This window comes from Lactuca serriola, chromosome 1 (genome assembly GCF_051521515.1).
Source record: "Lactuca serriola cultivar US96UC23 chromosome 1, Lser_US96UC23_V15, whole genome shotgun sequence".
NCBI classification, from domain to species: domain Eukaryota; kingdom Viridiplantae; phylum Streptophyta; class Magnoliopsida; order Asterales; family Asteraceae; genus Lactuca; species Lactuca serriola.
This window is the reverse complement of record NC_136408.1, coordinates 61,559,635-61,631,723: the sequence shown is the minus strand read 5'-3', so window position 1 is coordinate 61,631,723 and position 72,089 is coordinate 61,559,635. Positions and strand designations below refer to the sequence as shown.

Sequence of the window (72,089 nt, the reverse complement as noted above, 5' to 3'; positions counted from 1 at the left end):
ATTGTCGGTTGGTGAAAATTAAATATGATTATTTATTGTGGGTTGAAAACCCTATATGCTCACCAGGCTCCCAAGCCTGACCCACTCAGTTTTATTTGTATTACAGGAAGTGGCGCAAGGGCATGAGATGGATGAACCATCAGTTGTTTTGATTACAAGTCTGTATATGTATGTATTTGTTGAATGACTTGTAATGTTATCGTTTATGCTTATTGGTCTGTATCGGAACATGACACCCCGAGTTTTGATTATATAATGAAAATACATTTCTTTTATGAAATGCTTTGGTAAACATTGTTTTATCATGTTTTGTTTTTGGGAACAAATTCCGCAACTCTTTCAAATCAAAAGGATTTACTCTGAAATTATTTTAAAAGCATAAATGAAAATCGGTCTTTTCTGGCCGAGATTTTGGGGATGTCACAAGTTGGCTTTCAAATTGAGCCTGACAATCACATCCTAGCTGAGGTCATGGGGAGATCGGGTGGTAGTAATCTAAAGCAATGAATTTCTTGTCTATCAAGGTCAGGGGGGTGGGTGAGGATGCGAAAGTGGTTTGGGTCAAGAGATTGAGATTAAATCACAAAGCAACTTTCGTGGGGCTCCAAGAAACCCAGATATCGGACCATACCAATATAGACGTAAACGGGTGTTAGGGTTCTAACAATTTCGATTATGTTGCTGTTGATTCTAGTGGGCGATATGGTGGTCTTATCTTTATGTGGGACTCCTCTTGTTTTCAAAAGTTAGAAGTAATAAAAAATTGGTGCTTTCTAATTGTCATTGGCAAGTGTAAGAACATAGAAGGTAATGTAAACACGGTTAATGTTTATGGCCCCCAGTCTTCATCTAAAAAGAAGAAGGTATGGATCGAACTACTTAGAATCATAAAGGAAAGAACCGGTATGTGGGTGGTGTTTGGAGATTTCAATGTTGTGAGGAATCCTAGTGAAAGGTGTAATTCCCATTTTGCCCCTATAGTGATTTTGTGTTTAACAGATTCATTCAGAGTGCCAATCTAAAAGACTTTAACATGGGTGGAGAGAAATTTACTTATACGAGTCGTGTTGACGCCAAGCTCAGTATGTTGGACAGATTTTTGGTCTGCCCAAGTTATTTATCTTCTTTTCCCCTCAGTGCTGTTACGGCTCACCCGTGGGAGCTTTCTGATCACAGCCCCATCACCTTAATATCCGCTGTGTCGGATTTTGGACCGGTCCCGTTCAAACTATTTAACTCCTGGCTTCTCAGGGATGGTTTTGATCAGTTAGTAGAAGAGGCATGGAACAAATTTCGAGGGTATGGCACTCCAGATGCGTATTTCGCTGCCAAATTTAGATTTTTGAAGGAGTCGATTAAGAAATGGAGAAGGGATGCGAGTCTCCCTGAAAAGAAGGAGTATAAAGACACTTCAACTCGTGTTAACGAGTTAGAGAAGCTCGTTGCGATCAGACCTTTGTCCTCTGCTGAAACGGGTGTCTGGAACATGGGTATAAAAAAAATAATGGAGTGGGAACGCTTAAAGGCCTTGGACCTGAAACAGAAAGCGAGAATTAAATGGACCGTTGACAGGACGAAAATAGCAAGTTTTTTCGTGGGTACATTAACAGTAAAAATAGAAGGAATCTCCTTCATGGACTCATGATTAACCGGCGTTGGTCAACAGAGGTTAATGAGATCAAAGAGGAAGTTTTCAAATTTTCTGAAGATCATGTGTGCAGACCCAAATTGATTAACCCTCAGTTTAAGTCAATTTCAATGATGGACGCCATTAGAATTGAATCCCCTTTTAGTCTAGAGGAGGTAAAAGCTGCGATTTGGGATTGTGGAAGTGAAAAAGCCCCTGGCCCCGATGGCTTTACATTCAAGTTCCTTAAAAAATTTTGGGGTCTCATCAAAGCTGACGTGATGGAATTTGTGAATCATTTTGAAAGATGTGGTTCGTTTTCAAGGGGGTGTAATTCTTCGTTCATCATGTTAGCTCCCAAAATCAAAGACCCTTTATCTTTGAACGACTTCCGCCCTATAAGCTTATTGGGATGCATGAGTAAGATTATTAGTAAAATACTCTCTAATAGAATGAAAAGTGTTATTGGGATGTTAATTGGTGAGGAGCAATCGGCATATGTGGAGGGGCGATGTATACTTGATGGTCCCCTCATAATTAATGAGGTCTGTTCATGGGCGAAGAGAGCTTGTAAAAAACTCCTCCTCTTCAAGATTGACTTTGAAAAAGCATTCGATTCGGTAAATTGGCAATATTTAGATTCGGTCCTTGAACAGATGGGTTTTGGTAGCAACTGGTAGATGTGGATTCATGGCTGTTTGAGCTCATCAAGAGCTTCCGTGATAATTAACGGATCCCCGATGAAAGAATTCCCTATATCTCGGAGAGTTTGTCAAGGGGACCCTCTCTCTCCTTACATTTTCATTATTGCTATGGAGGGATTAAGCGTTGCCCTCAAAACGACGTGTGATAAAGGTCTTTTTAAAGGTGTTTCGATCCCTGGAAAAGGCCCGATTATTTCCCACCTATTCTATGCAGACGATGCGTTGTCATTAGGTGAGTGGTCTTGTACTAACCTCAAGAATCTGGCTCGCATCCTAAGATGCTTCCATATCTCATCGGGCCTTAAAGTAAATTTCCAAAAATCAAAGGTTTTTGGTATTGGTGCCTCAGCGACTGAAAGTAATCATTGGGCTAACTTATTGGGTTGTGATGTGCACAAAAGTACCCACTAATTTTAATATTTATAACCTAACAAACTTAGACTAACTATGCACTTATAGGCAGTGTACCTAGTCAGATTACAGTATAGCTTAGGTAAGTCGGGTGTCGATTACAGGGAACGGTGGTAAATTAATTTAATATATTTGATTATAGGTTACAGGTCACACGAAAAGAATAAAGAAATAGTTTAATAAATCTCAAACTAACAATTAATTAACAACTATCGATAAACTAACAGGAAAGCAAATCTCTTCAGGTACTTTGGTTTAGATAAATTACACCTTAAAAACATAGATAATTGCGTATACAAATTCATTTATTCATGTTCACCGATTCCTAAAATGATTAGATTCGCGTTCACTATAACTAATCCTTTAACAAACAAGTCAATTTAAACAGTGATCAGTTGATTAAACTAACATGCTTCCTAGTGTTTAGTTCGTATCAAGCAAGACTTGTAAATATAGTTAATCAAATTAATCATTCAATTTAACCTCTTGTTGATGGTCATCAAACAAGGCTCACACATTAACTTACTTATTCTCAAGTTAATCCTAGTTTCACATTCGTTATTCCTAGACTTATAATCTCGATGGTCATCAAAATCATAAGAGACAAGCAATCGAGCAGGTGTTCACACAACTCAATTCACTTAACAATTAACAGAAAATAATCATCATTAACACATAAGGATCTTTTAACAAGCTTGGCAAGATAAATTAAACAAAAATAAACAATTCAATATAGTAATTAGTCTAATAATCAAAGCTTCATTCAATCATAAACAGAAAGTAAAAGGTTTTTACACCTAATTCAGAAACTAAATACAGAAAAGTACCACAATGGAATGCTAAACATGTTCACGTTAGCAACCCATATGATTACCGACATGTATCCGCTCTCCAACCCTTCCGATCTCCGCTCCCGTTAGCTTAACGGCCTTCCGGCCGCCTTCTAGACCCTTAAAACGGCTTAATAGAAGTTTAATATCGACTAAATTAAGTTGGTAGTCGAATCTCCCCTCCTGGTTAGCTGAAAATCGACTTTTATAACCTTTGTAGTTGACTTACGTACGCTGGGTGTAAGTCGGATTACGCTAGGCGTACTAAGGATTACTACGCGATGGAGTTTATCCGGTGCCAGCCATTACGCGGGGCGTACCCTTAAGTTACGCAAGGCGTAAGTCGATTTGGTCGTTACGCGGGGCGTAATTGCTATTTACACCGGTCATAATTGGTCTAATGCAGCATTTTTAATTTCTTTTAGCTTCTAAGCCCGTTTTCCGCTTCAGTCTTTTCTTTTGTGCTTTATCGACAACGAATAGCTGCAAAACATAATTCAAAGCATTATGAGTACTTTTTAGTTCTAAAAGAGAATAAATAAGACCAAAATATTAAGATAAAGTGCATAAAAATATATATATAAATACACATATCAGTTGTGTTGCGGGTACTCTTCCATTTGATTACCTAGGTGTTCCAGTTGGTGCCAACATGAGTTTAATTAAAAACTGGAAGCCTATAATCAAAAATTTTCATTCCAAACTCTCTGTGTGGAAGGCTAAAACACTTTCTTTTGGGGGTAGACTGACATTAATAAAGTCAGTCCTCGGCAATTTACCTACTTATTATCTTTCGCTGTTCAAAGCTCCTTTGGGTGTCTTAGAGGAACTGGAGAAGATTAGGCATTCATTCCTGTTGGGTGGATGTTATGAGAGGAAGAAAATACATTGGGTCTGTTGGGAGAAGGTGTTGGCAGCCAAAAGTAATGGAGGTCTGGGTGTGGGTTCCACAAGAGCCCTAAACATCGGTTTACTTGTAAAATGGTGGTGGCGATTAAAGAACGACAGTCAAACCTTTTGGGCTCGTGTCATCTCTGGGATTCATAACTTATCTAATAAGCCCTTTGAATATCTTTCTAAACAATCGTCAAGTGGTGTTTGGAATAATATTTGCAGTATCAAGAAGGCTTTAATTGAGTATGATATGGATGTTCATGACATATTCGATGTAGTGATTAAGTCGGGTGAACAAACCCTCTTCTGGTACGACACATGGCTGGGGTCGATGAACCTGAAGGCTAAATACCCATCCTTATTTGAACTGGAAGCAAAGAAAAGATGTAGGGTATCTGATAGAATCGTCGACTTGACCCATGCATGGCGTTGGAAACCTAGACCAGTTGTCTTTGGTTTAGAATCTGAAGTTCAGCTTTATCTAGGGATATATCTGATGTTCGACTTGGGATGGGTTCTGATCATTTGAGTTGTAAACTGTCTGCTGATGGTAGGTACTTTGTTTGCTCCCTTAGAAAGATTGTGGATGATAAATACGTCAATTCCCCTGGCACTCCCGCTATTGTATGGACTAAGGTGGTTCCAATCAAGGTGTTATGCTTTGTTTGGAGGGCTGCTCAAGATAGAGTACCAACAACTGTGTCCTTGGAGAAGAGGGGTATTGTGGTAAATTCCAATTTATGTTGTTTGTGCATTGGGATACCTGAATCTACAGGGCACGCCCTGATAGACTGTCCGTTTGCAACGGTGATAAGGAACAACATTTTGAGCTAGTGTGGTGTATCAACGGTGCAGAATCCTATAAAAAAATGTTCAGGATCTTCTTCAATTAGCTGCCACCTGGAGCAATAGCAATAGAAAGAGAGAAAGGTTTGTTGCCATCTGTTATGGTTTGCTATGGAACTTATGGAGAATTAGGAATAAACGTCTATTTCAAATGGAGGGTATCTCTACGATACAAGGGACTGATGTTATAAAGTTTATGGTCTTCTACTGGTTGAAGCATAGAAGTAGGCATGGTATTTGTAAGTAGGAGGAGTGGAGTGTCTCTTGTTTTGCTGGTTTGTAATTTCTAGTCTGTTGTGTACTTTGTTTTCAGTCCCTCATCTAGTTCCTTGCTAGGTGAGGGTATCATATTTTTAATATATATTTCCGTTTCCAAAAAAACATAAACAAAGTATATGTTCGGAATCGCACATACCTCCAGCGTGTGGCCCTTTATGTTGCTGACACTCATTATAGCATTCATATATATTGCAAGGTCTTCCGTTAGCCCACTGGTCCACACATTGTCCTATGTTGAATCCATTCATCTTCTCGGCCAACGTACCTGATTAAAAACAAACATGTATGATGTGTTTACATTATATATAATGACACCCAACCTACTAACTATTATTATTTCAACTGCGTGTTTTAATTTTGATTAAATTACAAACCATAATAAATATTAAGTTTATCGGTCATTGCGAATCTGAGCACAATAACGACATATAGCTTGAAGGATGCCATGTTTTATAATTTATGGATATTGCTCATAAAACCTTGGACTATATATATATATATATATATATATATATATATATATATATATATATATATATATATATATATATATATATATATAGCGAACAAACAAAATGAATCATCACATGATTCATTTATAAAATGATTCACAAGAAAAAAATTTCAAAAAAACATCTCCATGATTCATTTATACAATGATTTTGTTGTTATTCACTAAAATTATCATAAAAGATAATATTTTCTTAATTTACTTAAAAAGGAATCATGAATCGTTTTTTTTGGGAATTTTTTTTGTGAATCATCTTACAAATGAATCATCTAGCGACTCATTTATTTTCTTCATCAAAAAAATATGTAGAAAAAGAACTTCTTACCTTCCTACCAAAAAAAATTTCTTACCGGATATATTTATATATATATATATATATATATATATATATATATATATATATATATATATATATATATATATATATATATATAGTCATCAAATGATTCAAGTAAAATATAAATTATACACGTAACTTGTAACTTATCATTAAATAACAATAAATATGTAAATTGGCTTTTTGTAACCCCGGTAGTTAGTTGAAATCAATGAAAATAATTTAATGAAGCAACATACAACTTTAAATATTAGTAAATTATACACGTAATTTATCATTAAATAACTATAAAAATGTATATGTTGTTTGTAATCAATGAAATTTGTTGAAATCAATGAAACAATTATTTATTCGTAGACCCTAATTTAACGGAAATTTTATAAAATAGAATATTCTATTAACGGAAATGGGTTTAAATGACGGAATAAATTTTGGGTTGTCACATCATCCCCCGTTAAGGGAATTTCGTCCCGAAATTAAGAATTCAAGCAGTTAAGTTATTACAGTACTACTAAACAAAGAGATGGGGATATTTGAGTTTCATTTGATCCTCGCGCTCCCAAGTAAACTCCGGTCAACGTTTAGCGTTCCATCGAACCTTCACAATTGGGATGCGGCTTTGCTTCGTTCGTTTGATCTCCCGGTCCATAATCTCTGCAGGCTCTTCCACGAAGTTGAGGTTCTCGTTGACTTCGATCTCGTTGAGTGGAATAACGAGAGTCTCGTCGGACATGCATTTCTTCAAGTTTGAGACATGGAAGGTAGGATGTATGTTACTTAGTTCGTAGGGTAGGTTGAGTTTGTAAGCTACGGGGCCGATTCTAGCGAGAATCTCAAAAGGCCCTATGTACCTTGGGTTCAGCATTCCACGCTTTACAAAGCGTATCGTGCCCTTCTAGGGTTAGACTTTCAAAAGGACACGACCGATTCTAGCGAGAATCTCAAAAGGCCCTATGTACCTTCGTTTGTCTTCGTTTGTACAATCTTCTCGGTCGTTTCTCTAATGATCTCTGGACCCGTGAGAGCGTTGTCAGGAAATCGTCCTTTAGCTAACTGAGTGTCACCCACCTCAGCCCAGCACAGAGGGGATCTGCACTTCCGGCCGTAGAGGGATTCAAATAGAGCTACCTTGATGCATGTATGATAACTATTGTTGTAGGAAAACTCCACAAAGGGTAAGTTTGTATCACACGCCTTACCAAAGTCAATCACACAGGCTTGCATCATATCCTCTAAGGTTTTGATCGTCCTCTCACTTTGTCCGTCAGTCTGCGGATGGTAGGCTGTACTCATGTCCAACCTCGACCCTAATGCTTTTTGCAGTGATTGCAAAACCTCGAAGTAAACCTACTATCTCTATCAGAGATAATAGATACAGGGACACCATGCAGTCGTACTATCTCTTTAATGTATATTCTTGTGAGTTTCTCCATCTTGTCTGTTTCTTTGATGGGTAAGAAGTACGCGGACTTGGTCAATCTGTCGACGATGACCCAAATGGTAACCAACCCACCTGTTGTCTTGGGTAGCTTGGTTATGAAATCCATGGTGATCCGCTCCCACTTCCACTCTGGTATCTCCGGTTGTTGGAGAAGGCCTGATGGCTTCTGGTATTCGACCTTGACCTTTGCGCAAGTAAGACACTTACTCACGAAGGTAGCAATCTCTGCTTTCATGTTAGGCCACCAGTATAGCTTTTTGAGATCCAGATACATCTTATTTGAACCTGAGTGAACGGATTATCGAGTGTTGTATGCTTCCTTCATGACCAAGTCTCTGAAACCACCATGGCGTGGGGTCCAGATTCGGTCCATGAGATAATAGGCTCCGTCACCCTTGACCTCCAAGTTCTTATCCATTCCACGCAGGGATTCTCCCGCCACATTCTCAGGCTTTATGGCTTCGAGTTAAGACTCCTTAATTTGTGCGGATAGATGCGAATGGATAGTCATTGTTAATGACTTGACTCTTCGACCAGAATACTCTTTTCTACTTAGGGCATCTGCTACCACATTGGCTTTCCCCGGGTGATAATGAATCTCGCAGTCGTAATCATTGAGTAGCTCAACCCACCGTCGTTGTCTCATATTGAGCTCCTTCTGGTTTAGTATATGTCAGAGGCTTTTATGGTCAGTGTATATTATGCTCTTCGTTTCATACAGGTAATGTCTCTAGATCTTTAGAGCGAATACAACTGCCCCTAACTCGAGGTCGTGGATGGTGTAATTAACCTCATGTGTCTTCAGCTGTCTTGAGGCATAGGCGATGACCTTACCTCATTGCATCAATACACAACCGAGCCCTTGGTTCGATGCATCGCAGTATACCACAAAATCTTCTGTCCCTTCGGGAAGGGATAATACCAGTGCGGTGCATAGAGCTCGCTTCAGGGTCTGGAATGTCTTCTCCTACTTCTCTTCCGAGTCGAATGTAACGGATTTCTGTGTCAATTTGGTAAGAGGTTTCGCAATCCAAGAGAAGTTATGAATGAATATGCGGTAGTAGCCAGCGAGGCCTAGTAATTGACGAATTTCTTTAGACATCTTCGGTGCTGACCAGTTCTCAATAGCTTTAATCTTGGATGGATCCATGTGGATTCCTACTTCACTGACCACGTGTCCTAAGAATTCAACTCTTCGGATCCAAAATTCGCACTTAGAGAACTTCGCGTATAACTTCTCCGATCGCAGGGTTTCTAGGACTCGTCGTAGATGATTCCTGTTTTCTTCCTCGCTCCGAGAGTAGACGAGTATATCATCAATAAAGACGATGAAGAACTGATCTAAGTATGGACGACACACCCTATTCATCAAGTCCATGAACACTGCGGGTGCGTTAGTCAGTCCAAAGGGTATCACTACGAACTCATAGTGCCCGTAACGAGTTTGGAAGACTGTCTTTAGCACATCCTCCTCAGGTACTTGTAACTGGTGATACCCAGACCTAAGATCAATCTTGGAAAAGTAACTCCCCTCTTGTAGTTGGTCGAATAAGTCATCTATACGGGGTAGAGGGTAGCAATTTTTTACCGTGAGTTTGTTGAGCTCCCTATAATCGATGCACATACGGAATGATTCGTCTTTCTTCTTCACGAACAAGACCGGAGCTCCCCAGGGTGAGAAACTCGGTCTTATAAAGCCCTTGCTGAGCAGCTCGTTAAGTTAACCGGATAGTTCTTGCATCTCGGCAGGCACTAAGCGATAGGGCGACTTAGCTACAGGGGTAGCTCCTGGGACTAGGTCAATTCTGAACTCAACCTGACATTTGGGAGGTAAACCTGGAAGGTCCTCTGGAAAGACGTCAGAGAAATCGCATACAACAGGGATGTCTTTTGGATCTCTTGTTTTCTGGATTGTGTCGACGACGTGTGCAAGGAAGGCGCGATATTCCTTGCGCAAGTATTTCTGGGCTTGAATACTTGAGATGATACGAAGGCTCGTACCGGGTTTCTCTCCGTAGATCAACAGAGTCTCGTGATTCGGTGGATTTAGGCGAATGGCTTTGTCGAAGCATAGAATATCAGCGCGATGAAGACTCAACCAGTCCATGCCAACAATGACATCGAAACTCTTGATCGAGACTTGTATGAGATCGATTGGGAATGAATGATCATCTAACGTGAGGGTACAACCTATGTAAATTTCGTTAGAGCTTTCGGTCTTTCCGTTAGCCATTTCTACGATGAATGTTTCTTTTAGTGGTTGCGGGGATTGCTTAAGTAAGTGTTTAAAGTTTTGGTTTATGAAGCTTCTTTCTGCCCCACTATCGAATAAAACATAGGCATAAGAGTTGTTCAGAAGAAACGTACCCGTGACTACTGCGGGATCCGCTACTGCTTCGTTGTGGCCAATAGCGAGTAGTCTTCCTGTTCCTCCCGCATTCCCAGCCTGCGGACAGTTTTTCTTGAAATGGCCAGCTTCACCGCAGCCATAACAGGTCTGGGTCACTCCCGAACTGAGGACTTGCGAGATGGGTTTGGGTTGGGCTCTGCAAAACCGGACAGTATGGCCCTTCTGGCCTCAGTTGGTGCATTGCAATTCACGGCAGGGGCCGTTGTGATGGAAGGGGCACTTGCGACACTTGGGCAGGTTCCCAACATAAGTTTTTGATGGTACCGAGGTCACGGGAGTAGTGGCAGCATGGACAGCCACAATTTGTTGATCTTTGGAGGAGTGTTGAGTTTTCTTGCCCTTCTTCCGATCCTAGAGCTTCCTCTTTTTTTCGGTTGACTTGGGCAGTGCAGTCGCAGTTGTGGTTGCTGTAGCTGGAGTGGAAGGAGTTTCATGATCAATTAACCTGTGGGCTAACTCCTTGGCGCTATCAAAGGTTGCAAGATGGGAAGATAGAACATTTCCTTGATACGGGGGCACTAAACCCCAGATGTATCGCTCGATTTTCTTGCTCTCAGAAGGGATCATGTTAGGGCACATAGCCACCAGGTCGCAGAACCTGGCCGTATAAGCCACTATGTCTATTCCCTTCATTTTGAGGTTCCAGAGTTCCTCTTCAAGCTTCTGAACCTCCCCTCTAGGGCAGTACTCCTTTCTCAGCAGGTCCTTCAGTGTGTCCCAACCCATGGCATTGGCTGTTACTAGAGAGAGTGAACTGACGTGGCCATTCCACCATGTTAGGGCCCTTTCAATGAAGGTAGTAGCAGCAAACTTGATTTTGCTTTCTTCGGAGCATGAGCACATTTCAAAAACAGCTTCGGCTCTTTCGATCCATTGGGACAGAGCGAGGATTCCTCCGGTCCCATTGAAAAATGTGGGCTTACAGTTCATGAAATCTTTATAAGTACACCCCTATGTACGAGAGGGGATTTCACCGTGTCTGGAGTTGATGCCCATTCCGGCTCCACTAGCATCGCCAGAATTCATTTGGGCCATAGTTGCGGTCACAGTTGTTTGAAACAACACTAGGTCGAACTGCGGAGGAAGAGGCGGTGGAGGTGGAGTTTGAGCCGCTGGTCTGCCTCTGTTTGGGCGCTTTCGGTGAGGCACGTGAGTTTTTGGAGGACAAAACACGTTGGCAGGAATGGTTCAAATGGATGGCACTTGAAGATCACAAGGAGTTAAGGTACGAAAGGTTGGCCTGGTTGTGCATCAATGGGGTCCCTCTAAGATATTGGGATGGTGATAACTTCTCCCGTATTGCCAGTACATTTGGGAAGGTCATCATCCCATTCGATAATATTCATGACAAAAGAGATTTTTATGTGGGTAAGGTTGGTGTGATCGCAACTATAAAGACGTGGATCAATGAAGAGATTCAGATTAGTGTAGACGGAGCAATATATGTGGTGGGAGTCGTTGAGTATTCGGAAGATTGGACGCCATTCAATCTCTGTCACTTTGATAAGGATGCAAATGAGTCCGATTCCGATATTGGGGTAGAAGACGGCGAGGAAGAAGGTATTTCTGATACATGGTTGCATGATAATGACAATGAATTGGAGGAAGGCGAACTCTGGTATGATAGCTCCCCGGTAATTCAACCGGAGATGATAAGGTGTCAGGATGAATGCGGAGAGTCTTCGGTGAACCCTGTGGTGGAAGACAAAAAGACTATTGACTCTATGATGAGGACCTCCCAAGGCGTGGAATCTGTCAATGAGGATAATCAATACGAGTCGATTGGAATTCCCCAGGAAGCAAATTCCGATACTGTAATAGCAGACTCTGGATACAAAGCGACAGATGATATGGGGAATATGTGCATGGACCCTCCTGCTAATGTTGTTGGGCCTTGTATTAATAAAGTGCTGGGTGACCATGTTGGGCCTAATCCTAACTCTTCCCCTCTAGCCCAAAACATATTTACCTCCCAAAAAGGTTCCTCTTCATCCTGTTCTGGACGGAGCAGCAGTGAACCAAAGTTTAAAAGAAGGAAAAGGGCCAGAAGTTGTCGCTCCCCTCCCACCGTTGATCCCATTTCTATAAACAAATCCTCTTCCCAAAATGGCATCAATCCTCGTCTTCATAGTTCCAGTGTTTAATTGGATCTGAATAAGGACCCATCTAGCTCAACATCGGCTCACAACTCTTAGGAGGATCAAGATGAGACCGTGTCAAACGAAATCAGGCAAACGGTGGTCGTTGGGACTGAAGTTGTGTAACGCCTGTGTTTCCGGGCTTGCCATTTTTAGCAATGTAATAGTCTAGGTTAACCTTTGTAACCCGTTTTGAAATAACAAGATTGTATTATTTAAGTATTGTGTGTTTTGTGCTTAATTGCTTAATTAGGTGGTTTGATTAATTAAGAATAAAAATAAACGTCAAAATTTAAGTGTAAAATAAACTTAATATCTTTGGTTAATATTGTAGTAGTTGAAACGAGGTTTCCGAATATATATAGAACGCCCAAATCTGACTTCGTATGAGGAAGTTATAATTTATCGAAGTTTCGGCTTAGCGGTGTGCAGCCTGTTTTACTCGATTTGAGATCGAGTGGTTTTTAGCCGAAGCAATCTAAATGAGAATCGAAGATCTCATTGTTGGTATCGAAGCCATAAAAAGTTAGGCGAGAACGGATGTCAAACGAAGAAGTTATGAATTTATAATGAAGTTTTTCTGTCGCGGCCTATTAAAAATAAGTAATAAAAATAAAGTCAAAATTAGCCGACGGAGTCTAAACCAAAGTTGTAGAGCGTAGTCTCACCTTTCCGGGGATATAAAGAACGTCGAAAACGGAGTTCGTATGAAGAAGATATGAATTTCCGAAGTTTATTAATTATTTTGTATTTATTTTTAATCTTTAATTCGGAAGCATTATCCGAAGGAGTCACCGGTCTAATCCGAGGTACGCCCCGCGTACTCCGAAGGTGTCGACATCGCAGCAAGTGGCTTCGGATACGTAAGCAGTGACGTTTCTCGGATCAGTACGCCCCGCGTACTCCGAGGCTCCAGCCTCCTATAAATAGGATCCGAAGGCAACCGAGTCTTTTGCCAATTTTCTCTCTTCTCTCTCCCATTTTGCATCGATTTGCGTGCTAGAAATATCCCGAAGCCCCGGTATCATACTCTAGCCCCGAGGCAAGTCCCGAGATCTCGAAGATCCCGAGAAGTGTGGTTCCCGAGCCGAAGCTCTGCCGCGAGAAGTTCGATTTTTGAAGAGATCTTCCAGATCTGCTGAGGATTACTACTTTTGCAAGCCGTAGTGCTGTCCGCTCATCTTCTGATCAAGTGAGTGTGTAGTTATTTTCTTCTAACGCATAATTATGAAGTATTTCATACGGAATACGTATTATGTGTATAATTTTGTGGTTATGTGTGTGAATTTGTATTCACTTTCTTCTAACTCATAGATATGATTTATTCTCTATGAGATATGTGTTATGTGAGTGTGTGCCTCATCTGTTATGTGAAATATGTGTTGAATAAAGCATGCTATACAGGTTTTTATCTATGTATAAAATGTATATTTTTATCTACTAATATGTTGGGTAGAACATGGGTAGATAGTTGGTGTGTAATAAACAGATGAGAGGCCTCGCTGTTGTTTGATTTAGTCATTTAGCGGAGTTTAGATGACGACCACATACTTTTCTAGCTAGTCTTGTGGAAACATTAGCAGGTTCGCCACCTGTAGGTGTTAATGAACTTTGGTGTTCATTCGCTGTACTCCATCCCCCTCATGGTTGCCTTATTTGACTTATATTGCTGAGGTACCCCCGAAGCATGTGTTGTCGCCCCGATGAAATATTCTTAGACTAGGTCCCTTATGTTAGTTGTCTTAGGGACATAAAGTGAGAATAACGGGAATGGGTAATCGGGTTATTGTTGGTTGGTGAAAATTAAATATGATTATTTATTGTGGGTTGAAAACCCTATATGCTCACCAGGCTCCCAAGCCTGACCCACTCAGTTTTATTTGTATTACAGGAAGTGGCGCAAGGGCATGAGATGGATGAACCATCAGTTGTTTTGATTACAAGTCTGTATATGTATGTATTTGTTGAATGACTTGTAATGTTATCGTTTATGCTTATTGGTCTGTATCGGAACATGACACCCCGAGTTTTGATTATATAATGAAAATACATTTCTTTTATGAAATGCTTTGGTAAACATTGTTTTATCATGTTTTGTTTTTGGGAACAAATTCCGCAACTCTTTCAAATCAAAAGGATTTACTCTGAAATTATTTTAAAAGCATAAATGAAAATCGGTCTTTTCTGGCCGAGATTTTGGGGATGTCACAAGTTGGCTTTCAAATTGAGCCTGACAATCACATCCTAGCTGAGGTCATGGGGAGATCGGGTGGTAGTAATCTAAAGCAATGAATTTCTTGTCTATCAAGGTCAGGGGGGTGGGTGAGGATGCGAAAGTGGTTTGGGTCAAGAGATTGAGATTAAATCACAAAGCAACTTTCGTGGGGCTCCAAGAAACCCAGATATCGGACCATACCAATATAGACGTAAACGGGTGTTAGGGTTCTAACAATTTCGATTATGTTGCTGTTGATTCTAGTGGGCGATCTGGTGGTCTTATCTTTATGTGGGACTCCTCTTGTTTTCAAAAGTTAGAAGTAATAAAAAATTGGTGCTTTCTAATTGTCATTGGCAAGTGTAAGAACATAGAAGGTAATGTAAACACGGTTAATGTTTATGGCCCCCAGTCTTCATCTAAAAAGAAGAAGGTATGGATCGAACTACTTAGAATCATAAAGGAAAGAACCGGTATGTGGGTGGTGTTTGGAGATTTCAATGTTGTGAGGAATCCTAGTGAAAGGTGTAATTCCCATTTTGCCCCTATAGTGATTTTGTGTTTAACAGATTCATTCAGAGTGCCAATCTAAAAGACTTTAACATGGGTGGAGAGAAATTTACTTATACGAGTCGTGTTGACGCCAAGCTCAGTATGTTGGACAGATTTTTGGTCTGCCTAAGTTATTTATCTTCTTTTCCCCTCAGTGCTGTTACGGTTCACCCGTGGGAGCTTTCTGATCACAGCCCCATCACCTTAATATCCGCTGTGTCGGATTTTAGACCGGTCCCGTTCAAACTATTTAACTCCTGGCTTCTCAGGGATGGTTTTGATCATTTAGTAGAAGATGCATGGAACAAATTTCGAGGGTATGGCACTCCAGATGCGTATTTCGCTGCCAAATTCAGATTTTTGAAGGAGTCGATTAAGAAATGGAGAAGGGATGCGAGTCTCCCTGAAAAGAAGGAGTATAAAGACACTTCAACTCGTGTTAACGAGTTAGAGAAGCTCGTTGCGATCAGACCTTTGTCCTCTGCTGAAACGGGTGTCTGGAACATGGGTATAAAAAAAATAATGGAGTGGGAACGCTTAAAGGCCTTGGACCTGAAACAGAAAGCGAGAATTAAATGGACCGTTGACAGGACGAAAATAGCAAGTTTTTTCGTGGGTACATTAACAGTAAAAATAGAAGGAATCTCCTTCATGGACTCATGATTAACCGGCGTTGGTCAACAGAGGTTAATGAGATCAAAGAGGAGGTTTTCAAATTTTCTGAAGATCATGTGTGCAGACCCAAATTGATTAACCCTCAGTTTAAGTCAATTTCAATGATGGACGCCATTAGAATTGAATCCCCTTTTAGTCTAGAGGAGGTAAAAGCTGCGATTTGGGATTGTGGAAGTGAAAAAGCCCCTGGCCCCGATGGCTTTACATTCAAGTTCCTTAAAAAATTTTGGGGTCTCATCAAAGCTGACGTGATGGAATTTGTGAATCATTTTGAAAGATGTGGTTCGTTTTCAAGGGGGTGTAATTCTTCGTTCATCATGTTAGCTCCCAAAATCAAAGACCCTTTATCTTTGAACGACTTCCGCCCTATAAGCTTATTGGGATGCATGAGTAAGATTATTAGTAAAATACTCTCTAATAGAATGAAAAGTGTTATTGGGATGTTAATTGGTGAGGAGCAATCGGCATATGTGGAGGGGCAATGTATACTTGATGGTCCCCTCATAATTAACGAGGTCTGTTCATGGGCAAAGAGAGCTCATAAAAAACTCCTCCTCTTCAAGATTGACTTTGAAAAAGCATTCGATTTGGTAAATTGGCAATATTTAGATTCGGTCCTTGAACAGATGGGTTTTGGTAGCAACTGGCAGATGTGGATTCATGGCTGTTTGAGCTCATCAAGAGCTTCCGTGATAATTAACGGATCCCCGATGAAAGAATTCCCTATATCTCGGAGAGTTTGTCAAGGGGACCCTCTCTCTCCTTACATCTTCATTATTGCTATGGAGGGATTAAGCGTTGCCCTCAAAACGACGTGTGATAAAGGTCTTTTTAAAGCTGTTTCGATCCAGGGAAATGGCCCGATTATTTCCCACCTATTCTATGCAGACGATGCGTTGTCATTAGGTGAGTGGTCTCGTACTAACCTCAAGAATCTGGCTCGCATCCTGAGATGCTTCCATATCTCATCGGGCCTTAAAGTAAATTTCCAAAAATCAAAGGTTTTTGGTATTGGTGCCTCAGCAACTGAAAGTAATCATTGGGCTAACTTATTGGGTTGTGATGTGCACAAAAGTACCCACTAATTTTAATATTTATAACCTAACAAACTTAGACTAACTATGCACTTATAGGCAGTGTACCTAGTCAGATTACAGTATAGCTTAGGTAAGTCGGGTGTCGATCACAGGGAACGGTGGTAAATTAATTTAATATATTTGATTATAGGTTACAGGTCACACGAAAAGAATAAAGAAATAGTTTAATAAATCTCAAACTAACAATTAATTAACAACTCTCGATAAACTAACAGGAAAGCAAATCTCTTCAGGTACTTTGGTTTAGATAAATTACACCTTAAAAACATAGATAATTGCGTATACAAATTCATTTATTCATGTTCACCGATTCCTAAAATGATTAGATTCGCGTTCACTATAACTAATCCTTTAACAAACAAGTCAATTTAAACAGTGATTAGTTGATTAAACTAACATGCTTCCTAGTGTTTAGTTCGTATCAAGCAAGACTTGTAAATATAGTTAATCAAATTAATCATTCAATTTAACCTCTTGTTGATGGTCATCAAACAAGGCTCACACATTAACTTACTTATTCTCAAGTTAATCCTAGTTTCACATTCGTTATTCCTAGACTTATAATCTCGATGGTCATCAAAATCATAAGAGACAAGCAATCGAGCAGGTGTTCACACAACTCAATTCACTTAACAATTAACAGAAAATAATCATCATTAACACATAAGGATCTTTTAACAAGCTTGGCAAGATAAATTAAACAAAAATAAACAATTCAATATAGTAATTAGTCTAATAATCAAAGCTTCATTCAATCATAAACAGAAAGTAAAAGGTTTTTACACCTAATTCAGAAACTAAATACAGAAAAGTACCACAATGGAATGCTAAACATGTTCACGTTAGCAACCCATATGATTACCGACATGTATCCGCTCTCCAACCCTTCCGATCTCCGCTCCCGTTAGCTTAACGGCCTTCCGGCCGCCTTCTAGACCCTTAAAACGGCTTAACAGAAGTTTAATATCGACTAAATTAAGTTGGTAGTCGAATCTCCCCTCCTGGTTAGCTGAAAATCGACTTTTATAACCTTTGTAGTCGACTTACGTACGCTGGGTGTAAGTCGGATTACGCTAGGCGTACTAAGGATTACTACGCGATGGAGTTTATCCGGTGCCAGCCATTACGCGGGGCGTACCCTTAAGTTACGCGGGGCGTAAGTCGATTTGGTCGTTACGCGGGGCGTAATTGCTATTTACACCGGTCATAATTGGTCTAATGCAGCATTTTTAATTTCTTTTAGCTTCTAAGCCCGTTTTCCGCTTCAGTCTTTTCTTTTGTGCTTTATCGACAACGAATAGCTGCAAAACATAATTCAAAGCATTATGAGTACTTTTTAGTTCTAAAAGAGAATAAATAAGACCAAAATATTAAGATAAAGTGCATAAAAATATATATAAAAATACACATATCAGTTGTGTTGCGGGTACTCTTTCATTTGATTACCTAGGTGTTCCAGTTGGTGCCAACATGAGTTTAATTAAAAACTGGAAGCCTATAATCAAAAATTTTCATTCCAAACTCTCTGTGTGGAAGGCTAAAACACTTTCTTTTGGGGGTAGACTGAAATTAATAAAGTCAGTCCTCGGCAATTTACCTACTTATTATCTTTCGCTGTTCAAAGCTCCTTTGGGTGTCTTAGAGGAACTGGAGAAGATTAGGCATTCATTCCTGTTGGGTGGATGTTATGAGAGGAAGAAAATACATTGGGTCTGTTGGGAGAAGGTGTTGGCAGCCAAAAGTAATGGAGGTCTGGGTGTGGGTTCCACAAGAGCCCTAAACATCGGTTTACTTGTAAAATGGTGGTGGCGATTAAAGAACGACAGTCAAACCTTTTGGGCTCGTGTCATCTCTGGGATTCATAACTTATCTAATAAGCCCTTTGAATATCTTTCTAAACAATCGTCAAGTGGTGTTTGGAATAATATTTGCAGTATCAAGAAGGCTTTAATTGAGTATGATATGGATGTTCATGACATATTCGATGTAGTGATTAAGTCGGGTGAACAAACCCTCTTCTGGTACGACACATGACTGGGGTTGATGAACCTGAAGGCTAAATACCCATCCTTATTTGAACTGGAAGCAAAGAAAAGATGTAGGGTATCTGATAGAATCGTCGACTTGACCCATGCATGGCGTTGGAAACCTAGACCAGTTGTCTTTGGTTTAGAATCTGAAGTTCAGCTTTATCTAGGGATATATCTGATATTCGACTTGGGATGGGTTCTGATCATTGGAGTTGTAAACTGTCTGCTGATGGTAGGTACTTTGTTTGCTCCCTTAGAAAGATTGTGGATGATAAATACGTCAATTCCCCTGGCACTCCCGCTATTGTATGGACTAAGGTGGTTCCAATCAAGGTGTTATGCTTTGTTTGGAGGGCTGCTCAAGATAGAGTACCAACAACTGTGTCCTTGGAGAAGAGGGGTATTGTGGTAAATTCCAATTTATATTGTTTGTGCATTGGGATACCTGAATCTACAGGGCACGCCCTGATAGACTGTCCGTTTGCAACGGTGATATGGAACAACATTTTGAGCTAGTGTGGTGTATCAACGGTGCAGAATCCTATAAAAAAATGTTCAGGATCTTCTTCAATTAGCTGCCACCTGGAGCAATAGCAATAGAAAGAGAGAAAGGTTTGTTGCCATCTGTTATGGTTTGCTATGGAACTTATGGAGAATTAGGAATAAACGTCTATTTCAAATGGAGGGTATCTCTACGATACAAGGGACTGATGTTATAAAGTTTATGGTCTTCTACTGGTTGAAGCATAGAAGTAGGCATGGTATTTGTAAGTAGGAGGAGTGGAGTGTCTCTCGTTTTGCTGGTTTGTAATTTCTAGTCTGTTGTGTACTTTGTTTTCAGTCCCTCATCTAGTTCCTTGCTAGGTGAGGGTATCATATTTTTAATATATATTTCCGTTTCCAAAAAAACATAAACAAAGTATATGTTCGGAATCGCACATACCTCCAGCGTGTGGCCCTTTATGTTGTTGACACTCATTATAGCATTCATATATATTGCAAGGTCTTCCGTTAGCCCACTGGTCCACACATTGTCCTATGTTGAATCCATTCATCTTCTCGGCCAACGTACCTGATTAAAAAAAACATGTATGATGTGTTTACATTATATATAATGACACCCAACCTACTAACTATTATTATTTCAACTGCGTGTTTTAATTTTGATTAAATTACAAACCATAATAAATATTAAGTTTACCGGTCATTGCGAATCTGAGCACAATAACGACATATAGCTTGAAGGATGCCATGTTTTATAATTTATGGATATTGCTCATAAAACCTTGGACTATATATATATATATATATATATATATATATATATATATATATATATATATAGCGAACAAACAAAATGAATCATCACATGATTCATTTATAAAATGATTCACAAGAAAAAATTTTCAAAAAAACATCTCCATGATTCATTTATACAATGATTTTGTTGTTATTCACTAAAATTATCATAAAAGATAATATTTTCTTAATTTACTTAAAAATGAATCATGAATCGTTTTTTTTGTGAATCATCTTACAAATGAATCATCTAGCGACTCATTTATTTTCTTCATCAAAAAAATATGTAGAAAAAGAACTTCTTACCTTCCTACCAAAAAAAATTTCTTACCGGATATATTTATTTATATATATATATATATATATATATATATATATATATATATATATATATATATATATATATATATATAGTCATCAAATGATTCAAGTAAAATATAAATTATACACGTAACTTGTAACTTATCATTAAATAACAATAAATATGTAAATTGGCTTTTTGTAACCCCGGTAGTTAGTTGAAATCAATGAAAATAATTTAATGAAGCAACATACAACTTTAAATATTAGTAAATTATACACGTAATTTATCATTAAATAACTATAAAAATGTATATGTTGTTTGTAATCAATGAAATTTGTTGAAATCAATGAAACATTTATTTATTTGTCGACCCCAATTTAACGGAACTTTTATAAAATAGAATATTCTATTAACGGAAACGGGTTTAAATGACGGAATAAATTTTGGGTTGTCACATGAAAAGGCTATTAAACTGCAACTTGTGGATGTATGGGAAGCTTTACTTCAAGTTGGAAAAAAGATAATGATGCTGCAATTACCAGTGAAGCAACTTCGTTAGCAGAAAAAGAACTTGGTGACTTTGAACTTTTGGTATCAATTCTTATTTGCTATGAAGTACTAAACCATGTGAATATTGTGAGTAAGAAGTTATAATCAAAGGATATGCATCATGTTAATGTTATTATAGAAATAAACAAATTAATTGGGTACTTCAAGGATTATAGAGAAACTAGTTTCTCAAAAACGATTTTTGAAGCTAAGGAGATTGCTATTGAAATGGGTATTGATCCAAGATTTCAAAAAAATCGTTTGATTGAAAGGAAAAAAAATTGTTTGATTAGAGTTCAAGTAGCGAAGAAGTTTCATTTACACTTGAATAGAATCTCATATTCAATTATTTCTTATACATTGTTGATCAAGCTATTTCTTCTCTTAAAATAAGATTTGAACAATTCAAAGAGTATGACAAAGTATTTGTTTTTTTATTTCCACATAATTTGAATAATCTGAAGAGAATTGAAGATAAATATCTTAAGTACGTCGTATTGTCATTGTGTTTAAAAAGCACTCAAATTTGAAGAAAGATCGGATATTGATGTCGAGAAACTTTATACGCAGTTAAAATTATTTGAGACATTGGAAACCAATGAATTTCACAACCCTATAGATGTTTTGAAGTTCTTGAAAGAACTTAATTATTTCCCAAATGCAAGCATTGCATATAGAATATTGATGACTATTCAAATAACAGTCGCATCTGTAGAAATGAGTTTTTCGAAATTGAAGTTTGTGAAATCTTACTTACGCTCCACAATACGCTACACAATGACCCAATAAAGACTTAGGGGTTGTTTGATAGTTGTTGTCTGAGTCAGATCTGACTGAGGCAGGGTCTGATCAGGTCAGAAGCTCTGACTGAACCTGTCTCTGATTGAAACCATGCTGTTTGATTACAACTCTAACCTGATTGAAACCATGCTGTTTGATTACAGCTCTAACCGGTTGTGCTGAATGCTGAAAATGACCATTTTACCCTTCTTTACTCTAATATGAAAGAAACAAATTTAACAATCTATGCCATTTTGTAAATTAGCAACCTGAGAGCAAAAAAAGGACGCAAATGGCTTATTTGGTAATTTCCCATTAAATATTGTTCCAATATTAACGATTTAAATAATAAAAACCAAAAGAATCACATATTGTTCAACTGTTTCATACGTATCTAACTTTAACATACATGAATATCATTATATGATTGATGAAGTTAACAAAGGATTATATAAAAAAACACTCGGCTATATCATTACAATTTACAATAATAACAAAGAAATTTAGAAAAAGCAAAATAGGATGATATAACTAAGAAATCTGGAAAAAGATAGGATGTTATAATTGAAACTTGTATATGTCCTCCATGCCTAGAAAATTCTGCACAACACCTAATTCTTAAACAGAAGCTCCCTCATTTCTTCATAAAAAATCTGCTTTTTTTTTCTATAAACTTTGTAATTGCTAAAATGATTATGCTTGATTGAAATCTTGTGCATGGCACCATCACTTACCAAACATCAACCACTTTCCATTGCAAGGACAAGAAAACCTTCAAGCTTCTCTCTACAAAAAGCCAGAAGAACAACACCACGTCATCATCAGGGGTAAAATGGTCAAAAATGGAAATATAAATAATAGACGGTTCCAAGAGCAACCATCAAGTTGTGTCATCCAATTCAAAACAAGGAAAAAACATATTGAAGGGCAAAACCTTCAACAACAATGCTTATCATCTGGTAGAAAAAAAAAACTACAAAAAAAGGCATCATATATATGTAAATGGTGATATTTGACGATTAAACAGACAAACCCCTAAGTTATAATGTCAATGGTGTTGAAACCAACGCTCTTTTCTGCTAGAACAGCTATTGCCCTCCCTCAGCAACGAAGGACTGAGCCCCAACATACTGGTCCCTAAATTGAACTTCCAAAATATGATCTTCCAATTGATACCCTCCTAAAACCACTGACTGAACCACTCATATTCAATAAATAAAAAGTGTCAAAAAGAGCTACAAAGAAATTAATAAACACCACAACTATCCAATTTCAGCAATTTAATGAAACTATAGCTTAAATTCGAGCCTTAGATGCAAACGAGGTCCACTCCAGAATTCAAAATTGAAATAAGAAAAGGCATAAGATCATACCTTTGATTGCTCGTTTAGTAATCAACTGTTTGAGTTCGATCCAATTAACAACAGTCAATCATGTTGCATCAGGAGAGGCAGAGATCGACAGGAGAAACCTGCATCAGGGATGCAGAGGTCGGCGACATTGCTTGCTGCGGCGGCGGCTCTGCCTGAGGTGAGGTGGGGGCCACAAAATTGTCCGGTGGGATGGGCCTTTTGAAGGAGGAAGAGTCGTTGATGGCGTTCTGTGGAAGGCGTTGTGTTGAAGGTGTTGGAAGGAGACGTGTTTTTTTTATCAGGGCACGAATGTCTTTCTTCCATTACTTACTCGGTCAGCTTCAATTTTCTATATGACCGAGTCAGATCAATTTTATGGACCGAGACCGAGTCAGATGCCTAATCTATATATATCAAACACTCTGACCGGACCGAGTCAGACAAAAATGACTGACCGGACCGGGTCAGTACCAAATCAAACAGGACCTTAGTGGTTTGGCCAGTGACGGAACTACATTGGGGCCTGAGGGGGTCATGGCCCCCCTGCTTTTTTTTTTATACATATACCTGAAATATATATATTTATAGACGTTCTTTTATTTTATTTTTTTTCATAATTTCTGCCCCTAAAGTCTCCAAATTATAATATATCGACAGATATATATAATTCAAAAAAAATTATTTTCTTTAGTATTTAACTTCAAAAAAACAGAAAATCTATCATTATCTTGTTAGGTATTAGGATAATAGATAAGGTAAATAAAGAAGTAGTTAGCAAGAACTCTAAAAATGACCGAAATATTAAAACAAATCCTAGTAAAAATAGGACACAAATTTATTAAGGAATCAAAAACTCTAAGAAAACCTAAAAAATATTCAAATATAGAACATATCATCGGGAAAAAAATCGTTGGAGTGTACACCACCACCAGACTTTTCATCAGATAATATCATCACCGCCTCCGGAGTGCACTATTTGTCTCTCTTTTCCGCCGTTTGCCGCACTAGAACACCGCCACCGATCTCCATGGTCAGTGCGCTTTTTACATCTCCTCTCCCTCGTTCACCGATCTGCAACAACAACTAGCATCTTTTGTGTCTTGTGAGCTCTTCGTCACTCATCTCCATTGTATTTGTAAATTGTTTCTCTTTTTCTCTTTCTATCTTTTACCCTCAGTTCTTTCTCTCAGTACAGTACAGTAATAATATAATATATTTGATACGATATAACGTTAGAAACTGGAATACCTTATGAGCTGTTAAAAGTACATCAAAGACCCAAAAAAATGTTTTTTTGCTATTTATTAGTTCTTATTTAATTAAACAAGAGAATCCTATAAAAATCTCATAAAAAAATTTTGTTTATTAAAAATATATAATCATCAAAATTCCAATCATACACTACTAGACCCCTCTGTCCCACTAGATATGTAGAATAACTTTGTTTGTTTCAAATAATTTTTTTTATATTTATTATTAGTGATTAATTTTACTATATGGTAAAGTTTTAGTTTCGGCCCCTCTGATAATATTGTTCGTGTTCCGCCCCTGGGTTTGTCGATGATATCTATCGAGAACTAAATCTTAGAGAGTATAGACTAAGAAGAGTAGATCAACCAATTTGCAATCAAGAATGTTACGAGAGCTTCATAGATCGTCAGTTAACTGTTAGGATATGTAATTACTCATTAAAATATATATATACATATATATATATATATATATATATATATATATATATATATATATATATATATATTATGATTTTGCTATGTTTATTGCTATAAAGTTTATCGTCATGTTAATAAAAAAAATTAGTTTATGTAATTTAGTTCGTTACATGTTAATGCCTAAGGGGCTTTGTTATCCGCCTCGTCATTGGCATTTGAATCCTTAAAACCAACCCTGTCCATGATATCCAATTTTCTTAAAATGATTCCCCAACCTCCTCTAAATCTTGTTATGGTTGCAATTTGGAGAGGAATTCATGTTCATAAAACATTCTTTCTCATGTAGACCTTCGTTTTTTCATATATCATAAGGGGAAGAGAGAGAGTCCATCACTCAATTGTTGTAAATTTTTGTTACTTATAGAGAACCATGAATACCTCTCTGAGCCGACACCTTTGAATGGGCAAATATTCCCCTATGAAGGAACAATTTTGTTAATATATTTGACTAAGCTACTTTAAAATTTGACCATTATTCTTTTTGTAGATTTGAATGTGAATCTATTGAAACAATGTTTTTTTTGTAAATAATACAAGTATATTTTGGTTTAACATCAATAATATGCATCTATGTTTGTATTTTTGTAGTTCCATATTATATACCTAGAAAAGTTGAAGCAATTATTTACAAGTCGACTTGATTTGCGATTTATGAATGTAATATTTGTTTATGCATCTACACCTGAATACGAATATGTTGACGTCAAAACATCCCCCTCTCCCTTTCTCATAAAAAAAACACTAGGAGATACATATGTGTGTAACATGTTACTGTTACCTTTTGTTGACATTATTTGTCTTGTTTATATGCATGGTTTATGATTGTTCTTATCCAATATTTGGCAAAATACATTTCAAAACGATATAGAAAGGACTAAACCCATGACGAAACCGGGAACATATGAGACATGCTTATCTTCTTGGAACCTAATTTTCATTATTTCCATTATTTACATCAAAAGAAGATTAATAATTTGTTCTTGGGTAATACTTTATGATATTCACTTATCAGGTTGAAGAGAAGGAACAAGCATAATTAGATGGAGCAATAGTAGAGGTTGCAGAAGAAGATACGGAGTCTAAACACATTGAGGTGTATATGAATCAATATCTTGTCTCTTGTTAAGATTGATCAATTTACTCACCAGGTAACCACGATTTATCATCACCAGGACGTAAATAATTACATATCTATATTTTACATTTATTTATGAAAAAAAATTATCTTATCAGTAGTTTTTAAATTCTTTACAAACCAAAAAAGGTCACTTAATAAAAAGACTAAATCGTACGTACATTAAAGTTTGCAATGCCATATCCTATTAACATTTCTATTTATTGTTATCAAAGTTGGCTTCTAAATTGATTCTCGTGGGTCACAAGTCACGACCCTTGTAACGTTAGATTTTTTGAGCTTCATGTCTAACATCTCGATAATCTTTTAAGTCTAATTGATGTGTAGCATACTCAATCAAAAGTTATGTTCTCAGTCTAAATCTTCTTTCCCTTGGAATCATTATGCCCCAATAAAAGTCAATGAATTTTCATGAAATTTTTTTCTCGTCCTTCTATGATGTTATATTCCGTTTATCTTTCTCTTCATTGTTATTAAGCTTAGCTTAAATTTTTCTCGTCCTTATAGATGTGTTTGAAACACAAATATCCTTAAACTTTGATACGAAATTTGGTTGAAATTTATCTCACTTCAAAAACAAAACAAAATCTTAAAGAATGAAGAGAAATGGTTGTAACATAATATTAATTGTGACGATCACATATGTTACTACAAAGCTCATTTATTTGATATTAAATAGATAATATGGCTTTCGCCTAACAAAAGACTTTAACAATCATAGATACATAAACAAAGTATATGTTCGGAATCGCACATACCTCCGGCGTGTGGCCCTTTATGTTGTTGACACTCATCATTGCATTCATATATATTTGCAAGGTCTTCCGTTAGGCCACTGATCCACACATTGTCCTATGTTGAGTCCATTTATGTTCTCGGCCAAGGTACCTGATTAAAATAAATAAATAAATAAATAAATAATAAATAAAAACATGCATGATGTGTTTACATTATATATAATGACACCCAACCTACTAACTATTATTATTTCAACTGCGTGTTTTAATTTTAAATAAATTACAAACCATAAAAAAAAAATAAAGTTTACCGGTCATTGCGAGTATGAGCACAATAACGACATATAGCTTGAAGGATGCCATGTTTTATAGTTTACGGATATTGCTTACAAAACCTTGGACTGTGCATATATATATATATATATATATATATATATATATATATATATATATATATATATATATATATATATATATATATATATATATATATATATATATATATATATATATATATATAGTCATCAAATGATTCACGTAAAATATAAATTATACACGTAACTTGTAACTTATCATTAAATAACAATAAATATGTATAGTTGGTTGTTTGTAACCCCCGGTAATTTGCTGAAATCAATGAAAATAATTTAATGATGCAACATACAACTTTAAATATTAGTAAATTATACACGTAATCTATCATTAAATAACTATAAAAATGTATATGTTGTTTGTAATCACCGAAACTTGTTGAAATCAATGAAAATAATTTAATGAAGCAACATACAACTTTAATTAGAGTACCATTTAATTTCTTTTTGCAAATAACAAATATTTTAAGAAGTCTTAGCCCAACAGGCCATTCGATTACTTGGGCTCATTGAGATACCGGAACAATAAATGGTCCTTACGGTTTTTCTGCATTTGCAAGTTGTGCTCATAATTTTTTTTTTGTTACATCGATGGTCTCTCTTGTATATAATTTTTTACGGTGTTGGTCCCTCACTTATATAAAATAACTTTGATATATTTTTTTCTTTTATTTTAGAATTTCTTTTATAGCTTTTAAATTATTTTTAATTATTATAGAGCCCATCCACCCCACAATCTCCTTCACCACCTCCAACATGTTCAAGATTTAAAAAGAAACTCAAAACCATTAACCCTAAGCCTATAGAAACCCTAAAATCAAATACAATGTTGTTTAAATAAAAATTTATGATCTTCTTCCATGAACCCAAGAGAAAAAAAAACAAATATAAAAAAATCAAATCAACTTAGTATTTGGTAATTAGGTTGTGGTTTGACTGGTTTCTTGTTCCTTTTTAAGGAAACTCATGAATACCTAAATTAACTAGACAAACTGAGGCATGAAACATCACTCTTATTTGCATTTTGGTGTTGAAACGTCACTCTTCTTTGCACTCCGATATTACGTGAAAGAATCCTGGGTGGAGACCTGAGACGACATTCTAATGGTAAATTCAGTATTTAGTAAGAAAGAATAATAAGAGTGGTGACAAGAGCATTAAGGTTTGTGTATCTTAACATATACGTCATAAAACTAGGTTATTTATAAGATATAAGTAACATTTTATCTAGAATACTTGGAAAATACGTCTCGCAATTTGAATTAAGGATGCCTTCTAGATTGAACCAACCTAAAATCCATAGTAATATATTTGCACTAGTACAAAATTGGGAATGTATTTTATTGTTTTCAATGTGGTTCTTAAGAAACCCCACTTCAATTAAGAATGTAGGGAAATAAGAATGGAGTGATTGGTGGGTTGGAATTTGACTTTTCGTGGGATGAATTTCCATAGCCTTCCTCCTATTTAATTCACTACTATTTATGTTACATAGCTAGATATAATAAAAAAGAACCAGATGAGGGGTCGGAGAACTGTGGTCACAGGAGACGGATGGACAGAGGTCCGTCGGCGTAACAAATATGAAAGCGATCGAAGCGGCACGGCGGAGATGTTTACTTTTTACGCAGCAGGTTTTCAAGACGGTACCAGTAAAGTAGATTTACGCAGACTCTATGACATATTTGGCCATATCTCGGATATTTATATAGGTGGAAAGAAGAACAAACGTAAGCAGAATTTTGCTTTCATCCGATTCATGGGAGTGAAAGATACAAGAACCTTGGAAGCGGACATGCAAGGGGTCAAACTTCGAGGCACAACTCTCCTGTCCAATTTGGCCAAGTATCAAAAAGATATGTCTAACCAGAGAAGACCCCTGAGAGATAGACAAGCAGAACCAGTAACTATACCCACGGTCTGGGGTAGTGACAGAAACTCAAGATCCATTGCACAAGTGGTTGCCGGTAACACATGTACTCGATTCAACAATCCCCCTACTCTCCCCATTACAATCCCTCTCAACCCCAAAACTATGATGGGGCATTGGATCCACAAGAAATTGTTGATTGGCGAGGCTCATAGCCTCGATCATATTGCCAATCTGTCATACCATATGTTCACTACAGATGGAACTAAATACCTTGGCGGGTTAAGGATGGCCATTAAGTTTAGTTCGTCTATGGAGGCACGTGAGTTTTTGGAGGACAAAACACGTTGGCAGGAATGGTTCAAATGGATGGCACTTGAAGATCACAAGGAGTTAAGGTACGAAAGGTTGGCCTGGTTGTGCATCAATGGGGTCCCTCTAAGATATTGGGATGGTGATAACTTCTCCCGTATTGCCAGTACATTTGGGAAGGTCATCATCCCATTTAATAATATTCATGACAAAAGAGATTTTTCTGTGGGTAAGGTTGGTGTGATCACAACTATAAAGACGTGGATCAATGAAGAGATTCAGATTAGTGTAGACGGAGCAATATATGTGGTGGGAGTCGTTGAGTATTCGGAAGATTGGACGCCATTCAATCTCTGTCACTTTGATAAGGATGCAAATGAGTCCGATTCCGATATTGGGGTAGAAGACGGCGAGGAAGAAGGTATTTCTGATACATGGTTGCATGATAATGACAATGAATTGGAGGAAGGCGAACTCTGGTATGATAGCTCCCCGGTAATTCAACCGGAGATGATAAGGTGTCAGGATGAATGCGGAGAGTCTTCGGTGAACCCTGTGGTGGAAGACAGAAAGACTATTGACTCTATGATGAGGACCTCCCAAGGCGTGGAATCTGTCAATGAGGATAATCAATACGAGTCGATTGGAATTCCCCAGGAAGCAAATTCCGATACTGTAATAGCAGACTCTGGATGCAAAGCGACAGATGATATGGGGAATATGGGCATGGACCCTCCTGCTAATGTTGTTGGGCCTTGTATTAATAAAGTGTTGGGTGACCGTGTTGGGCCTAATCCTAACTCTTCCCCTCTAGCCCAGAACATATTCACCTCCCAAAAAGGTTCCTCTTCATCCTGTTCTGGACAAGGCAGCAGTGAACCAAAGTTTAAAAGAAGGAAAAGGGCCAGAAGTTGTCGCTCCCCACCCACCGTTGATCCCATTTCTATAAACAACTCCTCTTCCCAAAATGGCATCAATCCTCGTCTTCATAGTTCCAGTGTTTAATTGGATCTGAATAAGGACCCATCTAGCTCAACATCGGCTCACAACTCTTAGGAGGATCAAGATGAGACCGTGTCAAACGAAATCAGGAAAACGGTGGTCGTTGGGACTGAAGTTGGCTTTCAAATTGAGCCTGACAATCACATCCTAGCTGAGGTCATGGGGAGATGGGGTGGTAGTAATCTAAAGCAATGAGTTTCTTGTCTATCAAGGTCAGGGGGTGGGTGAGGATGCGAAAGTGGGTTGGGTCAAGAGATTGAGATTAAATCACAAAGCAACTTTCGTGGGGCTCCAAGAAACACAGATATCGGACCATACCAATATAGACATAAACGGGTGTTGGGGTTCTAACAATTTCGATTATGTTGCTGTTGATTCTAGTGGGCGATCTGGTGGTCTTATCTCTATGTGGGACTCCTCTTGTTTTCAAAAGTTAGAAGTAATAAAAAATCGGTGCTTTCTAATTGTCATTAGCAAGTGTAAGAACATAGAAGGTAATGTAAACACGGTTAATGTTTATGGCCCCCAGTCTTCATCTGAAAAGAAGGTATGGATCGAACTACTTAGAATCATAAAGGAAAGAACCGGTATGTGGGTGGTGTTTGGAGATTTCAATGTTGTGAGGAATCCTAGTGAAAGGTGTAATTCCCATTTTTGCCCCTATAGTGATTTTGCGTTTAACAAATTCATTCAGAGTGCCAATCTAAAGGACTTTAACATGGGTGGGTAGAAATTTACTTATACGAGTCATGTTGACGCCAAGCTCAGTATGTTGGACAGATTTTTGGTCTGCCGAAGTTATTTATCTTCTTTTCCCCTCAGTGCTGTTACGGCTCACCCGTGGGAGCTTTCTGATCACAGCCCCATCACCTTAATATCCGCTGTGTCGGATTTTGGACCGGTCCCGTTCAAACTATTTAACTTCTGGCCTCTCAGGGATGGTTTTGATCAGTTAGTAGAAGAGGCATGGAACAAATTTGGAGGGTATGGCACTCCAGATGCGTATTTGGCTACCAAATTCATATTTTTGAAGGAGTCGATTAAGAAATGGAGAAGGGATGCGAGTCTCACTGAAAAGAAGGAGTATAAAGACACTTCAACTCGTGTTAACGAGTTAGAGAAGCTCGCTGCGATCAGACCTTTGTCCTCTGCCGAAACGGGTGTCTGGAACATGGGTATAAAAAAAATAATGAAGTGGGAACGCTTAAAGGCCTTGGACCTGAAACAGAAAGCGAGAATTAAATGGACCGTTGACGGACGAAAATAGCAAGTTTTTTCATGGGTACATTAACAAAAAAATAGAAGGAATCTCCTTCATGGACTCATGATTAACCGGCGTTGGTCAACAGAGGTTAATGAGATCAAAGAGGAAGTTTTCAAATTTTATCTGAACAAATTTTCTGAAGATCATGTGTGCAGACCCAAATTGATTAACCCTCAGTTTAAGTCAATTCCAATGATGGACGCCATTAGAATTGAATCCCCTTTTAGTCTAGAGGAGGTAAAAGCTGCGATTTGGGATTGTGGAAGTGAAAAAGCCCCTGGCCCCGATGGCTTTACATTCAAGTTCCTTAAAAAATTTTGGGGTCTCATCAAAGCTGACGTGATGGAATTTGTGAATCATTTTGAAAGATGTGGTTCGTTTTCAAGGGGTTGTAATTCTTCGTTCATCACGTTAGCTCCCAAAATCAAAGACCCTTTATCTTTGAACGACTTCCGCCCTATAAGCTTATTGGGATGCATGAGTAAGATTATTAGTAAAATACTCTCTAATAGAATGAAAAGTGTTATTGGGATGTTAATTGGTGAGGAGCAATGGAGGGGCGATGTATACTTGACGGTCCCCTCATAATTAACGAGGTCTGTTCATGGGCGAAGAGAGTTCGTAAAAAAACTCCTCCTCTTCAAGGTTGACTTTGAAAAAGCATTCGATTCGGTAAATTGGCAATATTTAGATTCGGTCCTTGAACAGATGGGTTTTGGTAGCAACTGGCAGATGTGGATTCATGGCTGTTTGAGCTCATCAAGAGCTTCCGTGATAATTAACGGATCCCCAATGAAAGAATTCCCTATATCTCGGAGAGTTCCTCAAGGGGACCCTCTCTCTCCTTACCTCTTCATTATTGCTATGGAGGGATTAAGCGTTGCCCTCAAAACGGCGTGTGATAAAGGTCTTTTTAAAGGTGTTTCGATCCCCGGAAATGGCCCGATTATTTCCCACCTATTCTATGCAGACGATGCGTTGTTATTAGGTGAGTGGTCTCGTACTAACCTCTAGAATCTGGCTCGCATCCTGAGATGCTTCCATATCTCATCGGGCCTTAAAGTAAATTTCCAAAAATCAAAGGTTTTTGGTATTGGTGCCTCAGCGATTGAAAATAATCATTGGGCTAACTTATTGGGTTGTGACGTGCACAAAAGTACCCACTAATTTTAATATTTATAACCTAACAAACTTAGACTAACTATGCACTTATAGGCAGTGTACCTAGTCAGATTACAGTATAGCTTAGGTAAGTCGGGTGTCGATCACAGGGAACGGTGGTGAATTAATTTAATATATTTGATTATAGGTTACAGGTCACACGAAAAGAATAAATAAATAGTTTAATAAATCTCAAACTAACAATTAATTAACAACTCTCGATAAACTAACAGATAAATTACACCTTAAAAACATAGATAATTGCGTATACAAATTCATTTATTCATGTTCACCGATTCGTAAAATGATTAGATTCGCGTTCACTATAACTAATCTTTTAGCAAACAAGTCAATTCAAACAGTGATCAGTTGATTAAACTAACATGCTTCCTAGTGTTTAGTTCGTATCAAGCAAGACTTGTAAATATAGTTAATTAAATTAATCATTCAATTTAACCTCTTGTTGATGGTCATCAAACAAGGCTCACACATTAACCTACTTATTCTCAAGTTAATCCTACTTTTACATTCGTTATTCCTAGACTTATAATCTCGATGGTCATCAAAATCATAAGAGACAAGCAATCGAGCAGGTGTTCACACAACTCAATTCACTTAACAATTAACAGAAAATAATCATCATTAACACATAAGGATCTTTTAACAAGCTTGGCAAGATAAATTAAACATAAATAAACAATTCAATATAGTAATTAGTCTAATAATCAAAGCTTCATTCAATCATAAACAGAAAGTAAAAGGTTTTTACACCTAAATCAGAAACTAAATACTGAAAAGTACCACAATGGAATGCTAAACATGTTCACGTTAGCAACCCATATGATTACCAACATGTATCCGCTCTCCAACCCTTCTGATCTCCGCTCCCGTTAGCTTAACGGCCTTCCGGCCGCCTTCTAGACCCTCAAAACGATTTAACAGAAGTTTAATATCGACTAAATTAAGTTGGTAGTCGAATCTCCTCTCATGGTTAGTTGAAAATCAACTTTTATAACCTTTGTAGCCGACTTACGTACGTTGGGTGTAAGTTGGATTACGCTGGGCGTACTAAGGATTACTACGTGATGGAGTTTATCCGGTGCCAACCATTACGCGGGGCGTACCCTTAAGTTACGCGGGGCGTAAGTTAATTTGGTCGTTACGTGGGGCGTAATTGCTATTTACGCGGGTCGTAATTGGTCTAATGCAGCATTTTTAATTTCTTTTAGCTTCTAAGCCCGGTTTCCGCTTCAGTCTTTTCTTTTGTGATTTATCGACAACGAATAGCTGCAAAACATAATTCAAAGCATTATGAGTACTTTTTAGTTCTAAAAGAGAATAAATAAGACCAAAATATTAAGATAAAGTGCATAAAAATATATATAAAAATACACATATCAGTTGTGTTGCGGGTACTCTTCCATTTGATTACCTAGGTGTTCCAGTTGGTGCCAACATGAGTTTAATTAAAAACTGGAAGCCTATAATCAAAAATTTTCATTCCAAACTCTCTGTGTGGAAGGCTAAAACACTTTCTTTTGGGGGTAGACTGAAATTAATAAAGTCAGTCCTCGGCAATTTACCTACTTATTATCTTTCGCTGTTCAAAGCTCCTTTGGGTGTCTTAGAGGAACTGGAGAAGATTAGGCATTCATTCCTGTGGGGCGGATGTGATGAGAGGAAGAAAATACATTGGGTCTGTTGGGAGAAGGTGTTGGCAACCAAAAGTAATGGAGGTCTGGGTGTGGGTTCCACAAGAGCCCTAAACATCGGTTTACTTGTAAAATGGTGGTGGCGATTAAAGAACGACAGTCAAACCTTTTGGGCTCGTGTCATCTTTGGGATTCATAACTTATCTAATAAGCCCTTTGAATATCTTTCTAAACAATCGTCAAGTGGTGTTTGGAATAATATTTGTAGTATCAAGAAGGCTTTAATTGAGTATGATATGGATGTTCATGACATATTGGATGTAGTGATTAAGTCGGGTGAACAAACCCTCTTCTGGTATGACACATGGCTGGGGTCGATGAACCTGAAGGCTAAATACCCATCCTTATTTGAACTGGAAGCAAAGAAAAGATGTAGGGTATCTGATAGAATCGTCGACTTGACCCATGCATGGCGTTGGAAACCTAGACCAGTTGTCTTTGGTTTAGAATCTGAAGTTCTGCTTTATCTAGGGATATATCTGATATTCGACTTGGGATGGGTTCTGATCATTGGAGTTGTAAACTGTCTGTTGATGGTAGGTACTCTGTTTGCTCCCTTAGAAAGATTGTGGATGATAAATACGTCAATTCCCCTGGCACTCCCGCTATTGTATGGAGTAAGGTGGTTCCAATCAAAGTGTTATGCTTTGTTTGGAGGGCTACTCAAGATAGATTACCAACAACTGTGTCCTTGGAAAAGAGGGGTATTGTGGTAAATTCCAATTTATGTTGTTTGTGCATTGGGATACCTGAATCTACAGGGCACGCCCTGATAGACTGTCCGTTTGCAATGGTGATAAGGAACAACATTTTGAGCTAGTGTGGTGTATCAACGGTGCAAAATCCTATAAAAAATGTTCAGGATCTTCTTCAATTAGCTGCCACCTGGAGCAATAGCAATAGAAAGAGAGAAAGGTTTGTTGCCATCTGTTATGGTTTGCTATGGAACTTATGGAGAATTAGGAATAAACGTCTATTTCAAATGGAGGGTATCTCTACGATACAAGGGACTGATGTTATAAAGTTTATGGTCTTCTACTGGTTGAAGCATAGAAGTAGGCATGGTATTTGTAAGTAGGAGGAGTGGAGTGTCTCTCGTTTTGCTGGTTTGTAATTTCTAGTCTGTTGTGTACTTTGTTTTTGGTCCCTCATCTAGTTCCTTGCTAGGTGAGGGTATCATATTTTTAATATATATTGCCGTTTCCAAAAAAACATAAACAAAGTATATGTTCGGAATCGCACATACCTCCAGCGTGTGGCCCTTTATGTTGTTGACACTCATTATAGCATTCATATATATTGCAAGGTCTTCCGTTAGCCCACTGATCCACACACTGTCCTATGTTGAATCCATTCATCTTCTCGACCAACGTACCTGATTAAAAAAAAACATGTATGATGTGTTTACATTATATATAATGACACCCAACCTACTAACTATTATTATTTCAACTGCGTGTTTTAATTTTGATTAAATTACAAACCATAATAAATATTAAGTTTACCGGTCATTGCGAGTCTGAGCACAATAACGACATATAACTTGAAGGATGCCATGTTTTATAATTTATGGATATTGCTCATAAAACCTTGGACTATATATATATATATATATATATATATATATATATATATATATATATATATATATATATATATATATATATATATATATATATAGCGAACAAAAAAAATGAATCATCACATGATTCATTTGTAAGATGATTCACAAGAAAAAATTTTCAAAAAAACATCTCCATTATTTATTTATACAATGATTTTGTTGTTATTCACTAAAATTATTATAAAAGATAATATTTTCTTAATTTACTTAAAAATGAATCATGAATCTGTTTTTTTGGGAATTTTTTTTTTGTGAATCATCTTACAAATGAATCATCTAGCGACTCATTTATTTTCTTCATCAAAAAAATATGTAGAAAAAGAACTTCTTACCTTCCTACAAAAAAAAAATTCTTACCGGATCTATATATATATATATATATATATATATATATATATATATATATATATATATATATATATATATATATATAGTCATCAAATGATTCAAGTAAAATATAAATTATACACGTAACTTGTAACTTATCATTAAATAACAATAAATCTGTAAATTGGCTTTTTGTAACCCCGGTAATTAGTTGAAATCAATGAAAATAATTTAATGAAGCAACATACAACTTTAAATATTAGTAAATTATACACATAATTTATCATTAAATAACTATAAAAATGTATATGTTGTTTGTAATCAACGAAATTTGTTGAAATCAATGAAACAATTATTTATTTGTCGACCCCAATTTAACGGAACTTTTATAAAATAGAATATTCTATTAACGGAAATGGGTTTAAATGACGAAATAAATTTTGGGTTGTCACATCATCCCTCGTTAAGGGAATTTCGTCCCGAAATTGAGAATTCAAGCAGTTAAGTTATTACAGTACTACTAAACAAAGAGATGGGGATATTTGAGGTTCATTTGATCCTCGCGCTCCCAAGTGAACTCCGGTCAACGTTTAGCGTTCCATCGAACCTTCACAATTGGGATGCGGCTTTGCTTCGTTCGTTTGATCTCCCGGTCCATAATCTCTGCAGGCTCTTCCACGAAGTTGAGGTTCTCGTTAACTTCGATCTCGTTGAGTGGAATAACGAGAGTCTCGTCGGACATGCATTTCTTCAAGTTTGAGACATGGAAGGTATGATGTATGTTACTTAGTTCATAGGGTAGGTTGAGTTTGTAAGCTACGGGGCCGATTCTAGAGAGAATCTCAAAAGTCCCTATGTACCTTGGGTTCAACATTCCACGCTTTACAAAGCGTATCGTGCCCTTCCAGGGTAAGGCTTTCAAAAGGACACGGCCGATTCTAGCGAGAATCTCAAAAGGCCCTATGTACCTTCGTTTGTCTTGGTTTGTACAATCTTCTCGGTCGTTTCTCTAATGATCTCTGGACCCGTGAGAGCGCTGTCAGGAAATCGTCCTTTAGCTAACTGAGTGTCACCCACCTCAGCCCAGCACATAGGGGATCTGCACTTCCGGCCGTAGAGAGCTTCAAATAAAGTTGCCTTGATGCATGTATGATAACTATTGTTGTAGGAAAACTCCACAAAGGGTAAGTTTGTATCACACGCCTTACCAAAGTCAATCACACAGGCTCGCATCATATCCTCTAAGGTTTGGATCGTCCTCTCACTTTGTCCGTCAGTCTGCGGATGGTAGGCTGTACTCATGTCCAGCCTCGACCCTAATGCTTTTTGCAGTGATTGCCAAAACCTCGAAGTAAACCTACTATCTCTATCAGAGATAATAGATACAGGGACACCATGCAGTCGTACTATCTCTTTAATGTATATTCTTGTGAGTTTCTCCATCTTGTCTGTTTCTTTGATGGGTAGGAAGTGCGCGGACTTGGTCAATCTGTCGACGATGACCCAAATGGTATCCAACCCACCTGTTGTCTTGGGTAGCTTGGTTATGAAATCCATGGTGATCTGCTCCCACTTCCACTCCGGTGTCTCCGATTGTTGGAGAAGGCCTGATGGCTTCTGGTATTCGACCTTGACCTTTGCGCAAGTAAGACACTTACTCACGAAGGTAGCAATCTCTGCTTTCATGTTAGACCACCCGTATAGATTTTTGAGATCCAGATACATCTTATTTGAACCTGAGTGAACGGATTATCGAGTGTTGTGTGCTTCCTTCATGAACAAGTCTCTGAAACCACCATGGCGTGGGGTCCAGATTCGGTCCATGAGATAATAGGCTCCGTCACCCTTGACCTCCAAGTTCTTATCCATTCCACGCAGGGATTCTCCCACCACATTCTCAGGCTTTAAGGCTTCGAGCTAAGCCTCCTTAATTTGTGCGGATAGATGCGAATGGATAGTCATTGTTAATGACTTGACTCTTCGACCAGAATACTCTTTTCTACTTAGGGCATCTGCTACCACATTGGCTTTACCCGGGTGATAATGAATCTCGCAGTCGTAATCATTGAGTAGCTCGACCCACCGTCATTGTCTCATATTGAGCTCCTTCTGGTTCAGTATATGTTAGAGGCTTTTATGGTCAGTGTATATTGTGCTCTTCGTTTCATACAGGTAATGTCTCCAGATCTTTAGAGCGAATACAACCGCCCCTAACTCGAGGTCGTGGGTGGTGTAATTAACCTCATGTGTCTTCAGCTGTCTTGAGGCATAGGCGATGACCTTACCTCATTGCATAAATACACAACCAAGCCCTTGGTTCGATGCATCGCAATATACCACAAAATCTTATGTCCCTTCGGGAAGGGATAATACCAGCGCGGTGCATAGAGCTCGCTTCAGGGTCTGGAATGTCTTCTCCTACTTCTCTTCCCAGTCGAATGTTACGCATTTCTGTGTCAATTTAGTAAGAGGTTTCGCAATCCAGGAGAAGTTATGAATGAATCTGCGGTAGTAGCCAGCGAGGCCTAGAAATTGACGAATTTCTGTAGACGTCTTCGGTGCTGACCAGTTCTCAATAGCTTTAATCTTGGATGGATCCACGTGGATTCCTTCTTCACTGACCACGTGTCTTAAGAATTCAACTATTCGGATCCAAAATTCGCACTTAGAGAACTTCGCGTATAACTTCTCCGATCGCAGGGTTTCTAGGACTCGTCGTAGATTACTCCTGTGTTCTTCCTCGCTCCGAGAGTAGACGAGTATATCATCAATAAAGACGATGACGAACTGATCTAAGTATGGACGACACACCCTATTCATCAAGTCCATGAACACTACGGGTGCGTTAGTCAGTCCAAAGGGTATCACTACGAACTCATAGTGCCCGTAACGAGTTTGGAAGGCTGTCTTTAGATCATCCTCCTCAGGTACTCGTAACTGGTGATACCCGGACCTAAGATCAATCTTGGAAAAGTAACTCGCCCCTTGTAGTTGGTCGAATAAGTAATCTATACGGGGAAGAGGGTAGCGATTTTTGACCGTGAGTTTGTTGAGCTCCCTATAATCGATGCACATACGGAATGATCCTTCTTTCTTCTTCACGAACAAGACCGGAGCTCCCCAGGGTGAGAAACTCGGTCTTATAAAGCCCTTGCTGAGCAGCTCGTTAAGTTAACCGGATAGTTCTTGCATCTCGGCAGGCACTAAGCGATAGGGCGACATAGCTACGGGGGTAGCTCCTGGGACTAGGTCGATTCTGAACTCAACCTGACGTTTGGGAGGTAAACCTGGAAGGTCCTCTGGAAAGACGTCAGAGAAATCGCATACAACAGGGATGTCTTTTGGATCTCTCGTTTTCTGTCTTGTGTCGACGACGTGTGCAAGGAAGGTGCGATATTCCCTGCGCAAGTATTTCTGGGCTTGAATACTTGAGATGATACGAAGGCTCATACCGGGCTTTTCTCCGTAGATCAACAGAGTCTTGTGATTCGGTGGATTTAGGCGAATGGCTTTGTCGAAGTATAGAATATCAGCGTGATGAAGACTCAACCAGTCCATGCCAACAATGACATTAAAACTCTTGATCGAGACTGGTATGAGATCGATTGGGAATGAATAATCGTCTAACGTGAGGGTACAACCTATGTAAATTTCGTTAGAGCTTTTGGTCGTTCCGTTAGCCATTTCTACGACGAATGTTTCTTTTAGTGGTTGCGGGGATTGCTTAAGTAAGTGTTTAAAGTTTTGGTTTATGAAGCTTCTTTCTGCACCACTATCGAATAAAACATAGGCATAAGAGTTGTTGAGAAGAAACGTACCCGTGACTACTGCGGGATACGCTACTGTTTCGTTGTGGCCAATAGCGAGTAGTCTTCCTATTCCTCCCGCATTCCCAGCCTTCGGACAGTTTTTCTTGAAATGGACAGCTTCACCGCAGCCATAACAGGTCTGGGTCACTCCCGAACTGGGGACTTGCGAGATGGGTTTGGGTTGGGCTCCGCAAAACCGGACAATAGGGCCCTTCCGGCCACAGTTGGTGCATTGCAATTCACGGCAGGGGCCGTTGTGATGGAAGGGGCACTTGGGACACTTGGGCAGGTTCCCAACATAAGTTTTTGATGGTACCGAGGTCGCGGGAGTAGTGGCAGCATGGACAGCCACAATTTGTTGATCTTTGGAGGAGGGTTGAGTTTTCTTGCCCTTCTTCCGATCCCAGAGCTTCCTCTTTTTTCGGTTGACTTGGGCGGTGCAGTGGCAGTTGTGATTGCTGTAGCTGGAGTGGAAGGAGTTTCATGATCAATATTAACCTGTGGGCCAACTCCATGGCACTATCAAAGGTTGCAGGATGGGAAGATAGAGCATTTCCTTGATACGAGGCACTAAACCCCAGATGTATCGCTCGATTTTCTTTCTCTCAGAAGGGATCATGTTAGGGCACATAGCCACCAGGTCGCAGAACCTGGCCGTATAAGCCACTATGTCTGTTCCTTTCATTTTGAGGTTCCAGAGTTCCTCTTCAACCTTCTGAACCTCCCCTCTAGGGCAGTACTCCTTTCTCAGCAGGTCCTTCAGTGTGTCCCAGCCCATGGCATTGGCTGTTACTAGAGAGAGTGAACTGACGTGGCCATTCCACCATGTTAGGGCCCTTTCAATGAAGGTGGTAGTAGCAAACTTGATTTTGCTTTCTTCGGAGCATGAGCACATTTCGAAAACAGCTTCAGCTCTTTCGATCCATTGGGACAGAGCGAGGATTCCTCCGATCCCATTGAAAAATGTGGGCTTACAGTTCATGAAATCTTTATAAGTACACCCCTATGTACGAGAGGGGATTTCACCGTGTCTGGAGTTGATGCCCATTCCGGATCCACTAGCATCGCCATAATTCATTTGGGCCATAGCTGACGTCACAGCTGTTTGAAACAGCACTAGGTCGAACTGCGAAGGAGGAGGTGGTGGAGGTGGAGTTTGAGCCGCTGGTCTGCCTCTGTTTGGGCGCTTTCGAGGAGGCATCTTTCACTGAAAGTTAATAGGGATGATGACAATAGTAAGAATCTATTGCAAGTATGATACGAGTGTTTCATGGACTAAATCAACATAGTCCAAAAATCAGAGAGAGAGTCATAGCAACAAAGTAGTTAACTGCCAATTACTGGTATTAATGATGTAATACAAGTTTGGGAAAAGTGACCTAATGGTAGGTCTTACATCAAGCCAAAAGGAAAATGTTGGATGTCTAGAGGCCTAATTAAAGTACTTTCAAAGTTAGGAATGTTTACAGACAAGTGCTCTACCGAGCATAGAAAAGAAAAGGCTAGTCCTTAAACAAAAGAGTGAGATGTTTCGACATCTTCTACTGGCGACGGGTCCCCATTGGGCGAACCCTCAGATCAGCCAGTTGGCACATAACCTCCTAAAGTTGTCGTTCATGAGTCCTCTGACGTGCTCGGAGTTCCCTAACTTCTGCTCGAGATGCAGCTAGCTATTGCTGCAGAGGCTCGTTGGTCCTCCTTGTCCTATCCATAGCTTCTTCAAGTTGGCGGATGCGAACAGTGTTGAGGTTTGAGTTGGCATCCACTTCTACAACTCGGCCAATGGCTGCCTGACCTTGCTCGACGTTCCTGGCAATCCTTCGGATCATGATGGGCAGAACTTGGTCCGTTGATCCTCCCTCGCTTATGTTGTAGAAGCTTCGGTCTCCATTGTAAGGTAAAGGCTGACCCTGCTCTTCGCTCCATCGGTTCAAGGTTACTGCCCACATGGGAGTGGGACCTTGAAATGCCGGACAGGGGTTGGGGTTTGGAGCTTCAGGGGGTAGATTGTTAACTTCTGGCTCGGAGCTAGAGCTATCTGAGAAGCCTTCTGCATGATGATCATCCAAAGGGATCGGGTGATCATCTTCTGGCTCCTCATCGAGCCATCCTCCATTGCCCTGGTTTGGATAATACGGATCGCCGGGACGGTGGAAGCCAGCCATGCTATCTACACGAGAAAGGGGAAAGAGAGGTTAATAGACGTACTTATCTAGGATACTTATGAGATGGATCATTATTGGTCGACCCAATACTTGCGTAGTGCATACCAATTACATGTAACCGAAGCAAGATAGTCCTTCGAATAAGTGACCCTAACCTCAGATCCCCAATCAAACAAGAACAGGAAATGAAGCAAAGGTCACAGATTCTGAGTCTATAGCGCCCTAGTCACATGTAACTGTGGTGTATCCACTTAGCAACCATTGTCCTACAAGTAACGACCCTTTTAGTTATCATACACTTAGTTAGTAGAATGCAGAATACTCCTATAGTATTCTTGTTCTAACGTTCTTGTGGTAATGTTGGTACGTTTTTAGACTTGTTGCAACACCACAATCACTTTTAGGCACATGCTAGTCACTCCTGGAAAAATGTAGTTGATCAGGCTACATTCACCCAAATGTGACTATATGTCTCTAAGCTTAATTGTGCTGTTCAACAATCTTAATACTTTTGTTCTGTTCTAGTATGATACTGACCCTTTTGTAGTGGTCAGTGTGTGTATATATATATATATATATATATATATATATATATATATATATATATATACTTAATTAAATATTTTAGTATTTATAAGTATATATTCTTGGTCAGAGTGTTTTAGTCCCGAAGTGTTTATAGTTCGCATATCTTTTTATAGCTTGATATACTTGATTCACTATAAACAATGCTCTGATACCAATCTGTCACACCCCAAAACCGGTAACAGCGGAATACGTTCTGGGGTGGAGGACGTCATGTACAATATCATAACAATTGCATAATAGTAAAGACAAGCGACAACAACCATTGCATATATATAGTAAATTTAATTACGAACGTGTTCTGTAAAGTTTCATAGACACCAAAAGTATAACAAAATAAAACATGGGTCTTGTATGTGCTCCATCTTCTCCAAAAGTTGCACCTGTACCTGTCTTATCTTTGACCTGAGGATACAAGTTATTTTGAAAACGAGTATCAGCATAAAGCTGGTGAGTTCATAAGAATTTAGTGTCTTTGTTATATAAAAGTGTTTACAAACTTATAGAATAAAGACTGAAATTTATGTTTATAAGTAGTAGAAATTCCTAGAAAATCCTATATTTTCCAGAAAAGTACTTTGTAAGTTAAATCCTTTGAGTTGTGTGTAAGTATTATCATTGAAAACCTTCAGTTGTAAAAGTATGGTAATAAATCTCATGTGAGTAACATAGATGAAGAAAAGTTATGCCTGTTGGCAGTAGTAGTGGTGCAAACTTCCATTAGTATTAGATATTTACTTACTTCGGGATGTTAGCTTAGACTTAAGTCTTAGTGTATTAGTTTCAATAAAGGTCTAACCCTTCATGTAACCAGACTGAATTGATAATAGAGAACCCGATGACCTTCCCGGTCATGCGTAGTGTAGTGATGTAGTGCTACCCCTGGCCTAGTCGGCTCGGACTGTAGCTAGCAGTCAGGATGAAATAGTGTCCGCCCCGTATAGATCTATACGTGTAGTGTCGCCTTCCTTCTGGAAAGCCCTGGTCACATGGTCTAAGCGCGGTAGAGTGTCTTATAGAGGGATGGTGTGTTATACTCTAGATTCGTGTATTCTTTGGTATTATAGTATAATAGTCTTTTGTATAGTTCATAGAGTGTTCTCTTATACATGTATTAACTTGTAGTCATAGCCGTTATAGTGAGTATATTAGTAGTAGAGGTAACGAGTAGTAGTCTTAACTACACCTATTATAGTTAACTAGAGTGTATGATTTCCTTCCTTTGAATAACAAAGGTATTGGGTAAGATGAAGAATTTCATATCTAACACAAAGATATATGATATATAACTAAGAAATCAACGACAGTCGGACGGATAACAGATACCCTAAGACCACATCAAACAAGAACAGGAAATAAGGCGAGCTATCGGTCCTAAGTCCTTCAAGCCTTACTTATATAAATATATTAGTGTAGATATATTTTAAAAAGAAAAGTAATTTAAACACAGATTTAAAAACAGTTTAATAACAATTTAATCTTAAAATGCATTTGATAATCAACTAAAACAGTTTTATTGGTAAGCAGCTAAAAGTGTAGAAAGATCGCTTTTTGATGATAATTTGTGAATCACATATGATTCAATAATAATAAAAACTTGTAGAATTATACTTGTACCCCCCCCCCCCTTAAAACATGTAAAAACATTTAAAAATGTTCATTAAGGGGTATGAACTCACCTGCAATGAGTAGATCGGGTGGAAGTGTCGGATGAGCGTTTGGTGTCAAGTAAAGACTTGTACACCCTTTATGACCCTAGTAACATATGAAGACATATGTTTACAAGTAATTATTTATTTAGACTCTAATTATGCACGTATAGACATCCTAATGTGATTAAAGGTCTTATGGTTGAGTGCTAGAAGGCTAGTGGGTTGCAAGGAAAGAGTATAAGACCTCACCATGGAGTTTACTCTTCTAAAACTCACCTTAAGTGAGTTTACGGTTGGGAGACCACATCCCCCATGATTTTACGGCCGTAAACTCATGGGAGGAGGGTATTTGAGTGTTTTCAAGCCTCATGTGGTTCTAGAAGTGATTCTAAGGCAATACACAAGGCTATAGGGGTGTTTAAGGTTCCAAAAGTGTACTCCCTTGGAGTTTACGGTCCAAGGACCGCTCCTTGGGAGTTTACGGCCGTAAACCCCATGGTTTACGGTAGTAAACTCTTGGACACCTCCATTCTTTGATTACAAGGCCCTTGGCTCCTTCCTAACAAGTTCTAGTGAAGGTGTAAGGCTCTTTAGGGGGCTTAAACTTTCATTTGACATGTTTTAGGGGAGTTTACGGTCTAAGCATATGCTTGGGCCGTAAACTCTAGTTTACCCCTCAAATGTTGATGTTTAGGTGTTCCAAGTCCAAAATAGCACGTCCCTAAGCCATATCTTAAGCCTAAATGTGTTTTGGAGGTGTTTTGGGCTTGGTTTGCAAGTTTAGAGGGTGTTTACGGTCTAAGCATGTTCTTGGACCATAAACCCTCTTCCAAGCCCTAAAAATGGTTGATTCCAGGTTCAAACACTTCTAGGTTAGGTCCAAAACTAGTTTCTAAGCTTAAAGGGAAGAAATTTGGGACTTTTGGCACCTTTTTAGGGGTTTACGACCTAAGGATGTTCTTAGGCCGTAAACTCCTCTTTTTCAGCCTTCATGGACGATTTTTGAGTTAAAACAACAATAAATGATGTCTAGAACAAGTTAGGGTAAGGGATCTTACGTTTTGGAGGCGGAAACTTGCGGTTTTGAGGCGAAATCGAACTTGAGGAGAGAGAGTAGAGAGAGAAAGTGGGTCTAGTGTGTTAAAAGGTTTCTATGGAGTGTCCACCCTCCTTTATATAATGCTTGGGTGTTGTACCCGATATACGACTATCCGATACTTATGTTTAACAAGGTTTAAACTTTTTACCCGGTTAAATGGTCGTAAATAAAAATAACTTTTTCCAACTAAATGGAAATGTAATTTACTTGCTTTTATTTATTTTATTACGATGATTTTGACATAAAACACAAATAAATAAAACATTTATTTATTTGTCAACCCCAATTTAACGGAACTTTTATAAAATAGAATATTCTATTAACGGAAACGGGTTTAAATGATGGAATAAATTTTGGGTTGTCACATGTAAAGGCTATTAAACTGCAACTTGTGGATGCATGGGAAGCGTTACTTCAAGTTGGAAAAAAGATAATGATGCTATAATTACCAGTGAAACAACTTCATTAGCAGAAAAAGAACTTGGTGAATTTGAACTTTTGGTATCAATTCTTATTTGCTATGAAGTACTAAACCATGTGAATATTGTGAGTAAGAAGTTATAATCAAAGGATATGCATCATGTTAATGTTATTATAGAAATAAACAAATTAATTGGGTACTTCAAGGATTATAGAGAAACTAGTTTTTCAAAAACGATTTTTGAAGCTAAGGAGATTGCTATTGAAATGGGTATTGATCCAAGATTTCAAAAAAATCGTTTGATTGAAAGGAAAAAAATTGTTTGATGAGAGTTCAAGTAGCGAAGAAGTTTCATTTACACTTGAATAGAATTTCATATTCAATTATTTCTTATACATTGTTGATCAAGCTATTTCTTCTCTTAAGATAAGATTTGAACAATTCAAAGAGTATGACAAAGTATTTGTTTTTTTATTTCCACATAATTTGAATAATCTGAAGAGAATTGAAGATAAATATCTTAAGTCGTATTGTCATTGTGTTTAAAAAGCACTCAAGTTTGAAGAAAGATCGGATATTGATGTCGAGAAACTTTATACGCAGTTGAAATTATTTGAGACATTGGAAACCAATGAATTTCACAACCCTATAGATGTTTTGAAGTTCTTGAAAGAACTTAATTATTTCCCAAATGCAAGCATTGCATATAGAATATTGATGACTATTCAAATAACAATCGCATCTGTAGAAATGAGTTTTTCGAAATTGAAGTTTGTGAAATCTTACTTACGCTCCACAATACGCTACACAATGACCCAATAAAGACTTAGGGGTTGTTTGATAGTTGTTGTCTGAGTCAGATCTAACTGAGTCAGGGCCTGATCGGGTCAGAAGCTCTGACTGAACCTGTCTCTAATTGAAACCATGTTGTTTGATTACAGCTCTGACCGGTTGTGCTGAATGCTGAAAATGACCATTTTACCCTTCTTTACTCTAATACGAAAGAAACAAATTTAACAATCTATGCCATTTTGTAAATTAGCAACCTGAGAGCAAAAAAAGGACGCAAATGGCTTGTTTGGTAATTTCCCATTAAATATTGTTCCAATATTAACGATTTAAATAATAAAAACAAAAAGAATCACATATTGTTCAACTGTTTCATACGTATCTAACTTTAACATACATGAATATCATTATATGATTGATGAAGTTAACAAAGGATTATATAAAAAACACTCGGCTATATCATTACAATTTACAATAATAACAAAGAAATTTAGAAAAAGCAAAATAGGATGATATAACTAAGAAATCTGGAAAAAGATAGGATGTTATAATTGAAACTTGTATATGTCCTCCATGCCTAGAAAATTCTGCACAACACCTAATTCTCAAACAGAAGCTCCCTCATTTCTTCATAAAAAATCTGTTTTTTTTTCTATAAACTTTGTAATTGCTAAAATGATGATGCTTGATTGAAATCTGGTGCATGGCACCATCACTTACCAAACATCAACCACTTTCCATTGCGTGGACAAGAAAACCTTCAAGCTTCTCTCTACAAAAAACCACAAGAACAACACCATGTCATCATCAGGGGTAAAATGGTCAAAAATGGAAATATAAATAATAGACGGTTCCAAGAGCAACCATCAAGTTGTGTCATCCAATTCAAAACAAGGAAAAAACATATTGAAGGGCAAAACCTTCAACAACAATGCTTATCATCTGGTAGAAAAAAAAACTACAAAAAAAGGCATCATATATATGTCAATGTTGATATTTGACGATTAAACAGACAAACCCCCAAGTTATAATGTCAATGGTGTTGAAACCAATGCTCTTTTCTGCTAGAACAGCTATTGCCCTCCCTCAGCAACGAGCCCCAACATACTGGTCCCTAAATTGAACTTCCAAAATATGATCTTCCAATTGATACCCTCCTAAAACCACTAACTGAACCACTCATATTCAATAAATAAAAAGTGTCAAAAAGAGCTACAAAGAAATTAATAAACACCACAACTATCCAATTTCAGCAATTTAATGAAACTATAGCTTAAATTCGAGCCTTAGATGCAAACGAGGTCCACTCCAAAATTCAAAATTGAAATAAGAAAAGGCATAAGATCATACCTTTGATTGCTCGTTTAGTAATCAACTGTTTGAGTTCGATCCAATTAACAATAGTCAATCATGTTGCATCAGGAGAGGCAGAGATCAACAAGAGAAACCTGCATCAGGGATGCGGAGGTCGGCGACATTGCTTGCTGCGGCGGCGGCTCTGCCTGAGGTGAGGTGGGGGCCACAAAATTGTCCAGTGGGATGGGCCTTTTGAAGGAGCAAGAGTCGTTGATGGCGCTCTGTGGAAGGCGCTGTGTTGAAGGTGTTGGAAGGAGACGTGTTTTTTTTTATCGGGGCACGAATGTCTTTCTTCCATTACTTACTCGGTCAGCTTCAATTTTCTATATGACCGAGTCAGATCAATTTTATGGACCGAGACCGAGTCAGATGCCTAATCTATATATATCAAACACTCTGACCGGACCGAGTCAGACAAAAATGACTGACCGGACCGGGTCAGCATTAAATCAAACAGGACCTTAGTGGTTTGGCCAGTGACGGAACTACATTGGGGCCAGAGGGGGCCATGGCCCCCCTGCTTTTTTTTTTTTATACATATACCTGAAATATATATATATATATATATATATATATATATATATATATATATATATATATATATATTTATAGACGTTCTTTTATTTTTATTTTTCATAATTTCTGCCCCTAAAGTCTCCAAATTATAATATATCGACAGATATATAATTCAAAAAAATTATTTTCTTTAGTATTTAACTTCAAAAAAACAGAAAATCTATCATTATCTTGTTAGATATTAGGATAATAGATAAGGTAATAAAGAAGTAGTTAGCAAGAACTCTAAAAATGACCGAAATATCAAAACAAATCCTAGTAAAAATAGGACACAAATTTATTAAGGAATCAAAAACTCTCAGAAAACCTAAAAAATATTCAAATGTAGAACTTATCATCGGGAAAAAAATCGTTGGAGTGTACACCACCACCAGACTTTTCATCAGATAATATCATCACCGCCTCCGGAGTGCACTATTTGTCTCTCTTCTCCGCCGTTTGCCGCACTAGAACACCGCCACCGATCTCCATGGTCAGTGCGCTTTTTACATCTCCTCTCCCTCGTTCACCGATCTGCAACAACAACTAGCATCTTTTGTGTCTTGTGAGCTCTTCGTCACTCATCTCCATTGTATTTGTAAATTGTTTCTCTTTTTCTCTTTCTATCTTTTACCCTCAGTTCTTTCTCTCAGTACAGTACAGTAATAATATAATATATTTGATACGATATAACATTAGAAACTGGAATACCTTATGAGCTGTTAAAAGTACATCACAGACCCAAAAAAATGTTTTTTTTGCTATTTATTAGTTCTTATTTAATTAAACAAGAGAATCCTATAAAAATCTCATAAAAAAATTTTGTTTATTAAAAATATATAATCATCAAAATTCCAATCATACACTACTAGATCCCTCTGTCCAACTAGATATGTAGAATAACTTTGTTTGTTTCAAATAATTTTTTTTATATTTATTATTAGTGATTAATTTTACTATATGGTAAAGTTTTAGTTTTGGCCCCTCTGATAATATTTTTCGTGTTCCGCCCCTGGGTTTGTCGATGATATCTATCGAGAACTAAATCTTAGAGAGTATAGACTATGAATAGTTGATCAACCAATTTGCAATCAATAATATTACGAGAGCTTCATAGATCGTCAGTTAACTGTTAGGATATGTAATTACTCATTAATATATATATATATATATATATATATATATATATATATATATATATATATATATATATATATTATGATTTTGCTATGTTTATTGCTATAAAGTTTATCGTCATGTTAATAAAAAAAATTAGTTTATGTAATTTAGTTCATTACATGTTAATGCCTAAGGGGCTTTGTTATCCGCCTCGTCATTGGCATTTGAATCCTTAAAACCGACCCTGTCCATGATATCCAATTTTCTTAAAATGATTCCCCAACCTCCTCTAAATCTTGTTATGGTTGCAATTTGGAGAGAAATTCATGTTCATAAAACATTCTTTCTCATGTAGACCTTCGTTTTTTCATATATCATAAGGGGAACAGAGAGAGTCGATCACTCAATTGTTGTAAATTTTTGTTACCTATAGAGAACCATGAATACCTCTCTGAGCTGACACCTTTGAATGGGCAAATATCCCCCTATGAAGGAACAATTTTGTTAATATATTTGACTAAGCTACTTTAAAATTTGACCATTATTCTTTTTGTAGATTTGAATGTGAATCTATTGAAACAATGTTTTTTTTTTGTAAATAATACAAGTATATTTTGGTTTAACATCAATAATATGCATCTATGTTTGTATTTTTGTAGTTCCATGCTATATACCTAGAAAAAAGTTGAAGCAATTATTTACAAGTCGACTTGATTTGCGATTTATGAATGTAATATTTGTTTATGCATCTACACCTGGATACGAATATGTTGACGTCCAAACATCCCCCTCTCCCTTTCTCATAAAAAAAACACTAGGAGATACATATGTGTGTAACATGTTACTGTTACCTTTTGTTGACATTATTTGTCTTGTTTATATGCATGGTTTATGATTGTTCTTATCCAATATTTGGCAAAATACATTTCAAAACGATATAGAAAGGACTAAACCCATGACGAAACCGGGAACATATGAGACATGCTTATCTTCTTGGAACCTAATTTTCATTATTTCCATTATTTACATCAAAAGAAGATTAATAATTTGTTCTTGGGTAATACTTTATGATATTCACTTATCAGGTTGAAGAGAAGGAACGAGCATAATTATATGAAGCAATAGTAGAGGTTGCAGAAGAAGATACGGAGTCTAAACACATTGAGGTGTATATGAATCAATATCTTGTCTCTTGTTAAGATTAATCAATTTATTCACCAGGTAACCACGATTTATCATCACGAGGATGTAAATAATTACATATTTATATTTTACATTTATTTATGAAAAAAAATTATTTTATCAATAATTTTTAAATTCTTTACAAACCAAAAAAGGTCACTTAATAAAAAGACTAAATCGTACGTACATTAAAGTTTGCAATACCATATCCTATTTACGTTTCTATTTATCGTTTTCAAAGTTGGCTTCTAAATTGATTAGAGTGGGTCACAAGTCACGACCCTTGTAACGTTAGATTTTTTGAGCTTCACGTCTAACATCTCGATAATCTTTTAACTCTAATTGATGTGTAGCATACTCAATCAAAAGTTATGTTCTCAGTCTAAGTCTTCTTTCCCTTGGAATCATTATGCCCCAATAAAAGTCAATGAATTTTCGTGAAATTTTTTTCTCGTCCTTCTATGTTATATTCCGTTTATCTGTCTCTTCATTGTTATTAAGCTTAGCTTAAATTTTTCTCGTCCTTATAGATGTGTTTGAAACACAAATATCCTTAAACTTTGATTCGAAATTTGGTTGAAATTTATCTCACTTCAAAAACAAAACAAAATCTTAAAGAATGAAGAGAAATGGTTGTAACATAATATTAATTGTGACGATCACATATGTTATTACAAAGCGCATTTATTTGATATTAAATAGATAATATGGCTTTCGCCTAACAAAAGACTTTAACAATCATAGATACATAAACAAAGTATATGTTCGGAATCGCACATACCTCCGGCGTGTGGCCCTTTATGTTGTTGACACTCATCATTGCATTCATATATATTGCAAGGTCTTCCGTTAGCCCACTGATCCACACATTGTCCTATGTTGGGTCCATTCATCTTCTCGGCCAAGGTACCTGATTAAAATAAATAAATAAATAAATAAATAATAAAAACATGTATGATGTGTTTACATTATATATAATGACACCCAACCTACTAACTATTATTATTTCAACTGTGTGTTTTAATTTTGATTAAATTACAAACCATAATAAATATAAAGTTTACCGGTCATTGCGAGTATGAGCACAATAACGACATATAGCTTGAAGGATGCCATGTTTTATAGTGTATGGATATTGCTTATAAAACCTTGGACTGTGCATATATATAGTCATCAAATGATTCAAGTAAAATATAAATTATACACGTAACTTGTAACTTATCATTAAATAACAATAAATATGTATAGTTGGTTGTTTGTAACCCCTGGTAATTTGCTGAAATCAATGAAAATAATTTAATAAAGCAACATACAACTTTAAATATTAGTAAATTATACACGTAATTTATCATTAAATAACTATAAAAATATATATGTTGCTTGTAATCACTGAAATTTGTTGAAATCAATGAAAATAGTTTAATGAAGCAACATACAACTTTAATTAGAGTACCATTTAATTTCTTTTTGCGAATAACAAATATTTTAAGAAGTCTTAGCCCAATAGGTCATTCGATTCCTTGGGCTTATTGAGATACCTGATCAATAAATGGTCCTTACGGTTTTTCTACGTTTGCAAGTTGTGCTCATAATTTTTTTTTTGTTACATGGATAGTCTCTCTTATATATAATGTTTTACGGTGTTGGTCCCTTACGTATATAAAATAACTTTGATATATTTTTTTCTTTTATTTTAGAATTTCTTTTATAGCTTTTAAATTATTTTTAATTATTATAGAGCCCATCCACCCCACAATCTCGTTCACCACCTCCAACATGTTCAAGATTTAAAAAGAAACTCAAAACCATTAACCCTAAGCCTATATAAACCCTAAAATCAAATACAATGTTGTTTAAATAAAAATTTATGATCTTCTTCCATGAACCCAAGAGAAAAAAAAACAAAGATAAAAAAATCAAATCAATTTAGTATTTGGTAATTAGGTTGTGGTTTGACTGGTTTCTTGTTCCTTTTTAAGGAAACTCATGAATACCTAAATTAACTAGACAAACTGAAGCATGAAACATCACTTTTATTTGCATTTTGGTGTTGAAACGTCACTCTTCTTTGCACTCCGATATTACGTGAAAGAATCCTGGGTGGAGACCTGAGACGACATTCTAATGGTAAATTGAGTATTTAGTAAGAAAGAATAATAAGAGTGGTGACAAGAGCATTAAGGTTTGTGTATCTTAACATGTACGTCATAAAACTAGATTATTCATAAGATATAAGTAACATTTTATCTAGAATACTTGGAAAATACGTCTCGCAATTTGAATAAAGGATGCCTTCTAGATTGAGCCAACCTAAAATCCATAGTAATATATTTACACTAGTACAAAATTGAGATTTATTCACGGAAAAAACTCGTCGTTATAGGCATTTTATGACAGTTTTTATTTTATTTTATTTTATTTTATTTTTTTATTTTTTTTCATTCATTGTGTGAGGAAATGCCATTTCATTGAAGATAAGTTATGAAGTCGTTCAATTATGGTGAGCATAACCTATGAAAACCTGTTATTATAGGTCAACATCGTCATTAAATAGCAGGGCGTTTTTGGAGATATATTTATCTTATTTTGATAATCGTCGTTAATAATACACCTATAGCGATGTGTTTTTTAATAGAGTGATAAATGTTTACTTATAGTCACGGTTTAAAAATATTATCGCGGTTGTTGTCGTCTTTTGGAGACACAAATGTAATTAGACTATCAGCATAAGTTACTTTTACTAACTTGTTTAATAGCTTATCATTACCATTGTTTCTTTTATCATGATTATTGATAACTTTTGGTAACATGTTTAATATTATTGCGTGGATATTTTATGCATTTACTCACTCACAAACAATTCAACGATGACCATAAATTATTTATAGTGATGTATTTTGTACTAACAGTAATTTTAAAGTTATTACATAAAAAACAATATGAATATATAATTATTCATATAATATTTTTTCAAACCCAATAAACTAAATTCTATTTTTTGTTATAGTTTTATGTATTTTACTTAATAAAATACTTTGGATTGTTTTCCCTTGAGCTTTTGCATTTCATTATTTGCTTCAAGTATATGTATATTCTGTAACAACACAAAAATATAAAATATAAAATAGGTGTTAAACATGCACAATGTATTTTATTAATTAATATAATCATTTAAAAAAAATATAAGGTTTAATTAATGAATATAAATATTAATGACCTATGCAACAAAAGTACCTTAGGATTAATGGTTACAAGATTTATTTTCCCAAGCCATAAAAGAATATAACACATCATTTACTGTTAGCGGGACAGTCTCCTTTTGATACTGTAATAACCAAAAATTTCAACCAAATTAAAACATTTTATTTCATTCAAAAACCATCATACATCTTGTTTTCAAAATAGTTTAAACATCAGAGTATCCCCTAGAACCATATCACATAAATCATAAAACATGAGGAGCGGTACGATCACGCCTTCGCCTTGCCACGATCTCCTGAAGCACCTGAAACAATAAACCACAACTGTAAGCCTGAAATCTTACTAAGTTCCCCCAAAGTACCCATACACACATAAACATATGCATACAACAAAGAACAACATACTACGGGTCCAATCAACCTTCCGGTTGGAATACCCCTGGCTCTCAACCATTGGGTTGGAATGCCTACAATACACGAGCCCAATCATCCTACCGGGATGGAATACTCTCGGCCCACAACCATTGGGTTGGAATGCCCAAACACCTATACATACAACCATAACTACTATGGGTCCAGTCATCTCATAAGATGGAATACCCTAGGCCCCTCAACCACCGGGTTGGTATGCCAACCTACTATGAGTCCAATCATCCTACCGGGATGGAATACTCCTGGCCCACAACCATCGGGTTGGAATGCCCCACTCCCTATACATACAGTAACTACTACTACTATGGGTCCAATCATCTTGCAAGATGGAATACCCTAGGCCCACAACCATTAGGTTGGAATGCCAACCTACTATGAGTTCAATCATCCTACCGGGATGGAATACTCCTGGCCCACAATCATCGGGTTGGAATGCCCCACACTAGCAAACATGCACACATAACAGGCAACCTTAGAATACTCTACAAAACCAACATACTAGGGACCTATCATCCTACCGGGATGGAATACCCTCTGCTACTGCTCAACATTCATAACCCGCAGGTAACCTCCTACCAGCGTACATAAGGCAAGACCAACTACAGGTCTATACTCATAACTGCTACCCAACTACCAGGGTGCTGATCCAACAGAACTAGCCATCTCTTAACTATCCATTCCTCTAGGATACTAAGCTAACAAGGCATATCCTCATATCATCATCCTATATACCAGGATACTACAAGCATAACATCACACAACATAACAAGCTCTAAACAACAATTCAAAGGGCCGGCCTTGGTGCCTTAGACCCTTGAGTACAGTGAGGAAAACTCACCTTGGAACTGTCGAAATCCTGCAAATCCTTGACTGCTGACTCACCGAAAATCCAACTATCTCATGCAAATCATCACATTAGAATCCATCATGACTTTCTAGGCCAAGTTCCCACAACACTCATTAAGTCCATTATCCTCTTATTGGGCCGAGACCCAAAACTAAGTCCTCATGCAAAGCCCAATATTGGCCCAATTTACTAAATTGGGCCCACTTTTCCAAACGGGCCTAGATCCAAGGTCTATAATAATTATTGGGTCCAATTTTCTCCATCCATACTGTTCAGTCACGAACCAAGCCCAACTTGCCCATAAACAACCCAATTACTCAAGGCCCAAAATTGAAAACCCAACAGAGGGTGTACGCTGGGCGTACTCCTCTGGTGCGCGGGCGTACGCTCGTCTGTACCAAAAATCCTTCCAAGTGCTTAATGGCTTAAGCACTTCAACCCATATGCTAGATCCAGTGACCAAAAAGGCCTAGGAATCATAAAGTCTCAATCTTTATCCATTTGGACGTCCATAAAGCTCTTAACTCAAGGTCTTAACCCATTAAGACCTTCCTACTTCTTACATGGGACAACCAAAGCCATTAGGACCTCATTTTTCTTACTCAAGACCTCTCCAATGGTCTGAAAGGATAGCTCATCTTAACCAAAACACATCATGCATCAAAATGGGGGCTTTTGGGACAAGAATGGTGTCAAAAATTCACCATACATAGATCTACACAAAATAGATGTCAAGCAAGAAGCTTTATACCTTTATGAGCCCTTGAACCACCAGAAAATTTCAGATCTACACACTGGCCTTCTTCCTCTACTCACTAGATGCAACACCTTCTTCTCAAAACACTCCAAATTCAATTCAAAAGCTCACACACTCAATAAGTTGGCTAGGGTTTGGGGAAAACGGCTCTAAACAGTGGGGGCTAGGGTTTGGGAGGGTTATGAGCTCTTAAAGTTGTTTAAATAGCCTCCACACCCAAAATATTAGGGTTTCTAGATGATAGACGTATGCTGGGCGTACATCCAGTACGTTGGGCGTACGTCGAGGGACTCCGCGTTCATTTACTCCATTACGCTGGGCGTAACCCAGCCTACACTATGCGTACCTACGTGTGTCCCAAAGCTTGCATGGCCTTTCTTTGACAACTCTTTCCATTAAGTGCCATAAGTGTCAATATCTTCAAAGTGTCATAACTCCATTATTTTATGTCCGTTTCCGACGAACTTTATATCCACGAAAAGGTGGCGAGAAGCTCTACGCTTCTAGCAACACAACCCGACCTGAAGCCTTCTCGAATAAAACCCATTGCCCATAAAAGACCGAAACGCCCTTACTCTTGATCTCGGGGATCCATAAATAATTACTTTTAGAACAAGGCGTTACAGATACGCAGGTTGTTGACTTTATTCCTTCATCCACATGATCTTTATAGTAATTAGTCGTCACTGACTTTCCATTTCATCAGTAGAATAGATGATATAACTCTTCGCAACGACGTTGCGACGTTCACACACTGACAATGAGCATTTTATTTTCTACAAACAACGGATGCACATATTAATAAATTTATAAGTATAAAGTTTAACTGACAAATGTAAATCTATGTAAACATGTCGAATATACTCATTTTAGTCAATTGTTGGAGTGTGTTGGGTTGAGGCGCTGCTATCACATTTTCATGTGGCAAATCCCACATAGATGCAAAATTTTCTTCAACATTATTCATACTTTCCTAAAAATATTGTTCCATGTTTAGTTTATGAAAAACAATTGAAAATATTGGAAAATACAGTGTACAAAACTTAGTATTATATGCTAATCTACATTATTTTGGAGTTCTTTGGAAGGTGTTTGCAATGCTAATGTACCCACATATTTTTTTCATTTTCGGGGACGGTAATATGCGACGAAAACATTAATTAACAGTTCATTTTTTTAAAAAAAATATCATTAAAAATTCACTTAATTACTTACTTTTTCTATAGGAGACTCTTTTCGAGCTAGACTAGTAGTTATTGGAGACTGCACATAATTGCCCACAGGAGGAACCAATCTCACCAGATATTAAACTTTTGACCTCAGATCCTGATTTTATATTTTTTCCTCATTTAGGATTTGTTGAATCAACATTATTTTTCATTTGATGAGGATTTTGCTCGAGACGTATGCCAATATCTGGTTGGAGTGACTCATGTTCCAACCCCTCTTACATATCCACCATGTTCTTTGGCAAAGACCGATGAGACATTTGTGACAGGTTCAAGAATGGTTTTCCTTCTTCAATTGCATATCCATGACTGATCTAGAAAAAATGTATGTCCAACACATCTAGTATTAGTTGTGTTGTTTATCAATTAGCATTAACAAATACCAAAACTATAACACCATAAAAATTTAAAACAATTTTTCACATTTTCAAACACATTTTTTTTACAAACTCATTCATTCATAAAATGTCATAGTATCATGTCTTTGTTTCACAAAACATCTACCAAGATCGAAATACATAAAATCCCTTGTGTGTGTACGAATCAAGCCGACGCCTTCCCGCGGTCATCACTGGTACTTGAAACACATAACACGTAACACTGTAAGCATAAGCTTAGCGGGTTCCCTAAAATACGACATAAACACATATCAGCCACTCAAGGCTGTAGCTCTATTGACCCTCTGGTCGAATATCTCTGTGGGACCCTCTTGGTCCCATAACTCTATGGACCCACTGGTCCTAACTCTGTAAACTTTGAATCATGCATTTTACATATCACAAAAAATCACAACACGTAATATCATACAAATACACTGGCATATAGCTCTAGAACACTCTGTCACACAACTCTGTTACCACACTAGGTAAAGTATAGTGAGAAGACTCACCTTAGGCGTCTCGGTAAATCTCTGACTCGGTAGAAATATTGCCTAGCCTCCGCCTATTCACATAAAGTAAATACTCTCATAAATATACTCTCGAGACTAGACTCAACCTTCCACTGGCACCCTCAGAAGGGTAAAAGACTATTTTACCCCCCTCTTGTCACAAGTACTCCATTGTTGACCAAACCCTAAAAGTCAACAAAAGTCAACGGTCACACTTTGACCCGACTCGCCGAGTGCACTCTGGTGACTCGGCGAGTTCACACATGTTCTTTAACACTTTTGTCCCGCTTGGCACGCCGAGTCCCTCCCTATGCTCGACGAGGCATACAAGGCATGAGTCGCGGGGCCACCCCGACTTAACTCACCGAGTCTCAAGAACAACTCGGCGAGTACCGCCTTGAACTCCAGTCCTCTAACCCCCTTCTGACTCACTAAGTCAACCCCCAACTCGACAAGTCTACTCATTGAACAATTTACATGAAACCCTAACCCTACTCGCCGAGTCTCAAGAACAACTCGGCGAGTTCATGCCATGCACAAACTCTACTGACCTCCTGAGGTCAGATCTGTTTCCCTAAACCATAGATCTGGCCTCCCCAAGCATGAATGTCGCGTAAAGTCCGAAACTTGATGCTTGTATAACAACAACAAGGCATCAAAAGGAGATTTAGTCCCAAAAATGGCAACCTAAGTCCAATAACCCCAAACTGATCCATAAAGCTCCAAGGGTTAAGGTCTCTGGACCTCTTTGAGTCCAGATCCAAGGCACAAACTCGAAGAGGGACCATTTGCTCCACATAATCACTCTCCAAAGGGGGTATAAAACCCTATCTCTAATGATCAACACCAAAATTGAGGGAGGTTCGAACTATTACCTCAAAATGAAGTCTCTGAACTCTGGAACAGCTAGAATCGCACCTCCTCTTTGCTCTTGGTCACCTTCTTCTTGCTAAACCAAAGGTACAAGGATCAAAAGTGACTTCTTCTTCCTCACAAGGATTTGGCTCACTTAGGGTTCTCTCAAGGGACTGGTAGCCGCAATGGGAGGTTATAAGTGCCCTTAAATAGACTCCAAACCCGGGGGATTAGGGTTTCATTAAACAGCATGGACTCGCCGAGTCCGGACGTGAACCCGGAGGAACATCTGCGACCCTACTCAGCGAGTCTTGGCTCCAACTCACCGAGTTCCTCCACAAATTCGAAAAATAATTAAATAAAATAATATACCTGGGAATCCGGATGTTACAATTCTCCCCCACTAGAATCAGACTTTGCCCTCGAAATCTCATTCTGGAAACAACTCCGGATGCTGCTCACGCATCTCACGCTCTGGCTCCCAAGTAAGCTCTGACCCTTTCCGGTGTTGCCACTAGACCTGCACCAGAGGCACTTCTTTGTTCCTCAGAACCTTGATCTTTCGATCCCGAATCGCCACCAGTCTCTTAACGTAGTTCAGGCCCACATCCCCCTGAATATCCTCTAACGGCACTACTGCCGACTCATCGGCTATACACTTTCGCAACTGCGACACTTGGAAAGTGTCATGAATCTGACCCAGCTCTGCAGGTAGCTCCAACCGGTAGGCCACCCTGCCTACCCTTGCGATCACACGAAAAGGACCGATATATTGGGGCCCCAACTTGCCCCTCTTCCTGAATCGGATCGCTCCTTTCCAAGGAGAGACCTTCAGGAATACAAAGTCGTCGACCTGGAACTCGAGCTCAGACCGGCGCCTGTCCGCATAACTCTTCTGACGACTCTGAGCGGTGAATAACCTCTGTCGGACCTGTTGTATCTGCTCAGTCATCTGAAGCACGATCTCTGTACTACCTATCACACGCTGCCCGACTTCTCCCCAGCAAATGGGGGTCTGAGACCTTCTCCCATACAATAACTCAAAGGGTGGCATACTAATGCTCGAATGATGGCTGTTGTTGTAGGAAAAATCTGCCAAGGGAAAATACATGTCCCAACTCCCGCCGAAATCCAACACACATGCCCGGAGCATATCCTCGAGCGTCTGAATCGTCCGCTCGCTCTGTCCGTTAGTCTGGGGGTGGTATGCGGTACTAAAATGCAGCCTAGTACCCAATTCCTCATGAAATTTCTTCCAAAATCTGGAAGTGAAACGCACATCTCGGTCTGAAACAATCGAGAACGGCACTCCATGCCGCGATACCACTTCCCTCACGTACATCTCTGCCAACTTCTCTGTAGAAGAGCCCTCACTGATAGCAAGGAAGTGGGCACTCTTTGTTAACCTGTCCACAATCACCCAAATTGCATCGACTCCCCTAGCAGTCCTTGGCAATTTGGTGATAAAATCCATGGTAATCTGTTCCCACTTCCACTCAGGAACCTCCAACGGCTGCAACTTACCATGCGGTCTCTGGTGCTCGGCCTTAACCCTACGATAGGTTAAGCACCTCTCAACAAACCCCGCGACATCCCTCTTCATACAGGGCCACCAATACTCCCTCTTCAGGTCTAAATACATCTTAAAGGCCCCAGGATGGATCGAGAACTTCGACCGATGAGCCTCTTCCATCAAAATGGTACGTGTCCCGCCCACAAACGGTACCCAGATTCGACCATGGAATGTCATAAGCCCCCGGCTGTCGGTAATGAACTCTGATACCAACCCGACAACTCGCTCTCTCTTCTATTTTTTTGATCTCACGACCTCAGCCTGGGCCCCACGAATGGTGTCCAACACCGGAGCCATCACGGTCAATTTCAAACAAACATCTCGCATCGGGGCGCTCTCTGCCCTTCGGCTCAGTGCATCGGCTACAACATTAGCCTTACCCAGGTGGTATAGGATCTCGCAGTTGTAATCTTTTACCACATCCAACCATCTCCTCTGGCGCATATTCAGGTTGGGTTGATCCATCAAGTACTTCAAGCTCTTGTGGTCTGTGTATATGGTACACCGAACCCCATACAAATAGTGACGCCAGATCTTGAGGGCGAACACCACTGCCCCCAACTCTAGATCGTGGGTGGGATACCTCGTCTCATGAGGCTTCAGCTGCCTCGATGCGTATGCTATCACATGCCCTCTCTGCATCAGCACTGCTCAACCCCGAGATCGACGCGTCACAATACACCACAAAGTCCTCCATTCCCTCCGGAAGGGCTAACACCGGGGCTTCGCATAGTCTCTGGAGAAGTGGCTTGAAGGAGGCCTGCTGCTCTGGGCCCCATGAATAAGTAACACCCTACCAGGTCAACCTGGTGAGTGGCACGGCGATCTGGGAGAAATCCCTGATAAATTTCCGGTAATAGCCTGCCAGCCCTAAGAAACTCCTGATCTCGGTGGCTGACCTCGGCACCTCCCAACTCATCACTGCCTCAACCTTGGCCGGGTCGACCAAAACCCCTTTCTGGTTAATGAGGTGCCCTAGGAACTGGACCTCTCGCAACCAGAAATCATACTTGGAGAATTTGGCATAAAGCCTCTCCGATCTCAGAACTCCGAGGATCTCCCTCAAATGCTTCTCATGATGCTCTTTGGATCTCGAATACACCAAAATGTCATCGATGAATATGATCACCGAATGATCCAACATCGGCCTGCACACTCTGTTCATGAGATCCATGAACACCGCAGGTGCATTGGTGAGTCCGAAGGGCATCACCACAAACTCGTAATGTCCATAACGAGTCCTGAACGCTGTCTTCTGGATATCCTCATCTCGCACCCTTACCTGATGATACCCAGACCTCAAATCGATCTTGGAGAACCAAGATGCTCCCTGCAGCTGATCGAACAAATCGTCGATCCTCGACAATGGGTAACAGTTCTTGACCGTCAGCTTGTTCAACTCCCGGTAATCAATGCACATCCAGTGTGAACCATCCTTCTTCTTGACAAAAAGGATAGGCGCTCCCCACGGCGAGCTGCTCGGCCGAATAAACCCCTTTCCCAGCAACTCCTGAAGCTGCGAGGATAACTCCCGCATCTCCGGAGGTGCAAGGCGATAGGACACCTTAATGATAGGCGCGGCCCCCGGAACCAAATTGATAATGAACTCCACCTGCCTCACGGGAGGCATGCCCGGTAACTCCTCTGGAAATACGTCCGGGAACTCACTCACTATCAGAACCTCATCAACTGACCTCGGTCTCTAGGAATCAACCCTCGTATCCATCACATACGCTACAAAACCCCTACAGCCCTACTGTAGACACTGTCTTGCCCTAGCGGCCGAACAAAATGCTGACCCAGAACATGTACCCTCGCCATACACCGAAAGAACTCCCCCACTAGGGTCTCGTATGGTCACCAGTTGTCGCTCGCAGTCGATAACCGCTTCGAATCTGCTCAACCAGTTCATGCCCACGATGACACAGACATCTCCCGTCGCAATAGGAACTAAATCAATCGGGAACTCAACACCGAAAATCTCGAGTACACACCCTCGGATCACCTCTGTGGCATATACCGCCCTCTCGTCAGCTATGGAAACTCTCAGAGGTTGACTCAACGCCTCACGACTAACACTGATGTGCTGACTAAAAGCCAAAGATACAAAAGACCGACTCGCACCCGAGTCAAATAACACCAAGGCAGGTACATAACTCACAAGAAAAGTACCATCCACGACATCGGGCGCTGCGCGGAGCTCTCCCGCGGTCAACTGAAAGGCTCTCCCTCGTCCCTTCGGTGCCTTGGCCTGCACTAGCCGGCTCTCAGTAGCTCTGATAGCAGCAGGGGCAGATCCCTGAGATGCTCCCTGTGCTGATCCCCGCAACTGCGGACACTCTGCCTTCTGGTGTCCAGTCTGGTTGTAGTGAAAACATATTGCAAACCCTTTGGGGTAATCCTTAGTCATATGCCCCTCTTTGCCACATTTGTAGCAAGACTCTGCTCTGCACACCCCATCATGGCTCTAGCCGCACTTGCCACAAGTGCGGCCCCTCTGGCTCCCTGATCTCGAATCAGCGGGCTTGGCCCGCTTGGCTACCGGCTGAGACTGTACCGGCCGCCGATCCCTCCCCTAAGACTCAACCTCTTCCCTAGCCTGGGTCTCCAGCTCTATCTCCCTCTTCCGAGCATTTGCCTGAAGCTCGGCAAATGCCCGGTACGTCGAGTTCGCCACGAACTCACGTATATCCCTCCTCAAAATGCTCAGATATCAGCTCATACGTGCCTGGTCGGAGGCCACGTGCTCTGGGCAGAACATCGCCCGCTCATGAAACATCCTTGTAATCACTATAACAGACTCAGTACCCTTCTTGAGGGTCAGAAACTCCTGGGCCAAATGCTCCCTCTCCATCTGGGGAAAGTACTCATCTCAGAACATAGCAGTGAACCTCTCCCAGGTCACTGCAGCAAGCTCAGCAGGCGTATAGTGTGCTGTCACAAACTTCCACCAATCCTTTGCTCCCAAGCGAAGCTGGTTCAGCGCGAAACGAACTCTCAAATGCTCTGGAGACGAGCAAGTAAAGAAACACCCCTCTATGTATGAAATCCACCTCATCGCCGCAATCGGATCCTGGGTCCCGTCAAACTCCTGTGGTTTTGTGTTGTTGAACTCTCAGAACAGCAACGCATCACTACCCTGCGGCCTAGTCGCAACTATAGCTGCAGTGGCCGCAGCAACAGCAGCCTCAGAAAGAGCAGCGTACTTCTCATCAAATGTCTCTATTAGCGTGGTCTTGATAGACCCGAACATATCTGGTATCTCTGCCTTGATGGCTGCAGCCACCTCCTCCTGGATGATCCTACAGATCTCCTCGTCACTCGTACCGCTGCTCCCTGGTGTGGGGCGCGTCCCAACCATGATCTCCCTCTTTCTGAAATACAACACAAGAATAAATATCAGGGACTCGCTCGAGTATACTCACACTCGAATACTCCACCCTACTTGTCCCTTGGTACTCTAAGGATTCTTACTTGGACTGTGCACTGACCCGATGTCTTCAGTAGTACGGGCCAAATACTACTGTCCACACCGCATCAGCATTCACCCCAATTCCTCCTCCCAGAGTCCTAAATCCCAAGTAATCTACTCTCTCTAATCATATGATACTCGCTAGCAGATCTCTCATAACCTCCTCGCTGCTACCTAACACTATGAAGTATTGCTAGCAGCAAGACTCCTAGACTCAGGCATCACATATCAGGCCACTCTAGTCCTAATAAGAATACCTAGTCTACTCTAGCATGCTTAATATAGCTCCTCATGTAACATATCATATCATATCTCATAACACTTATTGTAATGGTATTTTGGGAAATCACCGTTCGGGCGCTGGCTGTTCGTACACACGACTCTGCTCTGTTTGGTCTCGAAAGATCTTCTTTTGAAAACTATTTTATTATCGAAATTTCCTCAAATCCTCAGTTTAAGTTCAGATACGCCCGAAGGTGCACCCGAATCCCTCAAACCAAGGCTCTAATAACAACTTGTAACACCGTAAAAATTTAAAACAATTTTTCGCATTTTCAAACACATTTTTTTACAAACTCATTCATTCATAAAATGTCATAGTATCATGTCTTTGTTTCACAAAACATCTCCCAAGATCGAAATACTTAAAATCCCATGTGTGTGTACGAATCAAGCCGTCGCCTTCCTGCGGTCATCACTGGTACCTGAAACACATAACACGTAACACTGTAAGCATAAGCTTAGTGAGATCCCCAAAATACCACATAAACACATAACAACCACCCAAGGTTGTAGCTCTGTTGACCCTCTAGTCGAATATCTCTGTGGGACCCTCTTGGTCCCATAACTCTGTGGACCCACTGGTCCTAACTCTGTAAACTCTGAATCATGCATTTCACATATCACAATAAATCACAACATGTAATATCATACAAATACACTGGCATATAGCTCTAGAACACTCTGTCACACAACTCTGTTACCACACTAGGTAAAGTATAGTGAGAAGACTCACCTCAGGCGTCTAGGTAAATCACTGACTCGGTAGAAATATTGCCTAGCCTCCGCCTATTCACATAAAGTAAACACTCTCATAAATATACTCTCGAGACTAGACTCAACCTTCCATTGGCACCCTCAGAAGGGTAAAAGACTATTTTACCCCCCTCTTGTCACAAGTACTCCATTGTTGACCAAACCCTAAAAGTCAACAAAAGTCAACAGTCACACTTTGACCCTACTCGCCGAGTGCACTCTGGTGACTCGGTGAGTTCACACATGTTCTTTAACACTTTTGTCCCGCTTGGCACGCCAAGTCCCTCCCTATGCTCGACGAGTCATACCAGGCATGAATCGCGGGGCCACCCCGACTCAACTCGCCGAGTCTCAAGAACAACTCGGCGAGTACCGCCTTGAACTCCAGTCCTCTAACCCCCTTCTGACTCACTGAGTCAACCCCCAACTCGGCAAGTCTACTCACTGAATAATTTACGTGAAACCCTAACCCTACTCGCCGAGTCTCAAGAACAATTCGGCGAGTTCATGCCATGCACAAACTCTACTGACCTCCTGAGGTCAGATCTGTTTCCCTAAACCATAGATCTGGCCTCCCCAAGCATGAATGTCGCGTGAAGTCTGAAACTTGATGCTTGTATAACAACAACAAGGCATCAAAAGGAGATGTAGTCCCAAAAATGGCAACCTAAGTCCAATAACCCCACACTGATCCATAAAGCTCCAAGGGTTAAGGTCTCTGGAACTCTTTGAGTCCAGATCCAAGGCACAAACTCGAAGAGGGACCATTTGCTCCACATAATCACTCTCCAAAGGGGGTAGAAAACCCTATCTCTAATGATCAACACCAAAACTGAGGGAGGTTCGAACTATTACCTCAAAATGAAGTCTCTGAACTCTGGAACTGCTAGAATTGCACCTCCTCTTTGCTCTTGGTCACCTTCTTCTTGCTAAACCAAAGGTACAAGGATCAAAAGTGACTTCTTCTTCCTCACAACGATTTGGCTCACTTAGGGTTCTTTCAAGGGACTGGTAGCCGCAATGGGAGGCTATAAGTGCCCTTAAATAGGCTCCAAACCCGGGGGATTAGGGTTTCATTAAACTGCGTGGACTCGCCGAGTCCGGACGTGAACCCAGATGAACATCCGCGACCCTACTTGGCGAGTCTTGGCTCCAACTCGCCGAGTTCCTCCACAAATTCCAAAAATAATTAAATAAAATAATATACTTGGGAATCCAGATGTTACAAAAACTGTATATCAACTCTTCTACAACAAGATTCACTTCTTCTCGATCATATTTTCCCGTCCTTTTTTCCACATTAAAGACCGCGGAGGAAGTTCATCTGCACCAATTACTTTATCTTTCACAAATTAAAAGAATGATTAGTTGATGAAGCGGAAATCAACCAATTTGCAAGTATATATACCATATTAACTAAACAATTATTAGGAAGTAAAGCGGATAACTAGAAAAACTATAAATACACAAAACATAGTATTTACGTGGTTTGGTCAAGGTGACCAATGTCCACGGGTCGGAGGGAAGTATTCTTTATTTCAGAGCTCTCAAACAGAGGTTATAAATACAATTTTCACAGATATTCTCCTAACACTCTATATACAAATTAAATGACCTTGCATGCATACCTATTTATACTTGAGGGATTAGGCCTAAAACCCTAATGGGCCAAGCCCATTGGCTAATCGGCCCATGAAAGGTGTCAACCAATCATAATCCGCCATGCACAACAAAGGTGTCAACCAATCACAACATGGTGTATTTCTTGAGTATGACCATCTTCTAGGAAAACCTGGATCATCATGGCACAACAAAGGAATCGGGATGGTGTATCATGTGCTAAGATGGTACATGATGGTGGAACATCTCCTCCATGGAGCAACATCTCATGAGGATGCCATAACTTTTTCTAAAGATGGAGAAACTTCTCCTCCTTGGTGAAACTCCACTCCTTGATGGCACAACATCAATCTCTTGACACAACTTCACCCCCTCATGACGCAACATTTATTCCTTTGGTGAAACTCCTTTCCTCTTGGCTTAACAACTTCATCAATGACACAACATAAGGCCCCATGGAACATCATCCTATATGCTAGGCGCAACATCCATCTTCATATCACAACATGTTGCTCCATGTTGCTCCAAGGTTCTCCAAATGCTCCAATGTGACATCCCAAAATTCACGGTCATTTTAAAAATTTTATTTATGCTTATTTAAAAATCAAAGTATCCATTTTAAAGAATAATATTGTGGAATTTGTTCCCAAAAAATATGATAAATATATCATCAAAGCGTTTCTGAAGAAATGTATTTTGTTTTTATTAAAACTTTGGGATATCATTGTCAATACAAAAACATAAGCATAAACAAACCTTAAATTCATTCACACTAATGATTTACATTCCCTTTTATCTCTTAGTGTAATGTAGCTTCGTATCAACACCTGTGATACAAATAAACTGATTGGGTCAGGTTGGGAAACCTGGTTTGTACATAGGGTTTTCAACCCACAATAATAAAGTTATTATGTTACATCATCAAACAATTAACCCAATTATCCATCACCATTATCTTCTCTATTTATTAAGGATCTACCCCAACAATCATCTATCATTCACTCATTCATTCCTATGATTGTCCTAATGAATAGGCACGTAGTCCATTTCTCCCACGGTTTATTTAACAGACACTAAATCCATAGCTGCTGATGTTATTTGTTAGGCATTAAGTCCATAGCTGCCATGGTTTATCTCTTTTATTGATAGTATTATTTTAGGGAGTCCACCCACAATACATGTTAATGGGTTTTTAGATTACATCTGATGAACATATCGTTCATAAAACCTACAGGTTGGGAGCCTACTAGTGTTCCACTGAACTGTGTAGAATAGTTCGTGGTTGTCATCTATATTCTGCTAGATGACTGGATCATCACTTCTCATCATCTTTCACCACTCATCATGTATATCGCCTTTCATCTGTCATCATTCATCTCATCTTTAATGTACGCATCTTTACTCATCATAATTATTGGTATAAAATATGTATACAATTTAAATCGAATAAAACATGTATATTTCGTTAATCTAGCATAGATATCCAGAACTCAGATAATATGCACATAAAGCATATAATTTATATTAAATACTTCATATCTATGTGTAAGATGAAAGTAACTATGCACTCACTTGTTAAAGTCATGATTCCAAACTCGGGCAGTGCTTCTCTTTTAACAATTCTATTTTCCTTTGGCGAAATCAAGTATCATTACCGCTAGGTTTTAGTCTAATATGTATTGCGACTATTTATGAGAAATATTATTTTATAAGTGTTAAACAATACTTTTCAACCACTATGTACAGACAGGGGCCAAACATGAAACACCAGAGGACAGGACCACTTTGGCATTTAAGTTGTTCTGAAATCCAACAACCCTATGCGGCCCTTCAAACTAGATACCCCATACCGTGGGTAGTTAAAAGATATTATAATAACACTTTGTATATTATATTTTACAATATATATTGTTTATAACTTCATAATAACGATAATGAACTTAAACATAAGCTATACTTAAAGTAGGGTAAGCATAACTCACTTACTAGGAGGTTTGGCTAGGAACCAAGCTCCGCGGGGGCAAAACTTCTGAGCCAAAAGCTCTTTTTCTCCGAGCCTTCTGGCGCTCTGGGACTCGCCTCTTAGCACTTGGAAAGTACTAGAGGTTGGTAGGGGTTTAGAGAGAAGTTTCAGAGAGAAAGAATGGGAAAGGTGTGAGTTTTTAGGGTGATTTGCGCCTCTATTTGTAAGTTGAGTCCGGTTCGAACGTTGGGTGTTCGTGGTAAGGTTTTATCATCTGGTTCCAAGCTATGGTGAGGAAGCAGTGGCTCAGATCGTGCCACGTGTCGTTCGTTGGTTACTTCAAGAACTAATTATCTTCTAAAATCCTTAACTTTTGCATACGAGTTCCGGTTTTTACGTTCTTTATATCCATGCGTAGGTGTTGACGGGATTTAGAATTTTCATTTAGACTCTGTCGGCTAATTTCGACTTCATTTTTAAAGTTATATTTTAACAGACTTAGGCAATTAAAATCTGTTAAAAATTCATAACTTTCTTATCCGACATCTTTTTTCGACTGTCTTTATATCATTGAGCTCGTATTAATGAGATATTCAATTCTCATTTAGTTTGTGTTGGCTAAAAATCGATCGATCTAAAATTTGGTTTCTGGGCGATGCACTACTATATTAAATCTTAGAAAAATTATAACTTCGTTAAACGAACTCAGATTTTGACGTTCTTTTTTATACGCTCTTGGTTTAACATATACTATGACTTTGGTTTAGATCGCTAAGGCTAAAAAGTAATTTATCAAAAATTCACTTTTTATGTTATGCGGTGTCATGCAGGTTTAGCCGTAAAACTTCGACGGGTCATAACTTCTTCGTTATAACTCGGATTTTAGCGTTCCTTATATGTACGGAACCCTTGTGACATATACTATAACTTGGTTAAGATTATTTATTATAAATAATCTTCTATAAAAATGTCATTTTTAACGCTCATTTTCTCTAAATAGGCTAGCCTGAATCTGCGAGCGTTACAATTATCTCCCCTTAGGATGATTACGTCTCGGAATCATCGGCAAAACATGCCTTGTATAATGAATCCATACATTATCTTTTCATCTTGGGTAATAACCGTAACTCTTATGTTTTTCAAATGAGTATCTAACTCTTCGATTTCTTCATTGCAAGCAGTGCTCAATCTTGCACCCGCTCTTTATCCTATGTTGGACTTTCATCATAAACTTCGAATTACAAAATTGATCCTTATTGGAGACTCCTACTTTTTCTTAAACATATTTAACTTAAGAGAAGTTCTTTACTTTTATTATCGTAACAAACCGATGAGTCATGTTCTAATGACCTCATATCGTATGATGCAATGCTTAGACTCAGGTCATTTAGAGTCAAATTCCAGAATGGAATATACCTTTCCTTCTTGTTCTAATGTGATATAATCACATTCTAGCATGTAGCACTTATATCTAAAAGCTTCTTCCTTTAACAACGATCTCGATACTTCTTCTTATTGCTTCGATTATCTTTCCCTTCAATCTTCTGGCTTAAGTTGTATACTACATTGCACTTGGTTCTCCGAACCACGTAACATACCTATCTTAGCTGGGCTCGATTTAATTTGACCACTAGGGTCAGAACAACAATCATCCCCTTAGATATTATCGAAATGATGGTGATGACATACATGAACAAAACATAGTAAATTACTAGCGCATTAGTAACCTTGTGACTTTTCCTAATCCAAATGAGAATCTTGTGCTTCCGGTAGTATAGGCCTCTACTACCTTTCACACCTACTCATACTCGTCCCAAGTATTGCCTCGCGGTTCTCCAAGATATTGTCACAAAAACAATTTTAACACATACAAATGTGTTACAACCCATTGTTTTGAGATAATAAAACTCTAGACTACAAGCATGTTAAAGCAAAGACTCACCACCTATATTGTAGATATAGGAACTTTAAATGCCTCGAGTGCATGTTCATTTAAACTTATATACAAGTTTATGGGAAAACCATGTTGAAGTAGGATAGTATAAGCTTAATACTTAACATAAAATCATACTAAATCAAATCAAGCTTACACTAGTTCGAAACAAAGGGACTATACTTAACTTAATAAAAGGTTAAAAGGGTTGAAACATGTTCATGGTTTTGGGATTACCCAAACCGTAAACAGATGCTTTTTGGTGAAAAGAAAAACCGTAAACCCCTAAAGGGTGGAAATCAAATTCGAAAACCCTAAAGGTTGGAAACCTAGACCGTGAACCCTTTCCCTTTTGACCTAAATCCGTGAACCCCTTTATCCTTTTGACTCAAAACCGTACACACACCCCTTATAAAAGCTCTAGACCATAAATCAACCCTATATATAAGGGTTTAGGGGAAAACACTTTCATTTCACACATTTTCAATCTGTAAACACCCCCAATAATCCTCTCAACTATTATTCGTGAACCTTCAAAATTTCATAAATTGTGCCCAGAATTTTCAAATCTTCAAACAATTTCCCAAGAACATTCATAATATCTTCAAATCTTCAAACATTCACCCAAGAGCACCTGGATCCAACCGTAAACCCATAGAGCCAATCGTAAACCCATTTTGCCAACCAAAAACATTTTGCAACATTTCCAAAGAATTCCAAATAAATTGTAAGTATTCCTTACATAATTTAATTAATATTTCCAATATTATTTAACACATTATTTAAATTAATATAATATTTTTGTTTAAATATGATGTTGAATATAATTATTTTTAGGATAACGTTATTCGCACATACGCTTACCAGAGGATCATCTCTACTACTCGCCAATTCAAGCTAACGCACGTTTAAGGTGCGTTCATACCCCTATGTTTTCACTATTTTACAATGCTTTAAGGGGGGGGGGGGGATACAAGTAAACACAAGGATTCTTGTGTTAATATTTAAACAATCTTAAAACCATTC

The 72,089-nt window shown here is 38.6% G+C and overlaps 1 protein-coding gene across 1 annotated transcript; it reads left to right on the top strand.

Moving 5' to 3' along the window:
* The first annotated feature begins 32,410 nt into the window (after positions 1–32,410).
* On the top strand, positions 32,411–49,507 carry LOC145056056 (uncharacterized). Its single transcript, XM_079004184.1, has 6 exons — positions 32,411–32,690; positions 34,492–34,870; positions 35,047–35,287; positions 35,438–35,490; positions 48,469–48,553; positions 49,307–49,507. Exons 1-6 carry the CDS (start codon positions 32,411–32,413, stop codon positions 49,505–49,507), a joined length of 1,239 nt encoding a protein of 412 aa, XP_078860310.1.
* The last annotated feature ends 22,582 nt before the right edge of the window (positions 49,508–72,089 follow it).

Coding starts and splice junctions, on each gene's coding strand:
- LOC145056056 (XM_079004184.1), top strand. CDS start 32,411: ATGGGTTTTGGTAGCAACTGGCAGATGTGGATTCATGGCTGTTTGAGC. Junction 34,871..35,046: donor GGTGAACAAACCCTCTTCTG/GTATGACACATG, acceptor TGCTTTATCTAG/GGATATATCTGATATTCGAC. Junction 35,491..48,468: donor AGCAATAGAAAGAGAGAAAG/GTTTGTTGCCAT, acceptor ATGTTGCATCAG/GAGAGGCAGAGATCAACAAG.